This window comes from Arvicola amphibius, chromosome 9, assembly GCF_903992535.2.
Source record: "Arvicola amphibius chromosome 9, mArvAmp1.2, whole genome shotgun sequence".
In the NCBI taxonomy this organism is placed as follows: domain Eukaryota; kingdom Metazoa; phylum Chordata; class Mammalia; order Rodentia; family Cricetidae; genus Arvicola; species Arvicola amphibius.
This window is the reverse complement of record NC_052055.2, coordinates 117,620,897-117,690,282: the sequence shown is the minus strand read 5'-3', so window position 1 is coordinate 117,690,282 and position 69,386 is coordinate 117,620,897. Positions and strand designations below refer to the sequence as shown.

Genomic DNA, 69,386 nt, shown 5'->3' with positions numbered 1-69,386 from the left:
CTCTGCCTCCTCTACAAATCAAGGTGGCCACTGGCCCCTGCCCTTTGATGACCCTGCAGTAAGGACTATTGGGTTCTGGAACTTTCTGATGGGGCTGGAGGTAGGGGAGGGGTGTCTACATTCCTGAACAATAAGCTGTGTTCATCCTGCTCATTAAAAGTACAGGCGGTGATAGCCCACACCTTTAATTCCAGCACTCGGGAGGCAGAAGCAGGCGGATCTCTATGAGTTTGAGGCCAGCCTGGTCTACAAGAGCTAGTTCCAGGACAGGCTTCAAAGCTATATAATATATATATATTATATATATACAAAAAAAGTACCTGCTGTCACAGCCCAAATTTCTGTTGGTATTTTTACCCCTAACGGAGTAGTATTAGGGGCCTCTTGAGTGGTGAGGTCAGACAGGAGAAACCCTATGGATAGAGAGTCAGTGACCTGATTCAAGATCAAGGGCACTTGTTTCTCTCTCTCATCTTTGCCATAAAAGGACACAATAAACCAATGGGCAATTCTTGCCAGACACTTGGCCTTGGCCTTCCAGTGTCCAGAGGTGCAAGATGATGTTTGCACCCCAATCTATGTGGACAGAGACCCTTGTGGCTAGGCTAGGACTGTCATCTCTTTGGCAACCTTTGGAGCATAGCAAAGCAGGGATCTAGGAAGGGAGACTCTGGTGAGCATGGAGGGAACAGGAGTCTTGGTCCAGCTCCCGATGCTGAGGCTTCTGACACATCGGGTCCAGTCACCTCCCCCGAAAGGCAGCAAATGAGAGCATCTGTGAGAAGGCAGGAAAGGATCCTAACCATCGTGGCTGTGTCTGAGGTGGAGACCCCACACCGGGCATGAGTTTCTTTAACTTCGGGCACCACATATGCTGCAGGTTTAACAGCGCAGTGTTTGGGGAAGGGGCCAGAGAGGCCTTGGTCCTGTGTGGTTGGCTTCATCTCCATCTCAGTCCTGTCTCTACAAGGAGATTCTGAGAATGCCTGACTGTCTGAGGCTTCAACAGGTTCTTAGTCCCTGGGAGAGGTCTACTTAGCTAGAGATGGTGCCTGGAGACTCTAGGCCTTTGGGAGATCTTGGAATGGGGACATTGGCTGTGACTGTAAGGGACTCAGATCCTTCAGCCTTGAATGGGATGACAAGGTGTCGGGGATGTTCAGACAACCACTCCCTGGGTGATTAGCGGGCCTGTCGGTGCACCTGTTACAGAGGCTGTTCCAAGATCCACCCAGAGTTCTGGTCTCTTCCTCGTCATCACTAGAGGCCAGAACATGGTTGGAGCCTTCGGAACTCTAGGACACTCAGGGGGAGGGAACAGATGCATGAAGCCTGCCCACACAGGTGCTTCCCCTGCGCAGGGACACTGTTGACATTATGAGGGCAGAGAAGCCCACTCCCTTCTCCCAGAGCCAGCTTCCTACCTCCTTCACAGAAGTGCTCCACCCCCCACCCCCGCAATCCCCCCCACTTCCCATTGTCCTCACTGTGCCCCAGCCTGATGGCTCCTGTTCCAGTCTGGGCCATCCACGTCCCTCCTTACTCTACCCATTCCCACTGGCAAGCTGTTAGTCTCCTCCAGGGAGCAGAGATGTGGAGCCCTGTTCTCAGGCCCTCCGGCCCTTGAATAACAGGCTATGCAAATGAGTCTTCGATGATGCAAGCTGTCCCGCTGGGCATCTGGACTGCTAGGGTGCAGTGTGAAGTGTTGGAACTTTTCCTGCTTATACTGGCACTGGACTTCCTCTCGGGACATTGGGCTAGTGGTGGCCTCCCTGAACCAGGCATTATAAACCCCTGCCTCTTGGTCTGCCTGCCTAGCATGTAGTAGACGCTCAACAAATACTTGTGGACGGATGGCCAAAACAGATCTTTGCCGGGAGATTTCTGAGCTTGGTGAAGACCAGGCTGTGTGGGGTGGGGGGAAGGGTTTTCTGTTTTCTTTGTTGGGAGCCATGGTCACAAGGTCTTAACAGGCAGTAAAATCAAGAGTGCAAACTTGGAATGTCCTTTCTCTGGGGAACAAATCTTTGGCTCCAGGACAAGGGTTTCTGAGTTTAGGGAAGGTCAGTTGCTTTCACTACCCTTATAGTCCTAGGATGTCCTCTGAGTTGCTGGCCCTCGTCAGCCTGCAGTCCTGAATGGCCGAGCAACACCCTGGGTCACACCCATGCTGATCAGACTCTGCTGAGCCCTTGCGCACGACAAAGGAGTGAGCCTTGAGGTAGGAGCATCAGAGAAGGGATCCAGATGCTCTCTGCTGTCCACTGAGCCCAGGAGAGGTTGCTTCAAGGCTACACTTGCTTCCTGACATAGGCTAACTACAGTCAGCGGTCCCAGCCTCCAGGAACTGTCACCTGCATTGCCTGGACTCTAGTTTCCCAACCGACGGGACAGAAGGTGCCTGTATTAGTTGCTTTTCTTGTTGCTATGGCAACATACCTGCCAAGAAGCAACTTAAAGCTGGAGGGGTTAGTTCTGACTCACAGTTTGAGGTGACCCAGTCCATCATGGAGGGAGGGGCACAGTGGCAGGAGCATAAAGCCACTGGCCACATTCCAGCTGCCCTCAGGAAGCAGAAAGGGGTGAATGCTGGCTCTTGGTTTACTTTCTTCTTCTTATGAAGTCAGAACCCCCCCCCACACACACACACATACACCAACACACATACCCCTGTAGAATGGTGCTACTTACATATAGGGCAGGACTTCCTACTCCACTAGCCTAATCTAGAAAATCCCTCACAGACATTCTCCAAGGCTCCCCGGCACGGTTGTCACACAGCCCCAGGGCCAGTGGACCAGCCCCACTGCCCACATCTGCCTGGTAACTGCTGCAGCACTGCCCACCCCACCCCCTGACCCATGCTCTTTCTGCTTCCAGGACTCTCTCAACCACAGTGCTTTCTGTTCAACCTCTTCTACTTTGAGCCATTCAAACTCAGGACCATCCCATTCCCTCCTCCTCCTCCTCCTCTTCACCCATTAGCCTTCCATCAGATGTAGGAAGGAGGCTGGCTCTGGGCTCCAGTCACCTTCAACCAGAGGTCCATAAAAATGGGTTAGCCAACAGGGCTGAGACCGGTAGGTCTTCCTGCAGGGACACAGTGGGCTTGGGAGAGTGGCCCATCCACCAAAGCCCTGTGGACAATAGTGGCTGCAGGGGGGTGCAGAGTAAATGGGACAGAGTCCCAGCAAGCACAGGACGGGGTGGTTGGGAATGTCCCCAGAGAATTGGAAGCCTTCCCAGCTGAGGCAGGAGATGGCCAGCAATGGGAGATCATCTCTGCCTAACTCTAAGCCAGCGACTCTCAACCTTCCTAATGCTCGACCCTTTAATACAGTTCTTCATGCTGTGGTGACCCACATAAAACTATTCTGCTGCTACTTCATAACTGTAATTTTGCTACTGTTAGGAATCATAATGTAGATATCTGATATGCGGGATGCCTGATATGTGATCCCCGTGGGAGTCACAACCCACGGCTTGAGAGCCACTGCTCTAAGCAGTACCCGTGTTCCTGCATTCCTTGTGAACTGTTTTTTCCACATCTCTGGCCAGGTCCCTCCCTAAAAATGAGCCAAGGGAACTCTTTCCCACAGAAACATTCCTTGACTGTCTGTATGACAGTCACGATCCACTCTCTTCAAAGGTTATCATTTAGTGCAAATAACTTAGGGATGGGTAAGTGGGAACTCCTGGGTCCACACGACATGGTTAATATTATTAACTTAACAGAATCCAGTGCCTAGGAGACAAACTTCTGGGCTTGTCTGTTGGGAACCTTCTAGACTGGGTTAGTTGAGGTGGGAAGATAGTGTGGGGGACACCGTTTCACGGGCTGGGGAGAAAGAGAGGGAGCACAAGCACTCATCTCTCTGCTTCCTGACTGTGGACACAACTGACCAGCTGCCTTACATTCCAGCTGACTTCCCTTTGCTGCCACAGTGAACTTGAGCTGTAAGGCAAAAGCCCCTTTCTAAAAAGCATAAACAGCTGGGCGGTGGTGGCGCACGCCTTTAATTCCAGCACTCGGGAGGCAGAGGCAGGTGGATCTCTGTGAGTTCCAGGCCAGCCTGGCCTACAAGAGCTAGTTCCAGGACAGGCTCCAAAGCTACAGAGAAACCCTGTCTCAAAAACAAAACAAAAAACCAACAACAACAAAAATAAAAAAAAAAAACATAAACAGAACAAATTAAAAACCACCTTTTCTTTTAAGTCGCTTTTCCCAGTCATTTTGTCATATCCATCTGGAAGCAACTAATACATCACACTGACCTCCCCAACTCGTGATGTAAGAGTTGATGAAACCAGTGTGCTCACAGGAAGTGTGGTTCCCATGGGACACATCAGCATTCAAACCGAAAGAGACACGGTCTTGTGAGCAAGTTGGTTCATGTCTGGGGAAGCCCCCGGATGTACGACCTCGGAGGAGACATGCACGAGTAACCCCAGGAAACAGCGGTGACAGGCATGACCAGGTGTCAGTATGGACAGACAGGGTCACTCTTAATGTGGGTGGCCCTGTGTTCCCACAGGTAACCCATCAGATTCAGTACACTCTGCCCGGGGTCTGCCATTTGGCTGTTGGCCCTGGGTAGTGACCAGCAGAGACTCTTACCACTATGGCCCTCACTAGGCCTTCACCATGTGTTCATAGCAGACAGACAATCCTCTGTCCTCGGATGTCCAGGACGCGGCCCTTCCTCTCAGGAGGCTCCCTTCGTTCCAGGCCTTCTAACTTGCTGCCTCGCCTCATCTCCACGGATACTCTCCGCAGGTCATTCCCTTTCACCAGGCCTCCTCGAGCCTTGGTCAGAAATGGACAGGCCACCAGCTACCCTGCTACCCTGCTGTTGGAGCTATGAGCCAGCATCCCTTGGGAGGTTGCCCCCGTGTCTTCCTGGCCACCCACACACAGATACGCCACAGCTGTTTTCTGTTTCCTCTTGAGTGCTTGGTGGCACCTGCACCATAAGGGCTCCTTTGCCTCTGGGGTGAAGAGTCCGCGGCAGATTCAGCCTTTGTCCTCAAGGAACCTGCCATCTGGGGACCCCCATCACCCATGTGCTCTTTCATTCCTGTGCTCATCCTCATGCCATCCGGACCTCAGGGCAGACAGGGCAGCTGGCCACACACAGAGCAGCCACCACCTGCAGGATGACTGGGTGACTGAGACGGGGCAGAAGGTTCTTCCCCTTCCCCTAGGGCAGCGGTTCTTTGCTGCCTGCTCCACCCCCATCTTCCTGCCCTTCCCCTGACCTCAGGCCTGCTCCAGGAGCAGAAGGCCAAACTTTAGATCATAAAACACCATGTCTGCAGGGCCAGCCGCCCCAGCTCTACGTTGACTAGTGTCTCATCCCTAAAGCCATGAAGATCACCAGACCTGGGTGGCTCACTAGGCCTAAGCCTCCAAGTGGGGTCTGTCACCTTGCTGTCTGTGTAGCAAAGCTGGAGCCACAGTGAGGGTTTCCCAAGGGCCTTCAGGCCTGAAGGAGTTGGGTAGGTTCCTACTGGAAGGGAGTCTCAGAGCAGATGAAAGGAAGACACCTCAAAGGTTGAGGAGGGGAGGGCAAGGAGTGGTAGACACTGGTCACCTGCACCACCCTGACACACTGCCCTTGCCCTGAGGGGGACGGACTACTGTGAATTTAGGATGGGAGCTTGATGAAGGCAGGATGTGCAAATGTGAGGTGACAGTGGAAGTGGCAGACAGAAAATGTGGCTCCTCAAGGCTGGGATGTATGGTACAAGGGTGGTCACATGAAGAATGCCCACTAGTGACATGCCCTCCTGCAGAATACCTACCATGCCTTGACAGCAGATGCCCACCTGGGTGGATGCTGACCTCACAGATGCCCACCTGCAGGATACCCATGCAGAGGCGCCCACCTGAAAGGTGACCCACATATACAGTCACCCACCTGCATGGTGCCCACTTACACAGTTGCTCATCTGCAGGATGCCCACTTTAATAGACACCCACCTGCAGGATGCCCACCTGCAGGTTGCCCACCTGCAGGATGCCCACCTGCACAGACATCCACCTGTACAGATGACCACCTGCATAGACTCCCACCTACAGAATGCCCACCTGCACAGACGCCCACTACAGGATGCCCACCTGCACAGACACCCACCTGCACAGATGCCCATCTATAGGATGCCCACCTATAGGATGCCCACCTGCACAGACGCCCACTACAGGATGCCCACCTGCACAGACGCCCACTACAGGATGCCCACCTGCACAGATGCCCACTACAGGATGCCCACCTGCACAGACGCCCACCTACACAGATGCCCACCTGCACAGACGCCCACCTACACAGATGCCCACCTGCACAGACACCCACCTGCACAGATGCCCACCTATAGGATGCCCACCTGCACAGATGCCCACCTGCACAGACACCCACCTGCACAGATGCCCACCTATAGGATGCCCACCTGCACAGATGCCCACCTGCACAGACACCCACCTGCACAGACGCCCACTACAGGATGCCCACCTGCACAGATGCCCACTACAGGATGCCCACCTGCACAATGCCCACCTGCACATATACCTACCTGCTCAGGCACATAGTCTCATACCTGTGGCACTAGCAGGTAGTTTCCAAGCCTTGACACATCATCAAGAGTCAGCAGATTTGGGGAAATTCCCGGGCCCCTGCTGAGCTGGAGGCTCTGGCCTCCCATCTGTTCTCTAGGGGAAAATAGTGTTTGGCTTGGAGCCCACCACCACCCACCATGGTATAGATCAGTACAGTCCTCAGGTGGGTACAAATAATCTGAGATTTTGTTATCTGACCCTTTCCATCAGCTGGGTGTGGTGACTTGAGAAGGAACCCAGGGCTGCTGCTCCCAGCACTTCCGGTACCTGGGCAATGCCCTTCCAGAACATAGTGCCCATTCCAGAATGCTTAGAAAGCTGGAGCCCGTATTGGCGGCAAAACCACAAAGAACCACCAGTCATTAAAGGGATGAAGTGCACATAGTACACCCAGAGTCAAGAAGCTGGCACCACCGTGGCTGAGGAGCCAGCAAAATAACACCCGATCCAGGGACACAGGCAGGAAAAGAGCAAGGGGTCCTTGGTGGCCAGACATCCCCATCAAGTTAGGAATAGCAGGCATTTTACAGTATGCCCTCAGGAGAGCTCCATGCCACGCCTGGGGTGTGGTTGATAGAGCACGTCCATCTGCATAGCTGAGACTTCCACCCGGGTAACCCTGCCCCACCCCAGCATGTCTCCACAGCTCCATGTAGAAACCCTCTCTCCAGCCTCTCCATAGTCCTGGCCAGCCCTCTGGGAGTCTGTCTGTTGGCGAGTCCCTTCCCAGATCTCTAGCCAAGCATCCCGCCCAAGCAGAGGGCATGAATGCCAGGCTCCTAGTTGTTCTCATCCCCAGGACAGGAGCTGGTGAACGAAGTTTCGAGCAACGTCATCTCTCAGAAACCCCCGCAGAAAACAGTAATGCTCCAGCTTGGCCTGTCACCTCTTCTGTTTTCTAGAACTGGTGCTGCCCTGATGTCCCCGGGTTACCTGATACTTTCTGACTGGTCTGACCTCTCTTTGTTCTACATCTCCAAAATCTAGAACAACACTGAATGAATGAATGAATGAATGAATGATGCTGAATGAATGATGTAGGCGGCAGAGTGCTGAATGAGCGAATGAACTGGTGTGGTGAATGAGGAATGGATGGGATGGGAATGAATATTACATGAGAGAATGACTAATAGCTCATCAGTTAATGAGCGCGGTGTGAATGAGTGCTGGAGGGATGAGTAAATGGATAGAAGAGAAAGAGCCTGGATCGTGGGCTCTCAAGAACACCCTTGGGGCCCACAGCGGAACTGTCAAAACCCAAAAGGGTTGGGCGCTTTGGTTTGGTTGGTTGGTGTTTTGATTATTTTGTGTTACATGTATGGGTGTATTGTTTGCAGGTATGTGTGTGCACAAACTGGCGTTACCGACAGCTGTGAGCTGCCATGTAGCCGCTGGGAATCAAGCCCAGCTCCTCTGGAAGAGCAGCCGGTGCTCTTAACTGCTGAGTCATCTCCAGCCCCACAAAAAGGTGTCTTTGATTTTTGTTTTGTTTTAACCAAACTGATGAATATTCTCTTTATCAAGTGAGGCACTGTCATCCAAGCCACTGAGTTTGCATGTCCAGGGCCTAGAGCTGTTCCCCGAGAAAACAATAGGGTTTAGGGACTTCAACCATGCAAGTGGCCCCTTTTGCGAAAGAACATAGGCAAACGATGTTCAGAGTGCTTGGGGCTTTTGGAATTTTTTGGAACCATTTTTAAAAACTCATTCATGGATATGACCTACAGTCCTAAGTCGAGGGTTGTGACTTAGGAAGACGCCCTGACCTGTATGGGGGACCTGACAGGTAGAGCCTCACAGGCAAATGGATGCCGAGACCTAGATGCATAGTCGGGTAGGTTCCTGGGCACTGACGGACCTCAGACACCAGGGAGCGGGGAGAGCTGGGGAAACTGCTCTCCAAGCCAGACTAAAGAGAACACAGCCTGGTTTGCTGTGTCTGTCAACTGTTGTGGCAGAACTTGGCACACTCTTAGAGGGCACCTGAGAGTTGCTAAGTCCTGTAGTTACTATTGCCATGAAGTGCTGGGCAGGGGCAGGGCTGATGCAGGCAGGCGCAGGACCATCCTGAGCATCACAGTGTTGCGTGCTCCCTGTGCACTGGATGACTCTACTCTCACTTCTCCTTGGCCCTTCTTAAGGACCACTGTGCCATGGAGCAATGTGCCGTGACCAGGCCCTGGGCAGGGGCGGCCATTGCATTCTAGGTAAGACAAGTGAGTCTGCACTGGGGTCAAGTGCGAGGGTCAAGGGTCTCCAGATTCAGCCCTGCTGACTTTTGCCCTGGTGATCGTTTGTGATGATAAATTTGGTGAGAACAATCCATTCCCTTCTCTGTAACATCAAGATGGGAACACTCATGAAAAGCCAGTCTGTGTTGTCATTGTCCTTGGGATGCTGCAGGGTTCAGCACGGTGTGGGTTCCTGGGATTTAGGTTCCTGGGAAGATACCTGGCCTTCATGATGAGCTTCATTCTAAACCTGGTCCCTCCCAAGACCTCCTATAGCTGCCAGGGAATGGAGTGACTATAGCTTTCTAAGGCTATGCTTCTGGATATGCTCACCCACACTGGCACACCCAAGGCATGGTGTGTTCCAAAGTGCTGCTGAATGCCCCGGTCAGGTGGCCTTTGGCCTCAAACACCTGTGCTCTGCAGGGCTCTGGGAGGGTATGGAAGAGCCTGGGTACTTCCCTGATTTATGTGTCTCACTTTCTAGTTAGGCATCTTGTCACTTTTTGTCACCTGAGGGGCTCAGTTCAGTGGATGCAGGAATGGCATGTGATGAGAACCAATGTTCATCCATCTTCACATGCCAAACACATTTAGAACCTCTCCAGGACTCACCTTGAGCCCTGTGGGACGGAGTTGGTCCCAGCTGGCAATAGGTACCATTGCTCCCAGGACCCTCAGGAAATTTTTGCTCTGTAGACCTTCCTCCAGGGCCTCAGGGCCCAAGGTGGGGGCTGTCTTATCCCAGCCCAGGTGGCTCTCATCCACAAGTGTTCCACCATGTCTGTAGACTTTTCCTCATGGCTTCCCACAGAGAATGAACTTTCCGGCCCAGCCTGAACCAGTGCTCTGATGCAAACTGAGCCTTTGGTCACTTCCCAAGCACAGGGATCCCCCAGCTAGGCAAATGGGCCCCACCTGCCTGTTCGCAGAGAGCCTGTCTTCTGGGGTTCCTAGCCCCCTGCTATGTTCAGAACCTTCAGACTTTGACAGGAAATGAAACTTAGGAAATTGTGCCCGCTCCAGCAGCACGGGCAGCCTTTGAGACCTCAAGAGAAAGATCCTGTCCTGCACAGATCCTGGGCTGGTGAAAGTGCCAGTTCCTCTTTCAGTCCTTAGAAGCAGACAGGAACTGAGCATCTACTGCACTCCTCCTGAGTGACAGGCTCGGCCCTCCCCTCTCAGTAGTCAAGTCCCTCGTGGGGTGCCTCGTGGATCCTAAACTTGCTGGTTCTGTTCTCTTGTCCTGAGTTCTCAAAGAAGAAGACAGTTCCAGCCGTCTCCTTCCATGGTGCGAAGGGGCTGTAGCCGAGGCTTACCCAGCCAGGGTTCTGCACACAGCAGTTCCTCCCTGTGCCCTTACTGCCTCACACGGCCCTTGTCTTTCCTGGAGACTCGGTGTGTAATGGGAGCTAGCCCATGTCTGGTTTATCCTGCCCCAAGAGGACCATCCCAGGCTGCAGGAGCCGAGACTGACAGCTTCCTCCTGTCTCTGCTCAGCGGACTGTGAAGAGCTCTAAAACTGACGATGGACATAAACCCTTCCCGAACAGTTCACACTGACTCAGAGGAAGCTTTTTTTCCCCCTCTCTTTCAAATTAGTATATGAATGGAGAAGCCAACCAGTTATGGAAACAGAAGCAAAGCCTCCTTCAGGACAGGTCTAATCTGAACTCTGTCTCTGAAAGAGTGAAGCAAGTGTTCAGTTCCTACAGAAACACAGTCAGTCCCTCCGCCACTCAACACTTGGAAAGTCCCTCTGGGTCTCAGATGCTGGTTTTCAGGCCTGACCTCAGCAACAGCAACCGACCCCTGGAACCTTCTGAACCACAGCCCAGGTCCAGAGTCCTCTGGTCCCCAGCCTCATGGTGGTGGCTACAGCCCCTGGTGTGGAGTGGAGAAGGTGGATCACCATTGACCAGTGTCAGTTTGGCCCTGGAAGTTCACCTCAGAGACGCCATCAAATCTAGGCCCCCATGAAACTGTCACAGACCCTCCCTGGCCCCAGTTCCTCATATCGTATAAAGTGTTTCAAAGCCTGGGGCCTGGGGCGGAGGAGGGGCGGTGTTTGTCATCCCTGGCTGCACTGCCTTAAACCCCAGTAAAGCCAGGCAGTGGTGGAGTAGCCTTTAATCCCAGCACTTGGAAGACAGAGGCAGGCAGCTCTGTGAGTTCAAGGCCAAACTGCTCTACAAAGCTAGTTACAAGAGCAAGGTTATGCAAAGAACCCTGTCTAGAAAACAAACAAGCAAGCAAAAAGCCCCAGTACAACTGCCCACAGCCCTCAGAGCCCTCCAACACCTGATGACTATACTTTCATAGCCTGTGTCCAATTCACTTCCAAGACATGGTAGGGACTGTTCAAACTCAAGGCCTCAAGAGTCAACAAATGCACATTGCATTTGAAGGAGTTGAAGGAGAATTAGAGACCTAGGTAAATACGAAAAGCTAACGCAGGCTCCCCAAGATGGTGGCTTCTTATTCCTTGAAGACACTGTAAAGAGAAACAGCAGGAAGGCATGGGGGTGGGTGGGCATCTAAACAGGACCAACAGAAGGATGGGGAGAGGGGGAGGAGGGGTGGAGAGGTGTCATAAAAATTCAGTTAGTGTCTCTTTAGCAGGTTCCCAGCCACTTCCACCCCAGGGGATAAAGCGGTTCCTTTCTCAAGCTCCAGGGTAGGTGTTTATCTTTTCTAGAGGGTCAATTTCTTTTCCATCCCAGACATGCCTCTAGCACTAAAATGGAGAGACCTGGAAAGCTTGTTCCAGGGGCTAGGCCAGCTGCTACCAATGACAACAGAAATCCAAAGAACAGCAGCCTGCAAGGGTAGATGCTGGAGATGGGGGGAGGTTGGAGATGGGGGGAGGCTGGAGATGGGGGGAGGCTGGAGATGGGGGCTCTACAGGTCTTTGGGCCTGCCTTCTGTCCAGCAGCCTTAGCCTGATCTTCTCTATTTAACTCCTTCCTGCCTGCTCTTGTTTCTGCCCCATCATGCTCTGAGGCTTTGTTTTTACTTTCCATTCCCTGTGACCTCAGGCTGAGGGAAAAAAAATCAGATTTTAGGGTGGGGTGGGAAGGTGAAAATCAAAGGGGACATTTACCCTGGAGGTTGTCTCTGTTTTGTTTTGAGTCAGAGTTTCTCTGTGTAATCCTAGCTGTTCTGAAACTTGCTCTGTAGACCAGGCTGGCCTTGAGCTCAAAGAGATCCACCTGCCTCTGCCACAGGGTATTAAAGGCTTCAAGCAGTGCTCGTACATAGCTTTATCTCCAACACCTGGAAGAGAAAGGCAGAAAGATCTCTGAGGCCAGCCTAGTCTACAGAGAGAGTTGAGAGTTCCAGGACAGCCAGGGCTACGCAGAGAAACCCTTTCTTGAGAAAAAAAAGCAAAAATGAAAAAAAAAAAAAAAAAAGACTTCAAACAATCCAAACAGGCTTCCTGTCTTTCATGGCCACTGATGAGGAAGGAAGGAATGCAAATGCTCACACCCCAGTCAGCAAAGAAGCAAGTCTGCAGAGGACGCTCTGCAGGGAGACAGAAGGGCAGTCGTCTGCAGAGACTCCCCAAGACTCTATCCTCACTCACTGGGATCTCTTCTACAACCCACAGAGCTTAAGAAAGGAATGCTTGCTATCCTTCTGTACATGGGCCTGGCTACACATAGACTGGAGGACTCAGAAAGTGTCTTCGAGTGGGAAATATCAGTCATAATAAAACACCAGGATAGGATGTCTCTGTAGCCGTGAGCAGATCTTGGTGTGGGGTGCGAGCTAGAAGGACCGGTTTCTGGCTGGGTGAAACTTAAGAGGCAGTAGCATGCCCCTGGTGTTTCCTAAGCACCTCACAACCACAGAGTGTTGGCAATAGAGGAAGCGCCTTCAGGGAAGCCTCTGGAAGCAACAGAGGGGCATCTTCGATGCAGAAACCACTCTCCCCTGCAGGGCCAAGAGAACAAAAAGGGGTACATGCAGGGGCTCTGGAGTCAGGCTGGCTGCCATGTTTGGAGCTCCAGGGGGTGATTCTTTCTTCAGATTCTAGCTTCCCCTGGTGAACAGGAAGTAGAGTGTCCTTTGCCACCTTATTCTCAGAGTTGCTTTACGACATCAGATAACACCCCCTTGGCCTGGAAGTCTTAAGGGCAGGAGACCTCCAGAGGTCAGAGGATATTCTTATCCTAGTGGCCAAGAGAGTCCTTGTGGATGTCCACTATTGGCCCCCTGGACCCTTCTGTCCTGATGATTTCTGTAGGAAAAGTGAGGCAGACAAGAGACAGACCCTGGAGCTCAAAGGGCTAAGACCAGTTATTGGAAAGGCAAGAGGACTCAACCTTTCCGAGATACAAAGGTTTTGGGAAAATAGCGGGCCTGAGGGACACACACACATGCGAGCGCACGCATGCACACACATATATTCACATATATCTACACTATACACACACACATATATATATGTATATATGTGTGTGTGTATACATGTATGTGTGTATGTATAGATAGATATATATACACACATATATGTGGCCACCAGGAAGTTACAGCTATTTTTGTGGTTTGACTGGGAGCAGGCTGAGTTGGTTTTGATACCTCGTATTGTTTTTGAGCTGAATGGTCAAGCTAGGGTTATGCAGTTCTTCATGGCTTGAATCAAACACTCAAGACAGCCTGACTCAGTTTCTCATAACCTGAGGTTATTTCCCAACATTCTTCCTAATTAGATACCCTTCCCCACTAGGGATGGCTGTGGACTGCTTGGTTGAGGATCATCCTTCTCTGTGACTGCTTTCTGCCTTAAACCTTGGCCTCACTGGCCAGTGGTGGCACACGCCTTTAATCCCAGCACTCAGGAGACAGAGGTGGGCAGATCTCTGAGAGTTTGAGGCCAACCTGGTTTATAGAGCGAGTTCTAGGACAGGCTCCAAAGTTACACAGAGAAATCCTGTCTCAAAAAACAAAAACAAACAAACAAAAATCTTGGCCTCATGGTTGCGTGATGAGCTGAAATAGGGAAAAGTAGCAATGCATTAATAAAAATATCTCTTATGTTCTTTTTGCTTCCTTGTTTTTTGGAGATAGGACCAGCCTTCAGCAGCTCAGGGATTAAGGGGAATCCAAAGGGTTGGCAAACTAACCACTCAACTTGACTTTTCTTAATTCTCTGGGGCTGAAAAGGGGGGCAAAACTTACTTTCTGGGGCCTGCAAAAAAAAAAAATCCTACACACGTCTTTAGGGTCTCTCTGTCATCTTCTTTCTCTACTCTTTCTTTTCCTACCTCTATCCAGGTGTATCCTTTCTGTCTCTCTTGATGTCTTCTTTCTAACTAACTTTATTTTTTCTCTTATAGCTTATATAGCCCAGTAAAATCTTTCAAACAGTATAAAAGTTACAATGTGGTAACATTCTATTATTTTAGTGAATAATTACAATGAACACAAGTAAAAACCAGCATGTTTTCCATCTCCCTTAGATGAGTAAACATGTATTTACATGAGTATTACAGGTGAAAAACAAATTGTCCCAAGAACCACATACATTCATACCCAAGCAACTTGTTATAGATTAACAGTATATAAGCGGGCAAGGTGTTTTTCTCAGCTATTCTTTGACTGGCAGGCTGCATTTTGCAGTTACAACAAAAGGATCAACCACTTTATTACTTACCTCAAAAGGTACTCTTATGAGAAATCTTAGAAGAATCACAAATCTAAACTTTTATATATGAAAAACAGCCAGTCATCTCTATTTTAAATCTTTAGGGAACATACTCATTCTTCAAAAGTTTTTTATATCAGGAAGTTAAGGGCAGAAATGGGTACAAGGAATTAATCATCACCTTTGGTCACTAACCCACCCTAGCAAGAAAGGCACACCAACCAGCAGCAGCCAGGCTACTGTCGCTCCAGCTCCCGGACCTTCATGAATCCCTCACTCAGTTATTAAAAAGTATGCCTTCAAATTGTTTTCCAAGACTTTTTACCTCAAAGCCATTAACAAAAACATCTTAACCTAACCTTAAGTTATATTTGAATCTTTGTTTTAGCTATGAAGCACACTGAAACCCGTGAACACATCTCTCATCATTAGATTAAAAGAACTTGAGCTCACTTAGCTTCTGGGACACAATGATTTTTCTTAATCGTTAACCTAAGCCACAGTCTATATGATTCCTCAAGCGAAACCAGCTGTGTGACATTTCCTCATTCTTATTTTCTAGATGCAGCCCTTGCTTTATCAGGGGCGTGGGCAACACCGTATCTTGTTTTTACCTCTATTAGTTTTCCTGCTAAACTAACCTCTATCATAATCCCTTACTATATTTATTAAAGGCCCTCAAACATCAAAATGCTATTTAATCTAGCACTATTATTGTATAAAATCATTGCTTCAGTTAAACAGTACATCTTGGGAGGAAATCATCTTGATAATAATTCACAGGTAAAAATGCCCAGCAGAAGGGGATATTTCCACAATAATCATACCACATTAGAGGCCGCGGAGATCTCCCTACACCCACTCACACCATGACAGATACCAGAGAAAGGTGGCAGTGGAAAACATGTAAGGGTACACCAGTCACAAAGAGGCAAGGCTCTCGGGGATTTGCCAATCCAAGATTCATCCATCAGAGCTTTGTTTCCTGGGCCAACCTCTGGAACTTCAATTGCCACCTGTTGCTCTTCTGACATGTCCACAAGTAGGGTTTCTCTGCATAGCCAGGCTGTCCTGGAAATAGTTCTGTAGACTACTAAGCTGGCCTCGAAATCAGAGATCTACCTGCCTCTGCCTCCTGAATGCTGGCATTAAGTGCACCACCTCTACCCAGCTGACAGCTCTTATATTCTAAGAGACTGGAATTCTTACTGGACTTTATAACCAGAGTTAATAATATACCTTGAGGTCACTTAAGATGGCTCTCCTACTCTATACTCAGTCTGAGATTTAACCTTTAAGAGAACAGTGTAACAACCAGCCCTTCCTTGCCTAGGGTTTCCCATGTAATCAACCTTTACAACCTAAGCTAATGCATACCTGTAATCTTACACTATGTTCCCCCTCAATGTGCCTCACCCAGAGAGCAATGTGTGTGCTGAAAACAGCAAAACTAGAAGTTGAAAACAACTTTTTAAGATGAACATCCACCATAAATGTTGCATCCAACATCATTTGGATATCAGTTGACAAACAACGTTTGTAGTACTCCTTGTTGTCTGGGTCACTTGGGGTCAGTCGGAGTCGGTGACTTAATCCTTTGTAAAATTCTGTTAGATTTCTGTAAAGTGTACCTCATTTCTTCTCTGTGTGATGCTTTCTGTGCTGTTTAATAAATACAGAACAAGGTGTTGGAGAGATGACTCAGCTGTTAAGAGCACTAGCTTCTTCCAGAGGACCCGGGTTCAATTTCCAGCAGCTCACAACTGTCTGTAACTCTAGTTCCAGGGGATCTGACACCCTCATACAGACATATATGCAGGCAAAATACCAATGCACATAAAATAAATAAATCTATAAAAAATAAAGTAAAAAAGAAAGAACAAATAAATAATAAAGCCCTCTGTGAGAGAGAGCCACAGCCACAGGTTCAGACTCGTACACGAGAGGATGTAAGCCACGGGGAGAATAGAGGAGAAATCAAATCTGGTCGCACTCTTGGTGAAATGACACCAGGGGGAAGTGGCTTTGATGCAACACTGACATATTACTGGTGACTCAGAGTTGAGCATTAACGTTGTAAAACTGACCGCAGGGCAGGTGGACAGGAATAGCCAGTTCCTACTGAAAAATGGGCAGGGTGGTGATCAAATAGCAATGGGCTAAATGCTAAACCCAGCACGGCCCTGGAACCTGGCTGGCCAATATAAAAGGCCACTGGGTCTCAGCAGCCCCAGGACCAAGCCACAGGTGTGATGCTTGTATCACCATGAGTTGTCTCCCCCAAAGACCCCCCAGCCTGCTCATCTGAGAGCCAGAGTGCTGCGGAAAAACACCAGTGAGAGAGGGCCGATCCCGCCCATCAGCTGGGCATGATCATGGGCTGAGGATTCTAAATTCTAATTGTTTCTCTGAGATTTCTGCAAATGACTAACACTGGGAGAATTCTGAATTGGTGGGTAGATGGGGTCCCAGGATGAGGCAGGACCCAGATTCTAGAATTCTTAGACTCTATTCATGGTGAATTTATCTTCTAAGATCTCCCCAGTAGAGCTTCAAATGTCTGTGCAATGGGCTACTGGGCTAGAGCCTGCATGCATCCTTTCTGCCTCTGCCTTGGTCTCCAGCTCTGTGAACCCGGATAGGTTAGTGGTCAGTGGGAGAAGTCTTAACCTAGGCTTTGGGGACTCCTGTGAGGCTGGAGCAGAGCACACCCATCACATAGGCTGTGCTCAGTAGACGCAGTAAATGCAACTTCTAGCATCTCTGTGAGCTCTTGTGGTCTAAACAGATATAGACAGCAGCTTTTATGGCAAATCAACTGTTTTGAGGAATGGTAGCATCAAGTATCTTGAATACAGAGGGTCCCTATAGAGGCCCTGGGCCCAAGTGTCTGTTGTCATACATATTTGGTCTCACTGTGAAATTCTGAGACTGTTAATAAAATTAACCTTGGGTCAGAGGGCGGAGCCAGTGAGTAGTTGACAGGAATTAATTAGTCATAGCGAATATGGAGGAACCAGGGATACAGATAGAGAGACATACAGGAAGGAGTAGGGAGGGGGACTTAGATATTTGCTGTCTTTTTTTTTTTTTTTTTTTTTTTTTTTTTTTTTTTTTTGGTTTGGGATGAAAGGAGAGACACTCTTCTTGCTCGATCTCTGGCCTAAAAGGAAGGTCAACTTGTTGTTTCTTGGCTTCTCTGATCTAGCAGGTTTTCACCCCAATATCTGACTCCCAGGTCTTTATTGGTAAATAGGACAACTTATATGAAAACAAGTGTCTGTAGGAAGGAATGAAAGAGCAACATTGCCTGAAGAAAGACCAAAGAAACAGAGATGGCAGGGCACTGAGCCATGGACAAGCACAAAAACCCCACAGCTTAACCTGGCCTCTTCCCTCTGCAGACTTCACTAGATGATCCAGATGGACTAGGGAATTGTGGGTAGAAAAAGGATAACCCTGACCCAAAACTCACTGCAGATAGGACAAACTGGTTCCAAGATCCCTCCAAAGTGACTACTCAGCTGCTTTCTCAAACACTGGGCAGAATTCGGCTTTTAGACATTTAAATTAATAAAAAAAAAAAAAAAAAAAAAAACGCTGATTTTCAGGCTGGAGAGATAGCTCAGTGGTTACAAGCACTGACTGCTCTTCCAGAAGACCTGGATTCAACTCCCAACACCCACATGGCAGCTCACGACTGTCTGTAACTCCAGTTCCTGGGGACCCAAAACCCATGGTAATAACACTAACCTCAGAGTGGTTATTTGGAAACTGACAGTGGGAGAGAAATATCCAGTTACAACCCTGATTTTCTTTTGCCAGGAAACTTGGCTCCAGTATCCTCTGGGATATTTTCTTTGGGGGCAATTGTAGGAGAATTCTGACCCCCTACTACATTCATGGAGCCTTCTTGTTAGAGAAGTCCAAAGAAACACAGAGGGTGTTAAGTGTTCAGGCTGTCTGGCTCCATTTGCAGGCAAACACAAACTTGATTGTGGCTACAGGTCACCCCAAGTCTAGCTAGGGAGGGTCAGCTCCACCTTCGTCGATCATGGGCGCTCGCTGCCACTTGTCCATGAACTTAAAAAGTCTAAAGAAAAAAATTGTCTCTGGGCATGGTAGCATGTGCCTTTAATCCCAGCACTTGGGAGGCTTTAATCCCAGCACAGGGGGATCTTTGTGAGTTCAGGGCCAGCCTGGTCTACAAAGAGAGTTCCAGGACAGCCAGGGCTATTACACAAAGAAATCCTGTCTTGAACCCCTCACACACAAACAAACACACAAACAACAAAAACTTGTCGATCCCTGTTCCCAAGGCATGATCCAGTTGGTGATACGGCTCCCCTGGACAAATCTATACTGCTTACAAGGAGGTCTGCCTGGTGCCTTGGGTCCAGCCAGTAGTCACTGGTCTAAGCGACGAAGCTCCTGTCCAGTGAGTTCAGGTTTACAGATGAACAAATGCCTTTTGTGAAAACTGCCGTGTGCTGTTTAAGCTCACGGACGGGCTATTTCTGGAGATGGGATTTGGCCGTCCCAATTCAAACCTAAGCATGTTTGTTTCCACGTGGCCTCCAAGGCCTTCTTCCTGAGTTAGGCTGGCCCCTGATTCTGCAACAGGGAGGAGAATGAGGAAATGGCCAGAGAGTAAGGGCATTGTGGCTGTTACTTATCTCGTGATCCAAAGAAAAGCCGCCGGTAATGGGGAAAAGATCCCAGCACCAGAGTATTCTACATCCATTCAGAACCAAAAGCATGGTTATGATAGCTTACTCTATGTTCTGTGTTTTCTGGAAGGTTTATCTGGGAACTTACTGCGCCCCGTCATTGAACAGTATGTATACAAGTAGTATTAATTTATTATGTATATAGTTTGGATTCAACATTCTTTTTTTTTCCGGTTTTTCAAGACCAGGTTTCTCTGTAGCTTTGGAGCCTGTTCCAGAACTAGCTCTTGTAGACCAGGCTGGCCTCAAACTCACAGAGATCCGCCTGTCTCTGCCTCAGTGCTAGGACTAAAGGCGTGCACCACCACCACCCGGCTGGATTCAACATTCTTTATAGTAAGGTGATGTCACACAGCACCGTTCCAGGCAAAAAACTGCCATAACACCAGCTGTGCCCACGTGCAGAAGATTATCACAACTAGGCTTGTTGATTGTTGATGCCTCCCACGGCATCTGGGTGTTTTTCAAAAATGAAAAAGACAGAAAACTTCAGTAAGTTACAAATACATGAGCTAGTTCTTTGAGAAGCCATCTGGGAGGAACCTCACAGTGTGGTTCTAGCCACTCCATGCCAATCTTGAATCGCATATTTAGGGATGAGGCTGGAGGGAAAAGGCACAGCCTAAACTCTGTTTTTCTTTTCTTTCATTTTTTGTTTGTTTGTTTTCTTGCTTGATTTTTGTTTTTCTAGAATGGGTTTCTCTGTGTAACAGTCCTAGCTGTCCTGGAACTTGCTCTGTAGACCTTGAACTAACAGAGATTCACCTGCCTCCTGAGTGCTGGGATTAATGATATGTGCCACCACCACCCGCAGCCTAAACTCTGAATGGTCCCAGTGCAGGACCTCAGGATGCCCTTCAAGATCTGGGACTGCAGTCCCTTGGACTGGCCCCAGGAGCCTGCCTCATAAGAGCCCCCTCTTTCTTGGACAGATATTGCGCTAAACTCTATCCCATCAGCATGAAGCAGCTAGAGCGGTCATTGCCCCATTCTCCCACAGTCGTTGGTGTCTATTTCTTGAGGGGTTGGCTGAAGGCAGGTTAGAGGGATATAGATAGACAGGGAAAGCAAAAGAGGGCTCCCTGAGGTGGTGGCTGCTTTTACCCAGAAGACATTAGGAGGAGAAACAGCAGGAAGGTACGGGGTAGGTATCCAAACAGAACCAACAGGGGAAAGGGAAGGACCTAGGGGTGGGATAAAATACCCAAACGCCAGAAAGAGTCCATTTCCATATTCCCAGCCTTAGGGCTCCTCCCATCCCAAAGGAATAAAGCTGTTATTACTTTGTTACTCGCTGTTCATCTTGTTGTATTTCCTAATCATTTAGTTCAATCCTTTGTTGCGGCCTAGCAACCCTCAGGATCAGCAGCATGGCTACAAAGTGATCTTTTTAAACTAACTTCCCCTTTGAATTATAAAGCAGCATGGTAGACTGTCTCTGTGTTTGTGTCTAAAGTCTTAGTTGGCAAATTTTCCCTCTTGGTCCTGGGAGAGCATAACCTGTCCCTCCTCCTTGCCCCACTACAAGCATCTTCTGTGTCACACCTTGGTGTCACCAACAGCTCCCACAGTCTGCACTCTCTATGGCTTCCCCCAGAATCTTGGTGGCCATATCCATCCTCCCTGAGGACAGATGCCACGCCTTTATTGGGGCTGTGGGGACCTGACCTTGTCTGCAGTGTCCTTCCATAGATGGGGCTGCCGAACACACCCTGAACGAGTCTGACCCAGTGTGTGTTCCTGGTGTTAGGGACTGGCTAAGAGGGCACCACAGGGCAGATGAAGCACAGGGCTGCTGGATAACGAAGCTCTTGGGTTTTATCCTTATGCAGTACGGAGAGAGGCTGGGAATGGTGCTGAGTGTAGGACAACCCGGGGTCTGTGTGCATAAGTGATTATCCAACCCCATTGCTAAAAGTGAAGTTTTGTGTCCTTATCCTAGACTGCAGCTTCCCAACTGAATGGCTGCCTCAGAGCATTGCGGGGGGGGGGGGGGGGGCGACACAGCATCCCGGGTCTTTGAGAAATGGATTCCCACAGCCTGTGTCCTACCCACAGCAGCTCGCTTAGAAGGAACAGGCCTTCCAATGACACAGCACACTGAAATCACACCCTCAGAGGATGGGTGGAGGCTCTGGGAAGAGCTCCAAGGTCAGGGGCCTGGAAAGGGAGATCAGGGGAGGGGGTGGAGGGACTGTTTAGCTCCTGTTTGTCAAAGGGAGGTGGGGACAAGCAGTGTGTGGTGACCACATGTGACTAAAGGCCTACTGGGAAGGCAGAGAGGAGGCTGTGAAGTCAGGAGCCTGCTCCATTCTGGGCTTGGACTGTGCTTATTAAGCCAAGAACCCACTAATCCCTTGGAGGACATCGTGGGAATGTCTTATGTAATGTCAGGGATGCTGGGGAAGGAACTGCCTAGAAAGGGATCAACATTAAGGCTTCTCCTCTGCTTTGGGATAGGAGGGATTCCCTACCAATGATTAGTCCTGGGTGGGGGCTTTGGGGATTTCTAACTTCAGAAACCTCAGGGTGGGCAAGGAAGCTTTAGCCAGAGCCTCCACAAAGTCTACACCTCCTTGGGCTCCTGGCATCCTCTGAGCTGTGGGTGGGGCAAAGGGCTTCAATGGATGAAATCATTCCCAGATTGTCACAGCAGCTGCCCCCCCCCCATTAGCTGGAGGGAGATAAAGCGATCAAGCTGGTGCTGGACCCGGGATGGGCGCCCTGTAAGAGCGCAAGAGGAAGCATCCTCAGACCCATCACAGAGTCGATCAGGCAGCAGCAGAGAGGAGCCACCTTCTCCTGAGGGTGACCATTCCAGAGCCACAGCTGCCACATCACAGCACAGTCTCTATTGGGAACATCTGGATCGGACAGACCGATAGACAAACTCCATCTCCAGGACACAGTGACAAGATGAGGAGCTCAAGCTAGGGACCACCCGCCCTGTCCACCTATCGGAAGGTGACTGCTGAGGTCAGGTCTTTTCCTCTTGGGACCCTTTCTGGGCTTTATGGGATGCTGAAAGTGGTACCTCTGGCTTTTGCAACTGGGTTGTAACAAGCCCTAAGAGTGACTGCCCGTGTCCCCTGAAGGATAGAGCCACCTGACGTGGTGACTGCAAGTGTGACAGCTGGGCTGATGGAGCCAGATTCACCACACTGACACAAGCCACCAGACACAAGGCACAAGGCGCATCTTGCATTTATTCCCTTGTCAGAGTTCTGGAAATCACTAGGAGAACATGGAAATCCAGCCCCATCTACAACCCAGATAAAGAGCGCCAGCAGGCTTCTGGGCTGAAGGAGGCAGAGGTTACAGAGCAGGTCTCCCAAATGCTGATGCGCTGGGGTGGGGAAGGGGGTTCTCCCAGGGGTCCATGGGAAGGTGAGGCCTACTGGGATTACCAGGCAATGGTGACCATAGAGCGAACAGCCAAAGGTCTAGGTACAGCTGGTGAGGGGTCCCACTGTCTACACAAGCAGTGGGAATGGTGTTTGTGGTGCCCGAGGCAGCTGGACTGCAGGGCTGATCACTTTCTGACCCGAAACTCCCTTCTGACAGAAAAGTGGAAGTAGAAGAGTGAATGTCCCTGTTGGGCAGTCACATACCACCCCACCCAGACCCCTGGGGCATGGCTGTGTGCTGGGACCTGGGGAGGCACTCATTCCCAAACTACTCTCCTTGTGCTCTGCACCCCAGGATCCTTGTCCTTTCTTTCTTTCTTTCTTTCTTTTTCTTTTTCTTTTCTTTTTTTTTTTTTTTTTTTGGTTTTTTCAAGACAGGGTTTCCCTGTAGTTTCTACAGCCTGTCCTGGAACTAGCTCTTGTAGACCAGGCTGGCCTCAAACTCAGAGATCTGCCTGCCTCTGCCTCCCGAGTGCTGGGATTAAAGGCGTGTGCCACCACTGCCCAGCCCCCTTGTCCTTTCTTGTTATGGGTCCAACTCAGGACCCATAACGACAATTGCTATTTTACAGATACGTAATGCTTGTAGGAAGACGTGGGTCTCAATGTTTGTTCCATAAAGAAGTCCACGTGAAGGAGTCTGGGGGCAGGAAAGCAGACAGATCCACATAATACTGATCCCCTTGAGCCTGACCCCAGGGTTCTCACTCGTGCTCCATCCGGGCCTGAGGTCTCTCATGTCTGTTGGCAGTGGCCATACAGCAAGCAGGCCCTTACTGTCCAGGACTTTGAAGCCTCTAAGTAGGAAGGGGGGAAGGTGCTTGCTCACAAGTAGGGTCAGATGTCACGTCCCACTGGGGAGTCCATGTCCCTGGAGCTTGTGGACACCTAGATGGCCCAGCAGCCAACTTTGCAGAACCATCTACAACCAGAGTCGCTCGTTCTATTCTGGCCAACACCATAAAGACCCTGAAGGTTGCAACCACGTGGTGGGTCTGGTGGCTTCAAGAATGGCAGGGGTCTTCATAGGTCTTCCTGGGCTGCTGAGGCTGGGGGAGGGGAGCTGTGCTGTCTCAGCTTTGTGGAAGGTCTGGGAGAGCTAGAGGTTTGCAGGAAGCTTCTATATCCACAGGATAGTCGGACTTGTGGGCCCTCAATTATGAGCGAGAAGCACCCGTGGGTGGTGCCTGGGCCATGTTTTGCTTTGAGGTCTGTCCCTTTGATGTTGCAAAGCCATGGACCCCAAACCTTTGAGCCCAGTCATTATCACCAACAGCAGGGTTTCTGTAGACAAAAGTCCACACAGCCTCTAGGAGGCCCAAATAGGTCAAAATAAATAAGGTCAGGCTTTCTCCCCCTCCTGAAAGTTCTGGAGGGAAACTGTCTCCAGTGGATTTTGTAGGTGCTTTCAGAGTGGCTCAAATGCCCTTTTTCGAAGAACTTGGGAATGAGTCACGTGCTCTGAGGCTCCTGCTGGGGAAGGACCTCCCCACAAGCGTCTCCTCTCTGTGCTGGATGGGAGCTACTCGCGGGTGGGCTCCGTATTCTGATGTCACTGCTGTCCACCGGAAAGGTCTCCCTCGCGGTTTCTGGGATCAATTCTCAAGGCCGGGGACTCCTGTCCTCCATCACAGAGCATAAGCATAAGTCCATTGTCCCCTCTGCCACCAGGCCTGTGGGATTCAGTTCTGAAGCCGTGCCCAACATCCACCGGTGGCATCTCACAGACACCCAGTTTACATCCTGGGCAGAGTCCTGTCAGGCATGGTCTTAGAAGGAAGAAGAAAGAGGAAGGTGAAGGCAGTCCTGCCTCCTCATGCCCACCAGGCAAGCGCTTTCTACTGAGCAATCCATCCTCAGTGTTTTAATTTTGGAGACAATGAAATGATCCTTCCTAGGACTCAGGGGGAAAGGGGATAAAAATTAGAAGCAGCTGGCTAGAGGAGTCACATGATTGGGTGAGGACCAAGTGGCCCAGAGCTCTTTAAGTTTGTTCCAAAGTGGTCTAACACTAGCTTGTCCAGCCTGGAGTGGAAGGTGTGAGCCATCGAAGCCTGCTCACCTAGGTAAGCAAACCGGTCCCATCCCAACACTGACAGGACCACACACCCTGCCAAGAAGTGAAGTTCAAGGAGGTACAGTCACTTTGGAGGTGGCAAAGGCCTTAAAGCCAGGGTCATTATTTGGTGGTCACCAACACTCTGTGTGGATGTCTCTCTAACATTGGGATATGAATCCACACCTCTGGGGACTATGAAGGTCCACCTGCCACTGTTCTCAGGGCTATAGGAGGCACACCTCCACCAAGAAAGACTGAGTTGCTAGAATCATAGATTCGATGGGTTCCACAGAGCAGAGGCAGGAGGGGCCCGGGGACCTATGCCAGGGCTGTCTGCTGTGCAGGGTCTAGAAGTTTCCACCACAGGACAGGGTTTCTCCATCTACGGAATCAACAGGTATTTCAAACTACCAACTGAAGGTGTGAAGGGCCATAACAGCTCAGTCAACCTGCCACCCCCAAAGCACACTCACCTGTGAGCTCCCGTGTAACAGTCCAGGGACCTGCGGGTCAAAGCAGAGAAGTTCAGGCTTTGTGGGAGGGTAGGCTCACGATAGCATCACGCCTTCTGTCCACTATCTCCCCAAGGTTTCTACTTGGGGAGAGGACTCCCACAGGGGCTCCCCAGACATTCTTGCTTTTAAGGGAAGATGGATTTTAGGAAGCAAGTGAACAGAAACATTTAAGTTGCTTTATATCAGGGCTGGAAAGATGGCTCAGTGGTTAAGAGCACTTACTGCCCTTGCAGAGGACCTGGGTTCAGTTCCTGGCACCCACGTGGTGGATCACAACCACCTATAGCTTTATATTCATGCCTTCTTCTGACCTCTGTGGGCTTCTGCACATAGATAGTACATATATGTGTGTGTGTGTGTGTGTGTGTGTGTGTATCAGGTACACACACAAATAAAATTTTATACGTGTGTGTGTATATATACATATGTATATATATATTTAAAGTGGTGCTTTGTGTCCCCAGCTCAGGGGCTCTGTCCAGATCAGTAGGGGGCCATGGGCCAGGGAGAGCAGCTCAGGCATTGCTGGTATTGGCCACAAACTGAGAATTAGTGGCTTCTTGCCACTAGTGTGGTTCTATTGGAAACAAAGGGTCTACGCCTCTTCTGGTAGGCTTCAGGCTCTTGCTAAGCATGCTTATGCTTTTTAAAAGTGGATCTTAAATGAAATCTTCTCAAAGAGTGTAGGAATCTGTAAAACCCAAAGCCTTCACAGTAACAGAGTAAACGGTCAGTGAGTCTCATACAAACCTCTATAGCGTCTGTGGGGACACTTGGCTCTGCAAAACCAGGCAACAACAATACCCACAACCACCAGGAACAAGGCAAGGATGATGAAAATGGCATTCTGGCTGTGGTGCTCCTGTAGATTGCCTGTGAAGCTGTCATTGTTTCCAGTGGATTTTTCTGCAGGAAAGGGAATGTGTCTCAGTGGGTACAGTGCTTGCTTAGCAGACATTAAACCCTGGGTGCCATCTCAGGACCACATAAACTGGGTGTGGCAGAACATGCCTGTCACCCCAGCACTCCAGAGGTGGAGACAGAGAATCAGTACAAGTTCACCTTGGCTACACAGAGTTTGAGGCCAGCCTAGGCTACAGGAGACCCTGTCTAAGGGAAGGAAATGCGGTCAGGTGGTGGTGGTTTACACCTTTAATCCCAGCAATGGGAGGCAGGGGCTAGCCTAGAGAGAGAGCTCTAGGATGGCCAGGGCTGCACAGAGAAACCCTGTCTCGAACCCCTCTTCTCCACCCCCCCCCCAAAAAAAGAAGGAATAAAAGGAAAGCAGAAAATGCTCAAGACTTAAAGGATCTTGATGAGGAGGCCTTTTCCATGGGAAGAAAGGGGCAGAAGATTTTCAAAAGCTTCCCTGCCATCACTGCGTGTGTTTTAAAATCTCGGGCTGGTATATATGTGCTCTTTCAGGTGAGAAGCCCTGAAGCACGATTAATAAAAACCCAGAGACAGATATTGGGGTTTATTCCGAAGACCAGAAAAGCAAAGCAGCCAGCCACTGGCTGTTACCTCGACCTCAGACCAAAATGGTGATCCTGCCTCCAGGAAAGCTCAGAATAAGACTGCTGAGAGGGGTCTCCTCCTGTCTTGTAATTAAAGGCATGCACCACTGCCGCCCGGTTTCTATGGCAACCTATTGTGGCTACTGGGATTAAAGGTGTGTGTCATTGTGGCTACTGGGATTAAGGTATGTGTCACCACTGCCTGGTCTGCAAGGCTGACCAGCGTGGCTGTTTTTACTTTCTGGTCTTCAAGCAAGCTTTATTTATTAAAATACAAATGAAATATTTGTCCCTGGGCTTGTAAGGGCGGGGTATGAAAGAAATACAATCTCTCCTTTGATGTTTGCACAATACACAGGTACCCACTCTTTGTCAATTCAACAGCACTGAGGATGCCAATATAGTACCATCACTGATCCCAAAGAAGGGAGCCCCTTCTCACCCCACTGCACCCCAACTTCTGGCCTTTTCTCACCTGCCTTCTCCCTCCGTGGACCACCTAATTGGGACACTTCCTATGAACAGAATCGCTCTTCTGATGTCTGGGAACTGCTTGGTTCTGGACTGGGATGGCTATGGTCTCTGGGGAGGGTCTTTCATGTCTTTGTGGTTTATAGAGGATGCAGTCAGCAGCCAAGCCCAACTGAATGCCCTGAGGGGAGCACATGTTCAAAGGCAGAGAATGTGGGGGAGTGCCCTGGTATGGCCCTCCATACTGGTCAAGTTCTCTGGCTCCTGAGATGCACCAGGTCCTGCACAGCCTCACTGGCTAAAGAGCCCAAGAAACATCTGCTGTGGGTGACAGTCATGCTAATCATTTGCCTAGCCGGGCGGTGGTGGCGCATGCCTTTAATCCCAGCACCCGGCAGAGGCAGGCGGATCTCTGAGTTCGAGGCCAGCCTGGTCTACAAGAGCTAGTTCCAGGACAGGCTCTAGAAACTACAGGGAAACCCTGTCTCGAAAAACCAAAAAAAAAAAAAAAGAAAAAAATCATTGGCCTGGACAGTAAGTAAAGGTTACTATGGCAACCCCAAGGACGACTCTCTATCCCTGCCTTCAGAAAGCAAGAACCCCTCATTGCCACTCTCTGTAAGGAGTCTCTTCATGACTGGGCCTCTCCTATCCCACAACCTGGATGCTCGCTGAGTCCCTGTACCCCAGCCTGGGCCTCACCTGCCTGGCTGATGCTAGTGAGGTTCTGGTGGAGAACCACATTCTCTATAGAGCAGCTAACATTCACATGAGCCACCCATGGGACCGTCAAGGTGCTGATCACATCATATAGACCCCACTCGTTCAAGGAGACGGTGTTATTCTGCAGAGCCTCATCTATCAGGCTGTTGTCCGTCCGGTTGATCCAGTACAGGTTGGGCTTGGGGTAGCCATTCCTGGATATGCAGGTGAGGGTGAGTCCCTGGTCTCGGGTGGCGGGACCAGAGGTGCTGATGACGGGTGTGCTGAAGTTCGCTGCAGGGAAAGGAGGCAGTGGTGAGGAAGGCTCAAATCAGTGGGGATGCCTGACCAGAGCAAAGCCAAAAAAGCTCTTGCTGCCCATGGGGCTGACTGCCCCATAGATATAGATGGCTAAATCTTCACCTCCATTTGACTGGACCGAAAGCACCTGTTCTTAGACGAACCTCTAGGCACATCCAGAAGATTAACCAGATTAACTCCCACCATATACTGACTTGAGGGATAGTTCAAAGCACTGGCTGCTCTTTCAGAGGACTCTTCCAGAGGATTCCTAGCACCTACCCAGAAGCTCACAACCAGCTATCTCTAACTCCAAAGATTTGATTCCCTCTGTGGCCACCAGGCAAGCACGTACTCCACATACATACATGCAGACAAAACACCCATACCCATAAATATTTAAAAGAAGAGAAGAAGAGTCGCTATCTAGCCTGCCCTTTCCTCTGCACCCTGGTCTGTTGTGTGCTGAAGAGCCTCTGCCACATGTTCCTGCCATCACCTGCACTGCACTGCCATGGCGCCTCTTCCTCTAGGAAGGCCCAAAACCTGAAACTATGGGACATCTCTGTTTCTTTGTTGTCTAGATTAAATGTTTTGATCACAGTGCCTCCATAAGGGATCAGGAGTTTGGTGTGGGAGTTTTCCTCACTAGAGACCTACTGTCTCCCCACCAAGGGCCCCCAAATCCTTGTGGAGTAAGTTTTCCCTTAGAAATCATTTAGATTTCCAGTGCTCCTTACTCCTTGTGTGTGCCTATATTTGAGAGCATGCTGGGGCTGTGAGGGGGCTTTGTGCGCCTGTGTGTAAGAGTGCACGCAGAAGCCAGGGTACAACATCTAGTGTTCCATAGGAGCTGTCCACCTTGTATTTTTAGGGGGAAGAAGCTCTTACTGGCCCAAAGCTCAGTGGGCTAGGTTGGTTAGCCAGTGAGCCAAGGATTCACCTATCTCTGCCTCCCTGAGGCTGGGACCAAATGCATGCCACTCAGTCTGACTTTATACAGGTACTAGGATTGAACTAAGGTCCTCAAGTTTGTATGGTAAATACTCTACTGAATGGGCCATCACCTCACGCACTACTAACTCAGTTTTTAGTATCTACTTTGAGTTGAATTGGGCAGTTAAAGACAGAGATGGCCAAATAGACAGTTCTCTGAAATCTGGGGGTCTTGAGTTATGGACTCTGCTCAGATCAGAGCTGCACAAGTAAACAGAAGGCCACCACAGAGACTGGCTGGACTGTCGTCTGTTCAAGAGCATCAGGCTGAGGAAAGCCAATTCTCCGCTTGGAGGGTGTTACCTGCCACGTGCAGCCTGACTGTCTCATTTAAGACTTTTTCGGTCTTCCTAAATATCAGGCATGTGAACTCCTGGTTGTCCTGGGGAGTGACATTCTGCAGGTGCAGAGAGAAGTCGCCCTGCTTCATGCGTTCCAGTGACAGACGGGCCCGGTTCTTGTATCGGTCATCCACATATAGCCCTGTAGACTCATTAGACAGGTAGTAGGCCACCACAGTTTTGGGGTTTTCGATTTGCCAATAGACAAACAGCCGATCATTCAAGCTGAAATGGTTCCTGTCGGGGTAAAGGCAACCGAACTCCACATCGCTGCCCACCATCACATGGATTTCTTTGACTTCACTCTCTGCAGAGATTCAAAAGTGGCCCAGTTTATTATTCAAGATCCAAACACTAATTCTACCCCAACCCACCAAGGCAAGAAAGGGATTGGTCAGTGAGGTTCATGAGAAGGGTGGGTGAGAGTCCTTGTATCAACTTAGGTGTAGGTGCACGCGTCCACCTAGTCCTAATGCTGGTCCGTCCCTGGCTTTGGTAGTGTCTGGCCCCCAGTTCTTCCCAAAGGTGGCTTTTATGGCTCACCATGCAAAGAGACCAGGAGGGACATTCTACTGACCCCAAGCAAGAGATGCAGTGAAGAGTACAGAGCTCAGAAAAGCACTTCCCTTTATGACCTCCAACCCTGTATATCATCCTAGGGGTGGGGACCCAGCTCTCTCTTCTGGAGAGGTCAAAGGGGCTGTGGCCAGGGTTTCCCTAATGCCTTGCCTGCATCTATGCTTCGCATAGCATGAAGCATCCCAACTTACCAGCATGCAGGCTGCCGAGGAGCAGCAGGAGCAGACCCAGACTGGAAAAGAACCCTCCAGAAAGAAGACGGTGCTTCTTCCACACAGGCTGGCTGGTTCCCAAGGACGGGAAACAGTGACACCTGTCAGAGACACGAAGTCCCCTGTAGCCGGACCCTTGGCTGCTGTTCCTCAGAGACATCAGAGAGTCTCCCAGGACCAGACACCTCCCCTTCCTCCACCCATGGCAGGTCCCCAGGGTCTGAGAGCCTCCAAACTCTGAAAGACAGTTGATTTGTGTGACGTAAAGGGGCACCGAGAATCACTGAGGAGGCCTGTGCCCCTTCCCTGTCACCTAGCCTTCCTGAAGAAGAACACAAGACTATAGGAAGCTGCATCTGAGGTGTTAAGGGCATGGAGACACCTGACGGCATCAAGGGAGGCAAGCTTGGGTGAGAGACAGAACCATCTGAAACCAAACTTGGAGGGATTCCATGTTCCAGACCCTTGGCAGCTGGAATGTGTCTCCCAGAACTCACAAGAGATTTGGTGTCCTATGCCTCCTCTCCCAAGCCACACGGGAGCCTTGCCAGGTGGTGGGGGTAGGGGGTGGGTGAATGAGGGAGTGGAGAAGGAGGAGGGCACCTCACCCTAAAAAGACCTGGAATACTTTAGCCAGTACTTGCCCCATTCCACAACACCATCTATTCTACACAGACTCTCTGCTTGGGGTAGGACCTGCTGGGGACATAAATGCTTTTCAGTTGTCCATGCAACTTTGACATCTGAAACTTCACTCTCCCTCAACAGCAGTCTTGAAAGTCTCAGAAAATTGTCGCAAGGGAAACCCTTCGTCAGTGGGCAAGCCATCATGCCTCAGGTCTAGGGATCCCACACACAAACTCAAGCCAGCCCCTGGCCATCAGGGACTCTATAGCCTGCAGGTGCTCCCCTTTTCTCTCCCTGGAGACTCTATAGGTAGGACATATGTGGACAGGGGGTCTCACTAAGCAGCCAAGGGGGACGGGGTGTCCACTGAACAAGTGCCTGAGGGGATAGTTTAGCGAAAAGCCAGAGTGCAAACTCTCTCTCTCTCTCTCTCTCTCTCTCTCTCTCTCTCTCTCTCTCTCTCTCTCTCTCTCTCTCTCTCTCTCTCTCTCCCTCCCTCTCTCCCGCTCCCCCCCTCCCTCCCCGCCGCCCGCCCTCCCTCCCTCCCTCTCCTCCTCCCCCCCCCCTTTCCCCTAGGCAGGCTGGATCTGTAGGATGCCAAGTATACGAAGGAGGCGCCCTGTCCGCAAGCAGTGGGTATTAGCCAGGCTTTGAGGTAGCGCACATCCTTCCTTCTTGGAAATCAGCAGGGACAAGGGCAGCGGCGGGTAAGCCTGTGCTGGGGGCTGGTGTGCGTCTTCACCTTCAGCCTCGGCTTTTGCCCTTCCTCTTCCCACGAGCCACTCGCCCACGCACCAGGGTCTGGACGGCGGTGCAGCGGGTTGGCCCCGCGCCGCCCCCTGCCGTTCATGCCGGCAGGTCCAGGTGAGCGGTGGGGGACAGACGTCCGCGCCCCTCTTGGGCCTCAGCCAGAGCTACTGTCGGGCGCTCTCCGCCACGATTCCGGGTGGGTCCCCGGCTCCAGCCCACGGCTCCCCTACACCCATCCCACTCCCGGGACACGACCGCAAACGGACTCACTTCAGCAGCATGGTGGGCGCGTAGAGGTGCAGGACCTCGGGAAGCGTAGGGCTGCAGCTGCGGGAGTTTCAGAGTCCTCGGAGGCCACGGAGAACTGGGGCTTCCAGGACTTGGGGCGCGGAGATCTGGGGCTGCGGAAACTTCGCCCGCAGGATCGACTGTAACTGCGCTCGCTAGTGCTGCGCGTCGCGCGCGTCTGGCCGGTTAGGTACAGCCCAGATCCCCGCCCTCGGCCCGTCCCTCCCGTCACAGCATCGGGGGCGGGAGGAAGCAGGAGCGGAAGGTCTCGCTCGGCTCCTGTGAGCAGCCCAGTCCACTGCAGGCAGGGACAGAGCCCACTTGTCAGCAGGGCGGGGACTTGGGCCTGGGTTACAGGTGCGAGGGTGTGGGGTGATTTATAGATCCCGTCGAGCACAAAAAACTGCCGGCACCGACGCGCCGTCCATCGGTCCAGGGCTAAGGTGTGCGGATTGGAAGACACAGCACTCAGCCGCTGGCCCCCAGCGTTGCCCCAAGACGGTGCAGGACCAGGCCGCTGTCTCCTTCCTCTAGACTTGGGTTGGGCCCTGTCTTGCACAGGATGAACCTGGGTTCAGAGCCCGGACCTGGAGCTGGCCAAGCACCGTAGATGATCAGAGAACCTAAAGACTAGGCATTGATGAGTAGAAGGCAGGCGGCTGGGAGGGAAGTGGGGGCCAGCAGGAGAGGAAGCCATCGCCCAACTATTTCCCAGTCTTCCAGGGTTTGGTGAGACTACACGTTTGCACAGGAAGAAGTCCAAGAGCCTGGGTTGGGATTTCAATTTTATCCTCCAAAACCAGCCAGACTTGGCAATCCTGTTTCCAACCTTGTGTTCCCTGGCACTCAATCTGGGAGGGGCCTAAGGGCTCACAGGTGCTGAGCCCTAGGCCTGAGGCTAAGGACTCCTACCTCTCTCCATTCCATGCTTTCTCTTCCCCCCACCTCCCCCGTCCCACCTGCCAGCAAGCTGAGAATGTGGAGGCCAGGAGGGGGCAGGTTCCTTCCCAAGGACCCCTCACCCATGGAAGGCCACCCTTACCCCCACCCCCCAAAAAAGATCCACATACTGCTTACTTAGCGGGTGTGTGTAGCCGGAAGTTTTCCTATCCGTTCCTGCCCCTCTGGACAGGTTTCTCTACTGCCCTCAGGTCCCTACAGCCACTTATAAAATAGTCATTTGTAGGTTCAATATTAATTATAATCGTTTGGCCGATGGCTCAGGCTATTACTGGCTAGCTCTTCCATTTAAATCAACCCATGTATAATAATCTGTGTATTGCCACATGGCTTCATGGCATTATCTGTTCTCCTGTCATTCGCTGACTTCTCTGCTGGCCCCACCCTTCTTCACCTGTATTGGATTTCACCTGGATTCTTCACCTCTGCTTGGATATCCCACCTAGCTATATTATGCCCTGCAATCGGCCAAGTATCTTTATTCATCAACCAATAAAAGCAATATATTCGCAGGGTACAGAAGGGCATCCCACATCAGAGGTGTTCCTCCCTGGACCGGAGGGGTGTGCGCTGTTACAGCTGTAGCTCACCAGATGCTGATCAGGGAGGAGCAACAAGCCTCCTGACCCCAAGCCCTGAGGTACAGGAGGCATACTCCCCTGACCCTGTGACTCTTAGAAGGATGTCACATGGTCAAGAGAGCTCTGAACATTGTCAGAGTCCTAGGTGGGCACCACACATCACAGCTGGACAGTGAGGGTGGCGGTGGTGGCGCACACCTTTAATCCCAGCTCTTGGGAGGCAGAGGCAGGCAGATTTCTTGAGTTTGAAGCCAGCCTGGTCTATAGAGTGAGTTCCAGGACAGCCTGGGCTACATAGAGAAACCCAGTCTTGAAAAACCAGAGGGGAAAAAAAAAAGACTGAAATCTTTGGCTCTTAGCAGTCAACATCAGGGAGCAGGCAGACCAGGGCAAGCATAAGAGAACAGAAGAGGCGAAAGGGAGGTGGTAACCAGAGCTGCTGAGGGAAAGGGCCTGGGAGGGAGGTTTGGAGGCTCTCCTGCAGGGAGGGAGCTGCCTTCCTTTTGTGCTAGGAGAAAACAGGAGTATTAGAACTTGACCACTGGGCTCTGGCAGCGATAATCCAGGAGTGAGCCTGGAGTCTTGTTGGGTACCACACTGGGTTGGTGGTCTCCGTTATTCCCCATCTTCCCTCTAGGTTGGCAGCAGCTGAGGGAGGACTCAGCAGAAGACTGTATTGGGGAGTCACCCTGGCATTACTGGGCAGATGAAAAGGATGGGAATTGCTGAGGGGTAACACCATGCCCCATGTCCCAACTGCCCTGGCCAGAGGCTCCCCAGTTCTACTCCAGTCCAGAAGTGCAACCCTGTCACTGATCTCAAGACTCTCTCTGATGCCCAGGGGCCTGAACAGCACCCCCATTGGGTAACACTTAGGTTATTCCTTGCCCTTGTCCACATGGATAACCATCCCTCAACCCTATACCCAGAAGTTCTTCCTGGCAGACAGTGGGAATCAATGGTTGAAGGGGATTTTATGGCAAAGTTGGACCATGCCATGACCAACAAGGTGGCAGGGACTGGAGCTCTTCAAAAATGGGTGCCCCTCCCCCCATCTAGGACCTCAGAAAGGCGAATGCCGCTCTCTAGGCAGGGAGATCCTAGCACAGCAAGGAAGTGAACTGAACCTTGGCTAGAAGTGGACATTAAGCAGAGATGGGCAGCTGCAGTGGAGGAACCCCTGGGAGAAGGGGACACCCAGGCAGGAGACAGTGACAAGTGCGTGGCTGGGCTCAAATCCCACCTTTGCTTCCTGGGAGCTGCACACCATCAGTGAAGCAGTGATGTTGCAAGCCTGTAAGACAAAGGTTCTCAGCCTGTGGGTGGTGACCCATTGGGGGTCAAATGGCCCTTTCACAGGGATCACGTAAGACCATCCGAAAGCACCGATATTTACATTACAGTTCATAACAGTAGCAAAATTACATTATGAAGTAGCAACACAAATAATTCTACAATAGGGGGTCACCACAACACGAACTGTATAAAAGGGTCAGAGTGTTAGGAAGGTTGAGAACCACTGCTGTTAAGATATTGAGTGGTCATCCCGAGTTAATACACACCCTGACACTATATGGGATGCAGATACAGACTTCTGCTTTGGTTTGGTTTTGAGAAGGGATCACTCCGAGCTGGCCCCCAGTTCTCAATCCTCCTGTCTCTGCCTCCCCTGTGCTGGGATTGCAGGCATGCACCACCATGTCCTGATCACACACAGTGTTTTTTTTATTTTTTTAATATTTTTATTACATGTACAGTGTTCTGCCTGCATGTATACCTGCAAGGCAGAAGAGGGCGCCAGATCTCACTGTAGATGGTTGTGAGCCACCATATGATTGCTGGGAATTGAACTGAGGACCTGTGGAAGAACCACCAGTGGTCTTAATCTCTGAGCCAGCTCTCCAGCCTCACACACAATATTTTAAGGCAAACCCAAGAGCTGGGAGACTGTGGCCTGGGCATAGTTTTGGTTTTGTCCTTAACAGTTTCTGTTCCTGGCAAACAGAATGTGGGAAGGCTGGTGGCCTGAAGTGAGAACCAGTAGGCATTATATCTGTGCAGACTTGGGACTCCAAGGTTCCCAAATATGACAGAACAAATGTAGAAAGTGTGTAGCCTGAAATGCCTGATGGGTACTCAGTGGGTCTTCCAGCAGGGCAGCTTGGTCTTACACATGGAAGGCCACATCCCTGGAGGCAAGGACAGTGACTGCCTTTAATGTCAGAGACATTTGTGAATGCTGAGAGTGATTCCTGACTGGAGGAAGCCACTCTTTTTCTCTTAGGACTGGTCTATCCATTCCCTGGGGCAGCTACAACTACACACATACACACACGCATACACATACATACACACGCACACACACATACACAGTTACACACATATACACACATACATACTCATACACACATACACACATACACACACACACACACACACATACACACACACACACACACACACACACACTTAAAAACAACAGCTCTTGTGGCTGGAGAGATGGTCCAACAGTTAAGAGTATTTGTTGCTGCTCCAGAGGACCCAGGTTCAATTCTCAGCACCCACATGGAGGTTCACAACCATCTAAACTCCAGTTCCAGAGGATTCAGCGCCCTCTTCTGGTCTCTGTGGCACCAGGGCCACTAATGGTACACAGGCACACATGCAAAGTGTTCATGCACGTAAGTTAAAAGATTAAAAACAGCCCTGCCTTATAATGAGAGACTCTCATTGGCTCCAGCTCCTGATGGCTTCAGGTATCCTTTGGCAGAGGCTCCCTTCAGTCCCAACCTCTGTGGCTGCACAGATGTCCATTGGTACAGTCACTTCCTTCTACCCTAAGATGTCTGTGACACATGCAGGAACACTGGGTGGACCAGCAGAGCTTGCATCAGTGAAGTCCTTTGGGGCACATTAGGTGACAGACATCCACAGGCCTCAGAGAATCAATGGACGGGTATGTTGTGAGGGTCACTGTTCACCTGACCACAAGGGATCTTGAGCAGGGTTAGAATACGTTGTGGGGATATCTCTCAATGTGGACCATGCTACTGTGTGTGTGTGTGTGTATGTGTGTGTGAAGGTAGATAGTAGAAAGATGTACACTGGTGGCTCTGGTCCCTTCTTGGAGGCTGACTGATAGAAAGTGGACATTGGCTGGGCACAGTGATGCATGCCTATAATCTTAACCTTTGGGAGGTAGGTTATGTAAGTGTTTTAGGCTAGCCTGGGTTATATAAGACCCTTACTCAGAAAAATAAACCAGAAACAGCCAGTGTGATTGCTCAGCAGATAAGGGTGCTTGTTTTCCAAGCCTGACAAGCTGAATTTGATCCATAGGACCCTACTGTGGCACATGCATATATTACTCCTACACACAAAATGAACAAGTGTTTCTTCTTGAGACAGGGTTTCCCCTAGTAGTTTTGACCATCCTGAAACTCACTCTGTAGACCAGGCTGGCCTCAAACTCGATGGGATTAAAGGTGTGTGCTGCCACCACCCAACTTTTTTGGTTTTTTGACACGTGTTTTCTCTGTAAAACAGTCCTGGCTGGCTGTCCTGTAACTTGCTTGGTAGACTAGGCTGGCCTCGAGCTGAGATCTGCCCGCCTCTGCCTCTCAAGTGTTGGGATTAAAGGCATGAGTCACCACCGCCTGGCTCCAGCTTGCTTTTTTAAAAGGATAAAAAGAGAAAGTAACATTCACTTATGGGGATCCATGGTATTACAACCTTGGGTGGCAGCAGCTGCCACTCTGTTCCGAGCTCTTGCCACATCATCTGGTCAGTGGTGGCCACGAATTCTTGCTTTTTGCTCCTGCTGCCTCATCAGAACCCTGGGTGGGGGACCCTTGGCCTACACAGGAATCCCCATAACATGTGCTAACATACATACATGCCACAGAAGGTGACTCACAGGAGTGGGTTCTGAGGAAAATCAAATGCATGTCATTAGGCTTGGGAGCAAGCATCTGTACCCACTAAACTGAACTACCTTCATGGCCCCATAACTGCTTGAGACACTGAGATGTCCTGTCTACTGGCCCAAGACAGCTCCTCTCCTATTTCAGGGTCCCACAGTGGCCCAGTTTCCTGTCAGAGAACACAGCTCAGAGTACTGACAGTGCCAGCATGGGCCACAGTAGGTCCTGAACCTCAGTTATGGTACTCAGGCAGTTTGAGTTTCCATCTGGTGCATGTGTAGGAATGGTTATGCCTAATCAGGATTCACCAGGCATTTCAAAATTGGCCAGTCCACACTTCCCAGTGGATTCAGCTTCCATGGTACTCTGACTGCCAAGAACAGTTGGGAACCCACTTCTGCAAGTTCCCACTGTCAGGACAACACAGAAATCACATGTCTGCTTGCCAGGGGTGAGCTCTGGCAATGGTTTGGATTGCTTTGTGCAGCAACAGGAGGGAGAGCAATTTCAGCCATCAAAGCAAATATCAGGTGATGAAGGTGCTATATGCCCAGGGCAGGACATCAGACATGTATTGTCATCACGGTGACGTACAGAATGAACGCCTCACACACACACCCCACCAAAATTCTACCAAAACCTTTAATTGAAAAACTTCACAACAGGTACACACACACACACACTTTTGGAGATGCATAGCGGGCTATCCCATCAGGATCTTGTCCGCTAAAGTGGGTGCCTCCCACCCACACAGTGAGCTGCATGGGAGGCATTGCATCTTGGGAACCAAACAGGAAAACCCCAAAGGCAAGCAAGCAAACGGAAGAAAACCTTGCCGAGGGAAAAGGCCACAGGAGGAAGGCGGCTGTGGTTCTAGGAAAACCTCTTCTTTCATTGTATTATGATTCATTTGTAAAGAGGAAGTGGGTTCTGAGAAAAATACTTGAAATACTCTCTCAGGGGGAGAAGGCAGGTCTTCACCAGGTGGTCAACTTTCTGGGCAGCCATCTTGGCTCTGGTTCTGGTCTGGGTTTCCAGGGACTGCTGCTCCTTAGGTGTTAGGGCCGAGTGTTTGCTACCAAGGAAAGAGTCGCCTGTTAAAAATACAACACTGGGCTGGGAGGGAACTTGAAGTCCCTATAACGTTGCCTGTGGCCTCTAGGGTGTGCCCTCAGGCCTTGCCTCCTGCCTCTGGATAGATTAGGAACAAGCAGGGTTCCCAAAGACAAACTCCCGCCCCAAGACAGTATCTCATTATGTGGCCCTGGCTGGCAGGGAACTTACTATGTAGACCAGGCTGGCCTGGAAACAGTGAAATCTGCTTCTGCTGGGATTAAAAAACAAAGGCCATGAGGCAGGCAGTGGTGGTACATACCTTTATCCCAGCACTTGGGAAGCAGAGGCAGGTGGATTTCTGTGAGTTCAAGGACAGCCTGGTCTACAGAGTGAGTTCCAAGACAGCCAGGGCTGTTACACAGAGATACCATATCTTGAAAACCAAAAGGAAAAGAAAAAAAAAAAGCATGTGTTCCACTTCCCATTACGCCCAGCTGAGACCTTTGATCTTTGATCCAGCCCAGCATATCCCCTTTTTGGTGTGCAGAGGGAGCCAAGAAACTGCCAGAAGTGGATGTGAGCCTTCCTGGCAGGGACACCCACAGAGCAAGGGTAAAGATCAGTAAGACCCTTCAAGAGTGCACATGTACTGTTCCTGGGAGGCCTGACACAACAAACCCAGTTTACACAAGTGTTAAGCCCGTGCTCTGGGGGCTCCTAAAGTATGTGAGCCTCATCCTAGAGTCCTCCCAAATATGACACTTAGCATCACCTTTCTGTGTACCCAAGCCCTGGGGCAGTTAAAGACCATCTCCATTATGGGGTGCAGACAAAGGCAGTGAGTGACATGTCAGAAGGCATGTCCTCTACTTTCTCCCCGTCTTCATGTGCAGATATTCCATGAACTGCCTGTGAACTTGGCAAGCTAATTCCTATGTCAGTGGCCAAGAGTCTTTTACCTCACTGCGAAGCCACCCTCCAGGAGTCAAGTGACCCTAGGTATTAGGTGCAGGTGCACCCAGCCCTCAACTTCCTTGGGGGTCTCTAAATCAGAAAGGAGGTGAGGCTGGGGCCCAGGAAGAGAGAAACTGTCCCTCCATGGTACAGGTCTGGCAGGACCCCATGGTGGGGCAGCTAAAGGGGAACAGGTACCTCTCAGGCAGCCACATGTACTAGGATTGGCAGGACCATAGGGATTCCTTCTAAAGCATGCTTGTTGTTAGGGAATAGAAGACCTGTGTGTGGCAGTCCTGAGAGGCCCACAGCTAACAGGAGTAGAGCCTGGCATCTTTTGCCAATTGTTCAGCCCATTCTCTCACTCTCCTGCCTATTCCACAGTACCAATCAGAAAAGGATGCCAGGCAGGAGACCATACCTTACTTAGAAACATCCAAAAAGAATGTCTGGGAAAGTATGTCTCCTCAGCCCCATTTCAACCCAAGTCCTGAAAGCATCCAGGAGGGAGGAGCAGGTGGTACCTGACTGGCATAGTGACTGGGAGCCAGGAGAATGCTGGGATGGAGGAGGTGGGTGGGAAGTTTCCAGAAACTCACTATAGGGCAGGAAAAGACACGACTTGGCGGTCTCAGAAGACACAGTTCAAACTGGCTGGATCTGCACGCATCTGTGAGCAAGTGGGTGTCTGTGTGTGGGTGTGTGAATGTGTTAGGGAGTTGCGTCAGTCTTTAAGAATGAGCGTGTGGTATGAGCACGAGCGTGTGTTGGGCAGGAGCTTCGGGAGGCTGAACTTTCTCCTGAGGATGAGGAAACTCTTGTCCAGTCCTGAGGTATCGGGTGAACATAGGGAGAGTCCCTCAGTGTGCATGGGCACCCTGAGCCCTAGTGTGTCCAGGGTTGTGATGGATAAAAGGTTGCTCAGGCACAGCTAGGTGGAGCAAGGGACCCTTTAGGCCTGACTCTATCAGAACGCACGGTTTCCTCTGTCTCTGAGTCTTTGGCCCTCCGCCCTGAGAGATACCTCTTCAACCCTGGGATGTTGCTCCACACCCGCACAGCATTCTGGAGGACTCTGCTGCGGACGTCCTGGAGGGTCACAGCTTCCAACTGTGGAAGAAGAGGGGGCTGTGAGTCAGCGGGACACAGATGCAATCTCCTCCCCGTGGGGCACACGTCAATAGATCATCCAGGCCGGTCATGGCTTCCTCTGCAGTGCCGCCCACAGGATACCCATTTTTCCTTACTCACCTACCAAGAACTAAAACCTGAAGATCATTTGGATCAACTCTAGAAAAACACTTCACTGAAATGGGTTATGTTCTAGAATAAGGTAACGTTCCAAAACACTGACTTCTGAAAAGACAGAAAATCTCTGGGTGGTGGTGGTGCTCACACCTTTAATCCCAGCACACGGATGCAGAGGCAGGCAGATCTCTGAGTTTGAGGCCAGCCTGGTCTAACACAATATCTTCATAGATGGACTTTCATAATTTTTTTTCTTTTTCTTTCTCTCTCTCTCTCTTTCAGGGTTGGAGTAGGCAAGACAGAGTCTCACTAAGTAGCCCTGGCTGCCCTGGCACTTACTGTGTAGATCAGACAGGCCTCCAGTTCACAGAGATCCTCCTCTTTTGCTAGGATTAAAAGCAAAAGCATGTGCCACTGTACCCAGCTTACATTTTGTTGTTGCTTTTTAAAGCTTTCCCACACAATACAATTTCATAGAATTCTTTGCACCATGTAAAATTTTTCTATGAACCAGATTCAGCACAGAAACAAAAACCTGAGAAGGAGCCCACAAAAGAGAAAACCACAGACCAACCTCCTTTTGCGCTTGTCAACTCAAAAGAGTCAGCCTATAATATAACACTTTCTGCAGGCTTTAGCTGTGTGCTGGCACACAGCAGCCAAGTGGGTTTTCCTAGGGATGCCAGGCTAGTTCATCCCAGCAGCGCTGACCACATACTCCACCCCATTACCAGATGTGGGCAGTTGGGGGGGGAATAATTCAGCCCATCTCACAAATCTTAATAAAGAGCCCTTGAGGCTGGGCATGGTAGTGCACACCTATAAACCCAGCACTTGGCAAGCAGAGCCTCTCATTCCTGATTGACTTTTCTGTATCCAGAAAAACTGCATGATACTTACGAGTCCCCACCCCCTCTTCTCCCATACTAGGTCCCGCTCCCCAGCCCTCTGTTGTGTCTCCTTCTGGGAGGTGGGCACAACAGGTTTCTTCCTTTCTTGCTGTCTCTCATCGCCTATATCCAAGATGGTCGGTCAGTCATTCCTCATCCTCTACAGCTATCTCTGACCCACTGGCCCAAATCGACCTTGGAGAGAACTGACCGCTGGGCCCCAGGTGGTGGTCACACTGATGGTACAGGTAAAAGGGGAGAACATGCACATGAACATGTGAGTGCATGGAGTGGTCATGCATGTCATGTGGAATGTATGTTCTGTATGAGGGGATGTGCCCGTCTGTGCAAGCTGAAAGGTGAGAGGGGGAGGGGGCCATGAATCTGGGTGGCTGTGACTTGCATGCACAGGAGTGGTTGTGCATGCTACAGCAGGAAGGGGGTTGCCCTTCAAGGCTATCCCTGCAGGGGTCAGTGTCCTGAAAATCTGCAATCTGTGTCTGAGATGCCTAATGTCCTTGTGGCTCAGCACATACCAGGGTAGTAGAGGCCACAGGAGTGAGGGTCCCAGAACTGGGTACAGGCTAAGCTCCTACCCCCCAGGTATACCCACCTGGAAGAAGCGGTTTGCTGTGACCTGGTCATCCTCCGTCAGCAGTAGATTGTCCACAAAGAGCCAGAAGAAAGGCCGCTGACTCCCTGAGGGTGGTTGAGCATACTGCAGGATCCGGTGGAATTGGAACATGTACCAGCCTGCCATGAACCGGGGGAAGGACGGGTTCAGATGACAAAGGCCGGGTGGAGGGCCAGGATAACACATTTGCAAATGCTGGGCACCTCTGCTCTCCCATGGTGGAGATGGGAACACAAATGTCCATTTAGTCTAGAGCTCACCCGACAGCACACAGAGCTTGTGCAAGTCCACCTGCCAGTTCCAGCCCGGGGAAGCTGGCTTGAACTAAAATGTGGAGTGTGAGACTTCTGCCCTGTCTGAAGGCTGAGGTGGCATGAGGGAATACAGAGACAAGAGAGGACAGGGTAGAGGTGACAGGGTTGAAGACAAGATTCTTCAGTGACTGGAGCCAAAACAGTTCATTTCTCAAAACTCACCAGGGCAGCGGTTACAAGAGTAGCCTAGGGGCTGTGTCGAGCCATACACGAGGTCAAAGGGGCCCCATCTCTCCACCTAGGGAACACATACACGGTTATTATGGGACAAGGATGGCTCAAAGCTAAGTGCTTCCAAACTGGCGGCCAGCATTAGGGCCTCTGCATCCCACTTGGGGGTGACCCAAGTAGACCTCCTAGCTAAGCCTTGGGACCCACTTAGGCAGAGATCCCAAACACCAATGGCTCTCAGGAGAAGCCCAAACAGTGGTAGCCTGAGAACATTCCATATCTGAGATTCTTCCTCAGAAAACGTGCTTTTAAAAGGGGGGTAGGTCCTGGAGGGAGGACACAGCTCAGCTTGAGGGATTCCACATCCTTCTGGGAAATCGTGGATTATGCTGTGGGCCAGCAGCTGGCTGCAGACGGCAGGGTGGACATTGTCTGGTGGCCATAAACAATTCCCACTTAGTACCAGACGGGGTCACTCACTGGCCAATTGGGAAGAAAATGAAACAGCCAGCCCTAGCCCTGTCCCAAATGCAAGGAATCCTCTAGAGAACCCCTGCTTCACCCATGGCCTCTCTAGCCCTGGACATTTGTTTTGTTTTGGTTTGGTTTGGTTTGGTTTGGTTTGGTTTTTGAGACAGGATTTCTTTGTGTAGTCCTGACTGTCCTGGAACTTGATCTATAAATCAGGCTTGCCTCCAACTCAGCCCCTGCCTCTGTGCCTCCCTAGTGCTAAGATTAAAGGCATACACCACCACTGCCTGGCTCAAACCTGAACCTGGATGTTCTCCAGCCCTTGGGAGGCAAAGAAAAGTGGATCTCACTGAGTTGGAAGCCAGCCTAGTGTATCGAGCAAGTTCCAGGATAGCCAGGGCTACACAGAGAAACCCTGTCTCAGAAAACAAAAATGAAAACTAAAAAGAAAAAAGAAGAAAGGAAGGAAGGATTGAGAAAAGTTATTTAGAGGCTAGAGAGATAGCTCAGAGGTTAAGAGCACTGGCTGCTCTTCCAGAGATCCGGAGTTCAATTCTCACAACCACATGGTGGCTCAGAACCATCTGTAATGAGATCTGGTGCCTCCTTCTGGCCTGCAGGCATATATGCAGACACTGTACATAATAAATAAATCTAAAAAGAAAAAGAAAAGAAAGGAAGGAAAGAGAGAGAGAGAGAGAGAGAGAGAGAGAAACGAAGAAAGGAAGGAGAGAGGGATGGAGGGGGGGGGGAAGAGAGGCATTCCTAAGATATCTAAGCATGATTTCCCCAATCTAGAATAGGCAGGCCCCCACTTTCTTGGAGTAGTGGGCTGACTCCTAAATTAGGCCCCAACTTCTTGACTCTCGCTTTCTCTATGTCCCCAACTTCTCTACCTGATTTCAGGTGTGCACCTGAGATCCTACAGGGGCAATGACTGGTTGGGATCCGGCTAAAGAAGTGGCCTATTTAAGAGGCCCAAATGCAACTTGCCCTGCCCTCCCCCTCCCCCCATGCTCCCAGGAGGAGCGCAAAAGGGCTCCCACCACAGGGACAAGGCAGCACCAGCTTTGTGTTTGGAAGAGTTTTCAACTGCTGGCTTCTCAGCTCAAGACTTGCAACAATGAGAGTGTGGGGCAGGGTTGAGCCTCTCCACCCATGCATATCCGCCATCATAGGCAGCAGAAGCCAGCCATGTGGACTTCAAGATGTCTGGCTGCTTGCCCTGATCAGGGTTGAGGGGTGCATTCCACTCCTACCTCCCTCTGTGAGGCACAACAGTGTTGACTCCACTGGGGCTGGGCCACGGCCAGACCCAGGACCCCATGCTGGTCTAAAGACCTCTAGCGGTTCCTTGCACCCTGCCTGTTCCTTCCTGCCCTGACAGGGTTCCTTCCCTCCGTCACCCTCCTCCCAGGCCTGTCATCTCTCCCCTGGCACACCTGGCCTTGGCAACCCTGCCCCCCAACACCTCAACTTACATCTCTTCTCACAACATTGGAGACGTCTTCCAAGTACTTCAGTCTTCCCTCTTCCGAACCAGAACCACTTTCCAGAAAGCCCAAACTCTCTAGCTCTGGAGGGAGGACAGACAAGAGAACCCAGGTGACATGGGCTCTGTCCCCCGCAGGGTGGGGACGGATCCGTGACAGTGCGATCTTTCCTGCCAGGGAGCAGCAGCTTGATCTTTTCTGGCATCGGAGCCCAAGGACAAACTTCCTAGGGGTTACTTTGTGAAAGTCAAGAAATCGGTTGCAAAACTGCATTTCTGAGCCATGCTCTCACTCACTGGCTTAGGCCACCAGTGGGGCTGTGACTTCCATAGTGTGTCATGTTTGAACCAGAGTGATGACATACAGAGCAGGTGAATTTCCTTCAGACCCAGAGAATGAGAGTTTGGGCAAGTTGAGCTGGGTGTCCTGAAGGTATAGTGATACAATTGTAACCACCACATGGGTGCTTGTGATACACGGTGGCTGGCCGCGCTCCTGGTGGTATCCCAAGTGGGATATGATTTAGCCAGAGAACAGAGAGCCTTCAGGGCTCCGTGCTAGGTGGGCACATGGAAATCAGAACGGTCTAAGGGGCATGACTCCAGAAGACATAACTTGGGAGATAGAAAGAGGGTTCAGGAAGATGGGGAGGCTGGGGGAGGCTATATGGGAGGGGGGCGGCTGCCGGAACACAGTCTTCTCAGTAGCAGTCTCAGCTCCCCTCTACCCTGGTGGGCTTGCCCCTTCCCCATCCCTGCCTCCTCCTCTTGGGGAGCCAGGACCTTCCCTCTTGCTTGAGTGCACAGTTGGGGGATTTCTCTGGTTGTCAGATCCTTTCCTGGGATACTCAGTTCCCTCAATTCCAGAACTCTGAGGAAAAAGTTCGACTGGTATTTTTTTATTCTCTCTCTCTCTCTCTCTCTCTCTCTCTCTCTCTCTCTCTCTCTCTCTCTCTCTCTCTCTCTCTCTCCCCTTTCTTTGTTTGTTTGTTTTTTGTTTTTTTTCATGACAGGGTTTCTCTGTGTAGCCTTAGCTGTCCTAGCTCTGTAGATCAGGCTGACCTCAAACTCACAGAGATTGTCTGCCTCTCTATTTCCTAAATGCTGGATTAAATGCTCCACCGCTGCCCAACTCAACTGGCATTCTATTCTCAATCCCCGCTTCACACCTCAGATGCCAAGGACACCAGAACACTCTGAGTTCCTCCTGTCCCCTCTTCTGGAGTCACTTGATGTGATGACACTCACCTTTATCAATCTTCCCAAAAAGGTTAAGCACCCTCATGGGCTGTCTCTTCCAGGCAGACACTATCTTGTACATCTTCACAGGACTTGACTGGAAAGGAAATAGGAAAAAGAAAAGAGAGAAAAAGGCAAGAGGATCTGTACTAGTTGTTCAGAGAGAGCTGGTTGAGTTATGGTTAAGTGGCTCCTACTGCTGTCTTTCCCTGGATGGACAGCACTCAACTGAGAGCCCCCTGGGACACACTTGCCAAGTCCTGGCTGGCCCTGTAGTGACCATGGTTGTCCCTCCCTCCCTGGAGGCCAACTCCACCCACTCCCCAGGTCTAGGTCTCTTGCCTGGACCCCCACATATCTCAAGGGAAGCAGAGTAAGGTTTCTCTGAAGTTAGAGGATAACGGATCCTGGCAGAGAGTAGCTGTGGGTCCCAGGCTCTAAATACTCCAGGAGAGCAAAGTCATTCCCATAGCCCAGCAGCCTGAAACCCAGGTGACACCGAGTTCCTACTGGCTATATGCTACCTCTGCCTTCATCCCTAGGTTTTTTCCTACATGTCTCAACCCCCCAAAATGCCTTCTCTTATAAGGACACCCCCACTTCATGCAGGGGCTACCTCATTCCAAACTGCTCTCATCTCAAGCTCAGCTAAACGACACTACAAAGACCCCACTTCCAAATTAGGTTGCGTTTTCAGGTCCCTGGTTTTTGACCTTGACAGATGTTTTGGGGAGAGGAGACACACCACCCAGGCTTCTTCACCTTGGACTGTTTTGGCCCCTCTAGGCTTCACCCTTGAGATGGCAGCCATGGCTGCACACAGGATACCATGTTGGCTAAGCATTCAAGCCGATGTGATGGACTTATATGTCTGTGGAGGGGGCTCCTGTCCTACCTGTGACTGAAAATCATCCCTAGGCTTATAAGAAACAAAATGATGACCAAGGATACAGCTCAGTAAGAGCTTGTGAAACCTGTGACCCAATGAGTAATTCCAGTACTCATTGAGTTCAAGGTGATCCTCAGCTACATAGTGAGTCTGAGGCCAGCCTGGGCTATCTGAGACCCTCACAACAAAACACCAATGGCATCTGTTCTCCAGCAGGACAGGAAAGGGGCATTATGGCAAGAGCCTTATCCTGTGATGGAGGATGTGCACACTTGACAGTCAATAACCTGCCGCGGCAGATCCAGTACTGGTTGTCCTTACCCCCTCTAGATCATGGAAGGCCTTCAGCTGGTGACGCCACTTCCTTCGCCTCTGTAGCAGTCCGCTCCTAGTGAAAGGCAGGCACAGGAAGCAAACCCAGCAAGCCATGGCACTGATTCGCTCTGAGGTCCCGGGACCCACCAGGATATCCACACACTCAAAACAGTAGCATCTAGAGTCAAACCGAAAACCATGGTGAGCCACGTCATATTGCCCTCAGGGGACCACAGGACAGACCTGAGGGAACCATCTGTTTCTCTCTGGGCTCTTCAGAGGAGGGGCTGGCTTTGCTCTCAGTGCTGGGTGGGTGGGGCTGGCTGCAGGCTGGGAAGGGGATGTGCCTTGGGAGGACCCAAAATGGCGGCTCTCGCTCCCCTAAGTCTTCCCACAACTCGGAAACCTCTACATGTGTTTTTTCAAGGTTCTGGGGGAAAAAAAAAACATATGCAGGAGCAGCAGGGAAGGGAGACTTGAAGTCAGGGATGTAAAGAGGAAGATGTCCCCAGGACAGGGCAGGGACCGGCATGGGTGGAGCTCAGGATGGGATTTAACTGAAGGTAAAAAGTATTGCCTATGCCCTAAACAATCCTGCTCGTGACTCGTGACCCGCAGACCCCAGGCAGAGTACAAGTGCCCACCCTTCTATTTCTTAAGGACAGAGGGAGTGGCCATGTGGTGGCTGTGCTCCTGAAGAGAGACATCACAGATGCACATTTTCAGCACCTGTTTCTCACATTGGGAGGGGTTCTTTGGGGAATGAGAATGGAGAGTTGGGCCCTGCCACACCTGGTACAATCGGGGCTCTCGCAGATGAACAGGGTCTTCCCGAAGCAGCATATGGAGCAGTAACTCTGGTGCCCATCCATATCGTAAAGGAAGATGGTCTCCAGGAATATGTCCTGAGCAGGGGACAAAGGTGATTGTGCAATCTCCTCCAACAGTGCCAGCGAAGTCCCACTGCCTCCCTGCTTACCTTACACGGGGCACATATCCCCCCCTCAAATAAGGGGTGCTGTGTATACACCTGGAGACTTCCACAACAGAGGCAGATGTCTAGAGAGAATGGAGAAGGAAAATCGGGGAGAAGATGTAACAAAATAGTCCAAGGACCCTGAGAGAGACCAGGGAAGACCCAAGAACACGCATCAGGGTAATAGATCAGAAGACATCCCAAATGAAGGGCAGACATCTCCAAACCCCAGATGACTTTTTGTAGACCTGACATGTTGATCCTAAAACTCCCATAGAAACCCAATAACTCGCATCTCGGCCAATCCCAGAGAAACAGATCATTGACTGAGGAGCTTGGAGTCCCTAGCAGATACACCTTTTTAAAAAAGATTTAGTTCGGGCTGGAGAGATGACTCAGAGGTTAAGAGCACTGACTGCTCTTCCAGAGGTCCTGAGTTCAATTCCCAGCAACCACATGGTGGCTCACAGCCACCTATAATGAGATCTGGTGCCCTCTTCTGGCATGCAAGCATACATAGAAGGAATGTTGTTGTATACTAAATAAACAAACAAACAAACAAACAAATAAATAGAAGATTTAGTTCTTTCATATATACACATGCTCTTCCTGCATGTACACCTTTGTACCAGGAGAGGGCATCAGTTCCCACTATAGATGGTTGAGAGCCACCATGTGGGTGCTGGGAACTGAACTCAAGAACTCTGGAAGAGCAGCCAGTACTCTTAGCTGCTGAGCTATCTCTCCAGCCCCCAGATGCACATTTTAATTTTTTTTCCCTCCTTCTCTTTTAGACAAGGTCACATAAATGTCAAACTGGCTTCAACGTCACTATGACCTTCAACATCTGGTTCTCCCACCTCTATCTCCAGAGTGTTGGGCTACTGGGTGTGGCGACACACCCAGTTTATAGGGTACTGATGGAACCCAGGGCTTCCTCCAAGATGAGTGACACTCTACTGAGAACTCAGCGTAATCTTTTTTTTTTTTTTTTTTTGGTTTTTCGAGACAGGGTTTCTCTGCAGCTTTTTTAGAGAAGCGTAATCTTAAATTAGACTGTACTATCGGGTGATGTACACACACAAATTTTTGTTGGGGGAAGGGCTCAAGACAGGGTTTCTCTGTGTAGCCCTGGCTGTCCTGGAACTTGCTCTGTAGATCAGGCCAGCTTCAACCTCAGAGATCCTCCTACCTCTACATCCAGGGTGCTAGGATTAACGGTATACGCCACCATGCCCAGCCCAAATACACAAAAATTTTCAACAGTGTGCCTTAAACAAATCTGGTAAGGGGGATGGAGAGAGAACATCCCGTGGGCACCAGGATTGTTCCCCACCTTCTGGGATGGCTGAGTGAGGCTGAAGCAAGCCTTTCTGGCAGGGCTGATGCTCTGTTTTGCTGGGTACAGGCAAGCATGCAAACTCACCTTCGATGTTCCGTTGGTTCACAGTGACTTCATACCTGATGATCTCTGAAAGACAAAAATAAGTAGCCTCTTTCCTCTGGCTCCTCATTGGAACATGCATGGTAAACTTGTCCTAGGTGACTGGGACACAAGGAATCCCTCCACTGACACCCACCCAATGCTTGCTCTTGTCTGGGCTTGGGGCATCCTGAATGATACAGGAGCATTCCATGCATTGCCCGACTCTAAGGTCCTCATCTACGAGATAAGTTTATTACTTGGGTGGGGACTTACCTCTGCCTGGCGGGGGTGAGGTTAAGGACAACAGGTCCCGGGAATCTTCCAGTACGAGATCCACGCTGTGCTCATCATCATTGAGGCTAGGGGCTGGAGACAGAGAAGACATCATCACTAGGAGCCCTCACAGGGACACAAGATATATGCAGGAAAACAGTCAGCTACCTGTAGTCAATGCAGGGGTCAGGGGACCCACTAGACTAACCAGCCAAGTCATAGTGACATCCACCCACCCATCTGGGAATCAGGGACAAGAAAAACTGCAACATCAGCTTCAACTTGGTAGGGAGGCTGCGCCCTGTGAGCTATCCTTCACCCATCCACTCCCAGCCACCATGTGTTTTCAGGGAGGCCGTTTCCCAGAATCCATATGGCCCTGCCTCCCGCCGTACCTGATAAACCCCTCTAGGACCCACCTTCTGGTGACAGTCCAGACCCTCTGCTAAGGACCAGGAGGGAAGGGAAAGAGAGGAGGGGAGAGGGAAAGGAAGAAAGAGGCCTGAGGAACTTACTGGATTTCAGCCATTGCTCTTCCAGGTGATTGGCAGAGTCCGGGCTAGAGCTGTCCAGAGTCTCCAGGTCCCATGTTTCACCTGTCTTGGAGCAAGAATTTTTCTGGGAACCCATGGATGTTGTCTGCTAGAAGGATCTGGGTCCAAGGATGGTGGGTGGCTTGAGATCTCGGGAGGTGTCAGCAGGGTCCTCAGAACGCTGCAATGCGACGAGAGACGAAGGAAGAGGGGTGTAAGGTGCACGGGTGGGTCTCTCGGGGCCTAGTGGGGAATTATAGGGAGGAAGAGACAGGAAGGGACCTTAAGGCAAACAGGGATAAGAGCGGAGTGCTGGAAGGAGCCTATTAAAGGCCTAGGACGGTGGGGTTGAGGGTGTGGGGGCAGGCACTCAGGGGCGGGGCTTAAGGAGCCCTGCACGTGGGGGGGGGGGATTCAGGGAAGGTGTGGGGGTGGGGTGGGTGGGGGTGGGGCTGAAGGGATTTAGGGAACCTTGTGAGTGGGAGGGGGAGCATGTTCGGAGGAGGGGTTATAGACTAGTGTAGGAGGGCCGCTCAGGGCTGAAATGAGGTGGGGGTGGGGGAAGGGAGGTTCTAGGTTGAGGTTAGGGAGCTGGGAGATAGGGTTACTGATTGTATGGGGGAGATGGGTGGGGCAAAGGAGATATGGTGGGAGTAGGGATGACCAAGGGTTTATGAGTGGGGGAGGGGAGGGAGAGAGCCTTGGGTTGAGACAAGGTCAGTGTTGGAGTAGGACTTAGAGGACCATGCGGGTGATGTTGTGACTGTCCCTGTGGGTAATGTAAAGACCTGCCAACCTCTGGCAGCGTGCTTAATGAATTATCCTCTCTACCTGGCCTAAAGGGTGAATTCATTCATGGCCCCCAGTCCCTTCCAGGATACCACAGGGGCTATAATGGAGAGAAAACTTGTGGGGAGACGCTGGGAACACAGTTCCCGACTCCAGCTTCCATGGGCAAGGCTAGTGACTTATATAATGTTCAGGATGGAGGTCACTGCCCCGCGAGACACCTGACTATTCACCTCAGCCCAGTGATCCAGGCCAGCGCCACTGTGGCCAGCCCTGTGTCACGGAGAACTGATGAGAAAGTGGGTAGATTAGCGAGGAGGTGGTGGCGCACTCAGGAGGCAGAGGCAGGCGGATCTCTGTAAGTTTGAGGCCAGCTTGGTCTACAGGGCAAGTTCCAGGACAGGCTCTAAAACTATACAGAGAAACTGTGTCTCAAAAAAACGAAGGAAAGAAAGAAAGAAAGAAAGAAAGAAAGAAAGAAAGAAAGAAAGAAAGAAAGAAAGGAAGGAAGGAAGGAAGGAAGGAAGGAAGGAAGAAAGAAAGAAAAGGCAGATTACAGGAGACAGTGCTAAGGAATAGGGGCCCTGAGACACCGCATTTGCCCAGCTTGCTAAATGACACCTCAGCCCCCACAACTTGCCTAAGCTCCCTGCACATTGATGAACACTGTATGAGACAGGAGAAGCATCTGTTTTGATATTTGGCACAAGCTACACATTTCTACAGATCAGTCTTCAGGAGAGGAGCCAGCGTGGCCACCATACTGCTGCAGCTGCAGACTCTGGAATAAACCTGTTACTATCTGCCCTGGCCCTACCTGATCTACTTTTTCTCTCTTTATCTCTTTTTTGTTAGGGTCTCCTGCACCTCAGGCTGGTCAGGAATTCACTACTAATCAGGTTGACCTAGATTTCTCCCTTTCCTTCCTCCACCTCCTCAGTGCTGAGATTACCGGTTTGGCCTTGGCACCCAGGGGTGTGGCGCTGTGGATTGAACCAGGCCTTTGTGCTGTGGTTAAGCAGCGAGCCCCCACCAACTGAGCTGCATAGCCAGATTTCTGTTTCATTGTTTTTAACATTTGGGTTTTTTGTTTGTTTTTGGTTTGTTTTTTTTAAAATATTTATTTATTATGTATACAACAATATATGCCTGCAAGCCAGAAGAGGGCACCAGACCTCATTACAGATGGTTGCTGGGAATTGAACTCAGGACCTTTGGAATAGCAAGCAATGCTCTTAACCACTGAGCCATCTCTCCAGCCCTGCTTTTTGTTTTTGAGACAATAGACTGGCCTCGAACTCTGAGATCTGCCTGCCTCTGATTCTGCTGGGATTTGGATTTTCTGTTTCTGTTTTTACTTTTTTTTTTTGAGACAGGGTTTCTCTGTGTAACAGTCCTAGCTGTCTTGGAAATTGCTCTGTAAACCAGGCTGGCCTCAAACTCAGAGAGATCTGACTGCCTCTGCCTCCTGAGTGCTGAGATTAAATGTGTGTGCTGGGATTTTGGTATTTTTTTTAAAGACCCTGCAAAGAGGTTGGCCAGCTCCTTCCATTGCTTTTTTCTTACTGAGTTGAAGGTTCTTTTTGTTAAAGATACTAAGATATTCTCATGTAAATGTTAGAAATATTTTATTCATCTTATTAATGCCTTTTTTTTTTTTTTTTTTGAGTCTGGTCTCATTTTGTAGACCAGGCTGGCCTGGACTTCGCAGAGATCTGCCTGCCTTTGCGTCCCAAATTGGAATTTGCTGGAATTCAAGGTATGCACCACCACGCCCAGCCTTGTTTGTTTTTAAGACTGGGTCTCATTTTGTAGCCCAGGATGTCCTGTAATTTACTGTGTAGGGTAGGCTGACCTCAAGCTCAAAGCAATCTTCCTGCCTCTGCCTCCTGGGTAATGATGGGAATTACAGGCAGAAACCATCCCTCCCAATATCATTAGCGCATTTTAGTGTTTTGTGATAGCTTACGTAGAAACGTCTTGTATTAAGACAGACCTATTGCTCTTTTTAAAGTTATTATGTTTATTTGTGTGTGTCCATGCACGTCTGGCATGGTGTTTGTACAAATAAAGTTCTGACAAAGAAAAACAAACCAACAAACAAAAGGGCCAGCAAGATGGCTCGGTGGAGAAAGGTGCTTGCCGCTGAGCCTAAAGACCCGAGTTCTGAGTTCAGTCCCCCACATGGTGGGAGGACGGAACCAACTCACAGACATGTCCTCTGACCTCCAAACACACATGCACACATGCACACACTCATTTTTTTTTTTGTTTTTAATGGCTCAGCAGTTAAAAGCACTTACTGCTCCTGCAGAGGGCCAGAGTTCTGTGTTAACTGAACTGCAACTCTTTTATGATTCTAGGTTAAAAAACATCTGAGTCTAGCCAGGTGCTGGTGGCACACGCCTTTAGTCCCAGCACTTGGGAGGCAGTGCTGTGAATTTGAGGCCAGGACAGCCAGGACTATTACACAGAGAAACCTTGTTTCAAAAAAATAGAAAACAAAAATCCTAAATTTAGATGCTAAATCCAGACAGTGGCTTGGCTTACCTTTCCTTTTCTTTCCTTCTTCCTTTGTGAAAATAGGAGCTGGGGCCCAGGAGTCAAGGCCAGTCTGGACTGCACAGTGAGATTCCATTGGAAACAAGGATGCTGATCAGCCAGCTGTGGTGGAATCCAGCTGTGGTGGCACAGGCCCCTAATCCCAGCGCTCAGAAGGCAGAGGCAGGAGGATCTCTGTGAGTTTGAGGCCAGCCTGGTCTACAGAACAAGTTCCAGAACAGGCTCCAAAACTACACAGAGAAACCTTGTATCAACAACCCCCCTCCCCGTGGGCCCGCAAAAAAAAAAAAAAAAATGCTGCTAGAGCTCAGCTGGGGATGTCCTGGTCCAGCAGGCAGCCAGCACTGCACAAACCAGGTTCATGCCTGTCATCCTTGGCTACATAGTGATTTCCAGGCCAACCTAGGCTATATGAGGACCCTCTGAAAAAAAAAAACAAACAATCAAATAACAGCAACAAAAAAACAAACAAGAAATTCCCTAGTTGTGAGAAGTACAGAGTTCTTTCATCTTTTTCTGGCTACTTAATACTTTTGTTGGTACTGGGAATATTTTCTATGACATCACCAATTTTAACCTAAAATTAACACACCGGGCCGTCAGTGGGATTCAAAGCACAGTGGGTGTACAAACTTGGCTGGCCTACTGTAGCAGTCCCCTGCCCCCAGCAGGTCTCCAGCCCAAGCTGCGTCCCCAGCACCTGGCTCCAACCCACCTCTGCTGAGGACCGTTTGGTACTTTCCATCCGTTTGATTGTAACTGTCAGAGTCCCTTGTAGCCCTATCCCAGGCCACCTTCTCCTTTGCTCTCTGCACCTCTGTGGGGGCGGGGAGTAGCTGTCCAGGGCAGACCCCCAAGCTCTAGGCAACCCCTTTGGGGTAAGCACCTTGAAGGTCATGGATGCAGGCCATGTGCTGGGGCCCCTGAAGACCTGAGGCATCATTCTACCCAAGCACTAGGCCCCCCTGTGGATGCGGCTCACCCTGATCACCTCTTCTAAGTTTAGCAGTCCCAGACCACCTGCAGGTGTGGACTGTCACGAAAACCCCCACATGTGACGGAAAGTCCAAAATTCTACAGGAGTCTTTCTGTTGATGTCCCACAAGAGGCTGGGGGACGCCTGGCTGCAGCAGTCAGTGTTCAGCCAATGGTGGGGGCTTCTGGGACAGCTTCAGGCTTTTTATAAAAATGTAAAGTGCAGACTTCGGTCTATGATGTGGTTTTTAGTTCTTCTTTGTCCATTGCGTTTGGCAGAGGAATCCCCATCTGAGAAGCCCCCACAGAGGGAGACGCCCCTAGTTAGGGAGAAACCCCTAGGCTGCAGGCATGACATTAGGAGGATGGTAAATCCTGCAAAGCAAGGGACTGGCGGAGCCACATGAGTGTCAACACCTGATCCTGTACGCGCACCGCCTCCGGTGTCGCAGGTGCTTAACGGGCATATTCTGGAGCTTGCAGACTCAGAAGCTCCATCGGTGCCCTTGGTCCTCTTGAGATCCTGGCAAGGTGTGAGCAGGGTGCATGGGACTGGGGCGTGTGTCTACTCCACCTCTGTGCTCTTGAGGCCCTGGCAAGGTGTGAGCAAAGTGCAAGGTACTGGGCCTGTGTCCACTCCACCACATCAGTGAGGTCAGTGAGGAGTCTCTCTGTTCTGGACAGCAGAAGTCACGTTTGGTGCTGTGCTGACAGGCACTGGGGGGTGATGTTTCTGCAGTAAATACATACCTACAGGACACAATAGGAGAGGCCAGCGAGCAGCAGCCTCCTTCAGGGCTGAGGGACAGGTGGAGCCTCTCAGGGACACAAGCCTATCTTGGCATCACCCAAGGCTTCCTTCACAGTACCTGTGGGAGGCACAGTGCTGGTGTCATTGGCTCCAGGGCCAATTCCAAAGGCGCTATGGCTATGGCTTGGAGCCTGGTGACAATGAGAGGGTCCTGCTTTAGGACATTCTGTCACAGCCTTTAGGACATTCCCCACCTCTGCCTATTTTTTTTCTTTTTCTTTTCTTTTCTTTTTTTTTTTTTTTGGTTTTTCGAGACAGGGTTTTTCTGTAGCTTTGGAGCCTGTCCTGGAACTAGCTCTTGTAGTCCAGGCTGGCCTCAAACTCACAGAGATCCGTCTGCCTCTGCCTCCCCAGTGCTGGGATTAAAGGCATGCGCCACCACCACCCAGCAACATTCTCCACTTCTCCCTACCTTGGTATACACACACACCCTGGCCTTGAGGTGACTGGTCCTTCTCTGTTTCCCCAGCACTTGGGTCTCATGCTGACTGTCTCACCCACTGTCAGCACTGATACCACACACACATACATAACACACACTTGTTAGAGGGCAATCTCAGCACATGCAGAACTCCCAGAGGGGCCTGAGGTAGGAGGTAAGAGGACCCAGCAGAGACCAGGGCCAGAACTAGCCGCCCATGGTTTTCTGCCCGGACCTCCCTGGTGGTCATGATGTGAGGATGCTGGGTGACACTGCTCACTGAATCAGTCACCTCTGCAGCCTCCGTTCTCCTCCCACTGTACCACATAGCCCCAGCCCAGGCCTGTGCCGCATCCCTGGGCTGTGCTAACCGGTCGTAGCACTTGCTTCCATTCAGCTATCAACGCTCACAGTGGCCGGGACCCCAGCACAAATCTGGCCACATCAGTTTGCTCCAAAAGCTTGCCACATCCCAGGCCTCTTCCAGCTGTAGTTCTCAACTTGCCGGGGCCACCATTTCCACTCATATCCCACCTCCACATCCCTTCCCATCTGTCTCCTGGACACCTCCCTGATTTTCTGGGAGCTCCTGCCCTACAGGTTACATACCCCTGGTCTCTGTCATGAGTCCTGAGAATGTTACTTGAACTGGACTCTGATGGGGGGAACAAGACAGGAACTTGCATGGTCCAGGGGCATTTGTCAAGGGTTCTCTGCCTTCTTGTCCTTTGCTCTTTCTGGTTCAATGTGCCGGTCACCTCTGAGCTCAGAGACATGCCACGTGTTGTTTCCATCCACTGGCACATGGGATGGGTATCTCCTCTGTCCTACTGGAATCTTTCATTCTGTTCCTCCAGCCCCGGGTCTGGAACAGCTAAGGGGTTCCCAGCCAGGTCCACTGTCCAGCCCTTTGCAGAGGTTTTTTATTGTGGCTACTCTCAGCTGTGCCAGCACATCCCAGCAGCTAGGATGTGGCTAGAAGCACTGTTTGGCCTTGTGTCCAGTGTCACCTCCCTCCCCCAGTTATCTTATGTGTATGAGTGTCTTGCTTGCAATGCCAGTAGAAGCCAAAAGAGGGCATTGGAACTTCTGGAACTGGAGTTATGAACAGGGTGTGAGCCATCATGTGTGTACTGAGAACCAAACTCGGGTCCTCTGTAAGTGAAACAAGTGCTCTTAAGTCCTGAGCCATCTCTCCAGGCCCCTTCTTTTTTAATTCATTGCATTTGTGTGCGTGTGTGCGCATGTGCTTGCATATGTTCATGTGTATGGAGCTAGAGGTAAGCATAGGCTATTTTCCTCAGTTACTCTCCATCTAAGTTTTTGAGGCAAGTTCTCTTGTGGAACCTGGGGTTTATCCACTCAGCTAAGTTATCTGGGCAGTGAGCACTAGCTACCAAGGCTCCTGTTTCTGCCTCCCTAGCAATGGAATAACTCAGGTCCTCAAGTTTGCCAGGTAGACAAATTGTCCACTGAGCCATCTTCCCAGCCAGTCCTGTTTTTTACCCATAAACAGGACCCTTTGTAGGGAGACTGTAGGTGAAACCTTGTTTCCTCTACCTGAGTCTTGAGCTTTTCCCGTAGCCCAGACAGCTACCCTGGATTCCATAGGAAATGAATACCAGTTCTGTAGGGACTCCTGAACCCAGCGGTAGGACAGTCTCTGTCCCCAGCCTGCAGAAACCGGGCCCTGATTGGCTCCAGGGGTGAACAGCAGCCTCTGCTCTTTTCTGGTTGAAAGTATTACAGAGCGGTGAAGCAAGCCAAGCGTCGCCTTTCCCCAGCTGGGGAGTAGGTATATATATACTCACAGGTGCCTCCTGGAATAGTACCAGGACACCCGAGGTACGCAAGAGCGCACGTGCCAGAAGGGGGCGCTGACACGCAGTCCGCGTCAAAACGATGGCGGGCGGGGATGGGACACTGCGCCGCCTGCTGAGACTGCACCGCACCGAGATCGCGGTGGCGGTAGACAACGCGTTTCCGCTGCTGCACGCTCTGGCTGACCACGATGTGGTTCCAGAGGACAAGTTCCAGGTGGGCTCCTGCACCCCCGCCCCCGCCGCGTCTCTCTGTCTCCCCACTCCCCTTCCCACAACCTAGATCCTTCTCAACCTCTGCCAACATCCATACTATATCCCCTCCCCTACACACACCAGCTGAGGGATGGCTTCAGCCCCCCTCACGAGACCTGTTCAGAACAAGTTTCAGGTGAGACCCCCTAACCTCACATCCTGTGCACCCGGACTCCCCAGAACCCAGGGATTGGAAGGAATAGGCAGGCCTCCCTTCCAAAAGAGGCTGCAGGGACTGGAGGAAGAGTGTGCATGGGTAGCCTGATACTGTCACTTCAGGAGACACTCCGGCTGAAGGAGAAGGAAGGCTGCCCACAGGCCTTCCATGCCCTGCTGTCCTGGCTCCTGACCCAGGATAGTGGGGCCATCCTGGACTTCTGGAGGGTTCTCTTTAAGGACTACAATCTGGAACGGTACAGCCGCCTGCACACCATCCTGGACGGCTTCCCAAAAGGTGGGCCTGTGCTGACGATGGTGCCTGCCATCTAAGCCTATGGGGTAGCATGGAGACTACGGGTGTACGTTTTACGTGCTTTCAGGGAGTCGCTAGAACTGGTACAGATCCTAAGAGGCAAAGGGCAAAGGCCTGACTCACCTTCCTCAAGAGTGTCCTGTCCTAGAGCCCGCCCTGAGGAAAAGGTTCTAAGACAGGGACCCTTGTTCCTGCTGCAGATGTGGACCTAAATCAGCCCCGGAAGGGGAGGAAGCCCCTTGCTGGTCCCAAGGTCTCCGTACTGCCACCCAGACCCCCCACCAAGAGAAAGGCGCTAGAGGAACCTCGGGGAACCCCACCAGCAACCCTGACCCCAAAGAGCTCCTCCAGCCCAGGTACTCAGGGAGAGGAGCTAGCCAGGGTTGCAGGGCCCTCTCTTCTGTCCCACTGATGCTGCCCTGGGCCAGCCTGCTAGAGCCGCAGTCACCTCTGAGCACTGGAGGAGGCTCACAAATCTCGCAGCTTCTTCCTGCTCTGCAGACTGAGTTCCTGGGTAGTGAGGCAGGCAGATGGTTTTGATTTCGTCTCCTCCGCTGAAAAAGGAAACAGCCTCTATGGCTTAAGGGAGTTAGGGAACCCTTGATCTGACCCTTCCAGGTGCTTTCCCCATCTCACTTGAGACCCTGGATCCACCAGCACCACCCCAGCCCAGAAAAAGAGGATACCTCCAGGCTGTCTCCACCTCCCCTTCACAGGCTCCCACCCGAAGACCAAGCCCCCTAAGAAGCCAGAGGGCAACTTGGAGTCACAGCGCCTCCCGCTGGGGAACGGTGAGTAAGGCCAAGAGAGCGAGGGGCTGAGGATGGAGGTTGGCCGAGATCTGATCCCATATTGGCCTCAGCTGGCTGGCCAAGCCAGAGAAAGGCGGGGATTCCTTGGGTGCACACCACTCCTTGGGTCAGCCCACACACATTGTCCTTGGTGTCTCCCCCCAAATCTCTGCTCATTTTAGTTTTCCCAACCTTCCAGCCAGTCCAGAAACAGCCATGACAAAACTATTCCTGTCCCACAGCTAGGCCCGACCTCGTTACCATCAACCCCACACAGAGCCCACAGATCACATAGACCCGTGCTTCCTGGTCCTCACCCCCCACACCAGTTGGCCTAGGAACCCTGTGTCCTGGCACAACTCAGGTCCCACATCGTGAGATACTAATCTATCATTGTGCTCAACTCTGTGAACACTGTGGTCCCACAGGCCTTGCTTATGCACGCACGTGTGCATCCACGTGTGTCATACCTTCCCCAGGAATTCAGGCTATGTCAACTTCCGTCCAGAGAGCTGTGACTGTGTCCTCTGGGGATGTCCCAGGAACCCGAGGGGCCGTGGAAGGAATCCTCATCCAGCAGGTGTTTGAGGCAGGTAAATTCATGGAGAGCTGCCATTCCGCCAATAGCTTTGGGGTACTGGCCTTAGGATGTGGCTGCTTGTCTGTAGTTATGATCTCATAAAAGGAGACAGTGGTCATAGGCTAAGGCTGGTACCCCAAAGTTATTGGCGGAATGAACTCCCACAACAGGGAGCAGGCTGCCAGGGAGACCCAGGTGCTCAGGAGGTGGCTGTAGAGCAACAGCAGCCGGCGGAGGGTGAGGACAAGGCAGCCAGTGTGCCCACATGAAGTTCTGCTGGCTTTGGAGTGCAGGCCACGCTGCTGAAGTCCCCTGCACAGGGAGGCCTTCTGTCAGGCACATTGAGGCACAGAATGCTCACCCCCTCATCGGTGGGTGCTGCTGAGTCATAGGTGACATCCTCAGATAGTTCCTCCACGTGCTCCAATTCTTTCAAGTGCTCACATTGCCCACTGAGGACAGCTCGTCATGTCCTTGCTTCAGACACGTATTCCAGGCCCCTTAGTGTCTATCCAGACTCTTTCCACAATTGCCTACCTACTGGGCAGGCTAGCAGGTCACCTTATACGGACACGCATGTCATCTGGACAGGACAGAGCTGGGGACAGAGTCACTCACCATTGCAGTTACTGCTCCACAGCATCTCCTCTGTCCCGGACACCGGACTTGGATGCTATGGACAGCCAGGATAGCCTGGGAGCTGATGCCGGCCTTGGTCTGTCCCCATCAGACCAGCCCCAAGAACCTTGTCTAACTATCCTGGGGCTATTATAACAAAAACAGATTCCAAAGTCAATGTGTGGGTGGCCAGGGACTGATCCCACTGGGGGTTTTAGAGGGTCCCTTCCCTGTCTTTAGCTCCTATGCTGTTGTGATACTCGCTTCTGAGCTATGGCTAAGCCTCTCCAGTCTGACTGTGTGTCTCTCTGCTTTCATCTTTCCTTGTTAGAACATTGGATTTAGGGTCTAATATGACATCATTTTAACCAACTATATCTCCAAAGCTGCTGTTTCAAATAGGGCCCTATTCTGAGCTTGTGAGTGAACACTATTTATCTTACTAAATTCCAACAGCAAATCCCTCGCTAGACCCAGAACCCAGGCCTCAGACTTGGCTGTGGTTAGGAGGTGGGGAGGAATGGCAGGCTTCAGGTTCTGCTAGACCCCTAGTGTGAGTTTAGGCTGTTTGCCACTCCTCCCAGGAGGCTCCAAGAAGTGTATCCAAGTTGGGGGCGAGTTTTACACTCCAAGCAAGTTTGAAGACCCCAGTGGCAACGCAAAGAACAAGACCCGTGGTGGCAGCCTAAAGCCGGTGGTCCGAGCCAAGGGAACCCAGGCCACTATCCCTGTAAGCATTACCCAACATGTCTATCTTTGGGGAGCTAAACCTTGGATAGCCTCCCCTCCCCCACAAAATAGCCAGGAGTTCTTCCTGGGGGTTGGGAGTTGCTTCCCAGAGGCATCTAGTCCTGGTGACCACATGGATCTTCCCTTGCCCTGGCTACCTCACTATGATCCTGCATCTCCCATAGGGTAGAGATGAGCAGAGAATAGGCCAGCAGTGTGGGGTCCCTGCCCTTCCAGCCCTTCCCAGTGAGCCCCAGGTTCACCAGGTAAGCCCCAAGAACAGGGGAGCCTGACTTCCCCACCAGTGTTCAACTAGATCTTCCGTCCCTTGTCCTGGGCATTTGGCTGCCTGGAACACAGAATCTTGAGTTCCTATCCATGAGGGGCTCCTCCTTCCCTCCTCCCTCTTCCCCTTCCTTCCCCCTGTGCTCTTTCTTGGAAGTGTTCTTTCTGAGGATTCACACTGGGAAATTGCAAATTAGTCAGAGCAAGTGAGCTCAAATCACACATTCAGCAGGGCAGTGGGGCACACCTGTAAATCCCAGCGCTCAGGAGGTAGAGGCAGGTGAATCTCTGAGTCTGAGGCCAGCCTGGTCTACAAAATGAGTTCCAGGACAGCCAGGACTAACTATACAGAGAAACCCTGTCTCATATACAAAGCAAACAAACAAACAAACAAAAACTAGATATATTTTAAAAATACATCACTTACTCTACAATTTCTATTTATTTATTTGGTTTTTCGAGACAGGGTTTCTCTGTAGCTTTGGACCCTGTCCTGGAACTAGCTCTTGTAGACCAGGCTGGCCTCGAACTCACAGAGATCCGCCTGTCTCTGCCTCCCCAGTGCTGGGATTAAAGGCGTGCGCCACCACCCAGCCATACGTTAACTCTAGACAACACAGAGCGTCTTAGCTGGGGTTGGGGTAGAGAATGCTACTAAAGCTAGAGCAGGAGGGCTCCCTGGGGGCATCGGCCTCACTCTGTCCCCCCCAGCATCACTGGCTGTGCCGGCCATCATCAAGTAAAAGTTCCATCACCTTAGAGCCAGGCACTCTGCTGGTCCTGGACATCAGAGGTTGAAGAGTCCAGTTTGGTCCTGCTCCACAAAAGTACCTTGATTGTTGGGAGCCTGTGGAAGCATTTTCATGACCGTGATGGTCACTGGGCAGGGCCAGCATAGCCTGGCATCTGGAAGCTTCTTGAGGAGATAGTATCCTGACTCACAATTTCCTCTTTCCTGACAAAAGCATAAGATGGGGGGATGGGGAAGTGACAGGAGGGACCCAGGGCTGACGGGAAACCCCACAGGTCCATCCACCTGCTGTCCTGTTAGGTAGGTGAGATCCACCTAGGGACTGCCCGGTACCCAGCATGCCTTGCTGAGAGGGACACGCCCTAGGTCTGTTCAAAAACAAGTACTGTAAAGATGATGGGCAGCACAGAGGTCAAGCAGGGACCAGCAAGCGAGCAGGGAGGGAATCTGGGAGGAGGTCTCTGAGGCGGGCACCGTGCTCCCTTCTGGGTCTGTGTGGCCCCTCTTGCCTGGTCAGAAGAACGAGGACGAATGTGCCGTGTGCCACGATGGAGGTGAGCTCATCTGCTGTGATGGCTGTCCCCGGGCCTTCCACCTGGCTTGCCTGTGCCCACCTCTGCAGGAGATCCCCAGGTGAGCAGAGCGCCCCATCAAGGCTTGCTGCTTGTGCGCTGGCCACCCTGATCCATCGCTGGCCTTACCTCCTGACCTTGAAGAAGCCTAGCAGCCCCCAGCCCCACAGATGGATAGTCAGGGTCCTTCAGTAAGAGCTGTGCTGCAGGGCACCGGCTATGGGCATGGTAGGACTTTTCTACCTTGCCACCTTCCTCCCCTCCCTGCCTCATGGCTCACTCAGGCCAACGGGCCTAAAGGCAACCATAGCACGATGCCCCATGGCAAAGGTGCCCATATTACACTTTTCACCCTAGGTTCTTAGCCCAAATTCCCTTGGGCACAGGCCTTTTCCCAAGGCCCCCCGTAAATCTCCCCAGTAAAATTGGGGGGACACAGAAGCCACAAAGCCACACTCTCCACCCCATCACTGACTGCACAGGCCTTTGTTCTGGGGAGTGCAGTAGTCTGTGGGGGTCTAGCCTTGGCTCTGCCCTTGTTTCTCCTTGCCTCTCTGGTCCCCTTCCACCAGAGCCCTTCCCCTCCTGTCCTTGCTGCTCCTCCCCCATCCCTGAGGGAACATGGGTGCTCTGAGGATGAAAACAGTGTAGCTGAGGGGCAGCCTACAATTGTCGGCCTACAGGTGCAGCCCTGAGGGTTGCTGAGCATGGGGAATTCTTAAGGATTAAGAGAGACAGTCTAGGGACACTGACTCTGGCCAGGACCACCCTCCAGGAGTCAAAAACCCACATCCTACTGTTCCCTTGTGGTAACCGACTTACCATTCCTGGGTTTGGTTTCCCATCTGTGAATGAGCATGGTGACATGGGGGTCCTCGAGCCATCCCCGCCATGCAGTTCTGGGGAGGGGGGAATAAGTCTATATTCTCTGCCTTGTCCTGCATGCCTGTGACTGGTGGCCTCATGCATAGCGGCCTCTGGAGGTGCTCCTGCTGCCTCCAGGGCAGAGTCCAGAAGAGCCTGTCCCAGCCTGAGGAGTCCAGGCCCCTGGAGCCACCTGCAGAGACCCCGGTATGCCCATACTGGGTCGCCCCCTCTACAATTCTACCTCCTGGCTTTTCCTGTGGGTTCTGCTTACTCCTGCTGCTGTGCCCTGCTCTATTCCAGCCTGAGCAACCTTTCTGGTGAATCCACTGCTGGGTTGAGGGCCCTCAGGAGCTTGTCCTCACAAAGGCCCCATTCCTCCTGCTCTGTGGGCCTGACACAGGGTACCACCCTAACCACTCCTAAAAGTCTCCAAAAGCCTGGGTAGCTTTCTGTCGTGTTACACCCCACATCCTGTTAGAAACCCAGTTTGCTCTGCCAGGTCCTGAGGCCCCTGTCACCCATGTCTAACATGACAAGGATGGAAGCATTTGCTGAGAGACATGGAGCTATGCACCCAGCCCTTCTTTTCTTTTCTTTTTAAAATTTATTTTATTTGCATCAAGCTTATACATGCATGTATGTCTGTGTGAGGGTGTACAGACAATTGTGAGCTGCAATGTGGATGCCGGGAATCAAACCCAGGTCCTTCTCTTAACTGCTGAGCCAGATCTCCAGCCCACCCCAAGCCTTTCCAACCTCAAACCCACCACAACAGCCCAGTCCTGACTCCCAGGTGGTGCTGAGTGCTGACCCTTGAATTCCAGATCCTCCTGGGACTGAGGCCAGCTTCAGAGGGGACCAGGAGCCTGTCCAGGGAGCACCTGGCCAGCTCAGATGCTGCCATCACATACGTGAACCTGCTGGCCCCACCTTCTGCAGCCCCCCTGCCTCTGCTGGAGTCTTCAGCACTACGCCCTCTGCTGAGTGCTGGGACTGAGGGGCAGCAGGTGAATGAGGGGGGCCCCTGGGGCTTGGGTGCTGTCTTCTGGGAGCTCTGGACCTACAGGGCTAGTAGATCTCTAGGGGATAGGAATTAGGGCATTCCAGGGGTCAGGGGAGGACTCTGCCAGGAGAAACATGTTTGACAAAGGAAAGGGGGTAATACCAGGAGCCACAGGGGCTGTGAGGAGATCACCTAGAGGGACTCCTGCATAGCTCTCAGCCCTGCCACTCAACCCAGATGTTCCAGAAATCCAGCTGGGCCTTCTAGATGGCACAGCAGGTTAAATGGCTTGCTGCCAAGCCTGAGGATCTGAGTGGGAACCACAGGACTCACATGGTGGAAGGAGAGACACGCTCTGATCTCCACGTGCACACCCACAAATAGATAGTGAATTAATTAGTAGAGAAGGAAGAGAGGGAGGGAGGGAGGGAAGAAGAGAAAGAGAGAGAGAGAGGGAGGGAGGGAGGGAGGGAGGGGGGGAGGAAGGAAGAAAGAAAGGAAGAAAGGAAGAAAAGAAATGCCTAGCTTGGTTATCTGGACAATACATTTCCATCCTCACCCCCACCCCAACACATACACTTGTGTAGTGTCTGTCCTACTGCGTGTACTATGCCTGTAGTACAGCGCCTGTACTACGAGACAGTCCGTGAGTCTCTGGCAAGGGCCTGGAGATTTAAACACACAAACATGCAGAGACAGACAGAAACATGGGTCATCCTTGAAACAAGGATGCCACCTTTATTGTATTCAGGGGCAACTCTGGCCACGCTCCAGTTCTCAGGATCTTTCAGCTGCAAGCCACCAGAAACCACTCCCCTGCCATCAGGGTCTCATGCTCAGAGCAGAGGAAAACAAGTTGTTTACAGGAAATGCAGGGTCTGGTGGACGTTGTCAAAGGCTGAACCCCTTTGTCAGTCTCAGAATCCCCCAAGCCCTGCCCACTTCCAGCAGTCACATTCCCTACAACAAGCTCCTCTGGAGTTGGATGGACAGCTGGTGGGACCAGGGCTGGATAGATGACCCTGGCATGGAAGTCGCTTTCTGCTAGGGTCACCGCTGCCTTCTCAGAACGCCAAGGCATAAGAACTTACAGTCCCGCTCACACGAGGTTTCCGGTTTGACCCAGGTTGGTGGGGGTATTTGGTGAGCATGACACAGACCTTGAGTTGTGGTCCACGTTGCTCTACCACGCTCTCTGCAGGGTCCCGCGCCAGGTGCACGGTGCGGTGTGTGCGGGGACGGTGCAGACACGCTGCGGTGCGCGCACTGTGCAGCAGCCTTCCACTGGCGCTGCCACTTCCCGATGGCCACAGCCCGACCAGGGTGAGTGAGGGGGCGTGGGCGGGATAGTAGCCAACATCCCCCTCACTCCAAAGATTCTTGGGCCCAAACAAACTTTCCCCACTCCTCTAGGACGAACCCCCGCTGCAAATCCTGCTCTTCAGACCCGACGACTCCCACGCCAGGAGAGGCAGCACCCACTTCTGCACGCCCAGCTCCTGGACTTGCCAAGGTCAGTGTGCGGCCAGTTGCGGTGGGATCCTATAGCGTGGGGGAGAATTCAAATCCAAACCCACTAACCTTGTGTCCCATTGCTTTTTTGTTATTTGTTTTGTTTTTGTCTTTTCGAAGCAGGGTATCACTACAGATCTCTGGCTGTCTTGGAACTCACTATATAGACCAGGCTTGCCTCCCCCCCGCCGGCGTCCCCCTCTCTAATAAGACTAGTGTTGGGATCAAAGGTGTGCATCACCACACCCAGCTTTCCATTACTTCCAGACAGGGTTTCTCTGTGTAGCAGCCCTGGCTGTCCTAGAACTCACTCTGTAGCCCAAGTTGATTGCAAATTTACAGAGATCCACCTGTCTCTGCCTCCTGAGTGCTGGAATTAAAGGCGTGCATCACCATCACCCTGCCAAACCCCATTAATTTTATAAAACGTGTTTCTACAGACAATATTTTGATAAGTTGAATCTATTTAAAAGGGAAAGACTGGGTGTGGGTGGGGCAGAACTTTAACCCCAAGCACCCAGGAGTAAGTTCGAGTCCAGCCCCTGGCATACATAGTGAGTTCCAGGTCAGCCAGGACTACACAGTGAAACCTTTTTTTTGTTTGTTTGTTTGTTCAAGATAGAGTTTCTCTGTGAAGCTTTGGTGCCTGTCCTGGAACTAACTAGCTCTTGTAAACCAGGCTGGCCTTGAACTCACACAGGTCTGCCTGCCTCTGCCTCCAGAGATTTTTAATTTAATCCAGTGCTGGGATTAAATGCATGTGCTACCACCGCCCAGCTGTGAAGCACTTTTTAAACAAAACTCAACAAAGCTAAATAAGTAAATAAAAAACAAGCAAGTGGAGGTCCAAGAGCATTGGAAATACCAAACTCTTATGATTCATAACAGTAGCAAAGTTACAGTTATGAAGTAGCAAGGAAAGTAATTTTATGGTTGGGGTCACCACAAATGAGGAACTGTGTTAAACGGCCGCAGCATTAGGAAGGTCGAGAACCACTGCTCTAGAATCTAGACACGAGCAGAGAAGACGGACGAGTGGAAGTCACTTCTAGAACCAGAAAGAGGATTGGGCAGTTGGGCCCTTCCACTGGCTTCGCTGCGAGGGCCTGAGAGGAGCTGTGTCACTATGGCCAGGGGCACAGGTCTGAGTACAGCTCATGTGACCAATGAGAGTTGGGCACAGGCAAAGACAGACACTGGCTGGGTCTTGGCCACTGAGCCTCTCTTGGGGGGCCTTGGCTGAAAAGAAACAGTCCCCCTCTTTTTCCCTGAAGGCCACAGGCGGTATATAGGACAGGTCGATTGCCCCCACCCTGTCTGTACTGCCAGCCTGAGGATCTCAGGGTCAGTTTGCTCTGTGGTGGGGCACAGGCTGCTGCTTCTGCAAGCTGGAGTCCTGTTTCCGGACCCCCGGCTGCTGCTAGGTTGACTCTTAACTCTTTGGTTTTAGGTAGGGGACGACTCTGCTGGTCATGAGCCTGTTCTGCAAAGGGACGATCTGGAGTCCCTCCTGAATGAGGTAATGTGTCACCTGGCCTGGGCTGAGCTCTCAGCTTCTTTGTTGCCTCAAGTCAGGCAGCACTCAGCTGCCCCGCCCCCACAGCTGCTCTTCCCAGAACAGAGCATCATTGCTTCCATGCAGGAGCCCCAGGGTGCAGAGCCCTGTGGGAGATAAGCTGTCTTCCTCCTACCTGTAGCCTCCCTCCTCCTTCCAAGAGCCCTGCACCTGAGAGTCCTATTGTACTCAGGCCCTCAGAACCAGGAGGGCTTAAGCCCTTGAGTCCTGAGGGAGAGCTGCTGTGATCTTCAGGGACAGCTCTCTTACCCCTCCCAACTCAGGTTTCTGTGCCTTAAGATAGACAGGTCAGGCTAGGTGTGGTGGCCCAGGTCTTTGATTCACAGCACTTGGAAGGCAGATGTGGGAAGATTGTGAGGCGGATGCTTATCTGGGCTACATGATGAAATCCTATCTCAAAGACCAGAGGGGCTAGAGAAATGGCTCCTCGGTTAAGAGTGTGTGCTGCTCTTGCAGAGGACCAAGTCTGGTTCCCAGCAGCCATATCAGATGGCTTATAGCTGCTTATAATCCAGAGGATCTGGTGCCTCTGGCCTCCTTAGGCACCTGTGCATACACACATGCACACATTTAGAAACAGAAGGAATTAATTTTTTTCTAAAAAACTGAAAGGAGAGGGGGAAGTAGGATTACTGAGAAGATAGAACTTTTCAGGACTCCCTCTACTGTAAGGGCACAAGCTCCCTTGTCATTCCCACATCCTAGGGGGGTCCACTTGCCCTCCTCAATGTCCACTGGCACTTTGGGAGGCTCAGCTGGCCTTGAGGCAGGGGTATGTCCTATGCAGTGGGCCATGCACAGGCAGATCCATGGAAGTGCAAGAGAGAGATGGGTGACCCGGCATGGTTGGGCATTTGAAAAAATGGGGACCTCCCTGCCATGACTTCCTAGTCCTGATAGGATACTCGACTCCTGAGCAGAGAGGAAGGACCTAGCAAAGAAAGCCACAAGGGACAGCCTGATGGCCAAGCCCAGGGATTACATATTGCTCTAGAAAACACTAGATGAAAGTCCTCCTTTTACTGGCATGTCCTATGGGACCTGAGGTCTCAGTCCCCCACCTTGAATTAGAGCGTCAGAGTGGGTGACACCCTCATGTCAGGATGGTCACAATTCCATTGGTATGGCAGAGTGGGCACCAGCTCCGAGGAGGTCCAGCCGTCTGGACTTCTATGCCACTCTCTTCCAGCACTCCTTCGATGGCATTCTTCAGTGGGCCATCCAGAGCATGTCACGCCCGCTGGCTGAGACACCGCCTTTCTCCTCCTGACCCCAGATGGCCCGGGAGGGTGGAGAGCATAGCACCGGGCCCCCATCCGAAGGCACCTGGTGAGGCAGAGTGGCCTTATGCCTGCAGCCACTCTGTTCTGAGAGGACATGCTCTGTCAGCCCGGCGGCTGGATTGGTTAGGACCAAAGGCTGGCGGGTTCCAGCTGTCATTACTCAGCTTGCAGATGGTCCTGGTCCTTGTGGGGAGACAAGACTGTCCTGTGTCCTGAAATTAAAGTCACTTCTATGGGCTTTGAGGTGCTCTGTGTTGGGTGTTTGTTTTGGGGTATCCATACTCCTGGGGTTTGGCACCGTGCCAGGGTGGAAGGAGTTGGCTGTTACAGATGGGAAATGCCCAAGGAGGGTGAGCAGCACTCTGCGCCCTTGGAGCA

General features: G+C 51.2%; 3 protein-coding genes across 12 annotated transcripts; 1 reads left to right on the top strand and 2 right to left on the bottom strand.

Moving 5' to 3' along the window:
- Positions 1-23,056: 23,056 nt before the first annotated feature.
- On the bottom strand, positions 23,057-32,150 carry Icoslg (inducible T cell costimulator ligand). 3 transcript variants are annotated; one of them, XM_038342808.1, is made up of 7 exons: positions 31,974-32,150; positions 30,306-30,427; positions 29,498-29,842; positions 27,899-28,192; positions 25,959-26,114; positions 25,167-25,196; positions 23,057-24,534 (listed from the first exon to the last, which is right to left on the bottom strand). In XM_038342808.1, exons 1-7 carry the CDS (start codon positions 31,982-31,984, stop codon positions 24,491-24,493), a joined length of 1,002 nt encoding a protein of 333 aa, XP_038198736.1. In that variant the 5' UTR covers positions 31,985-32,150; the 3' UTR covers positions 23,057-24,490. The 3 variants fall into 3 exon arrangements, with proteins under 3 accessions (XP_038198736.1, XP_038198737.1, XP_038198738.1); XM_038342809.1 differs by having other exon boundaries at positions 23,057-24,528; XM_038342810.1 differs by having other exon boundaries at positions 23,057-24,403.
- A 6,211-nt stretch (positions 32,151-38,361) lies between these two features.
- Dnmt3l (DNA methyltransferase 3 like) lies at positions 38,362-50,433 on the bottom strand. Its single transcript, XM_038343844.1, has 12 exons — positions 50,319-50,433; positions 49,804-49,896; positions 49,531-49,575; positions 48,108-48,187; positions 47,921-48,033; positions 47,135-47,306; positions 45,934-46,021; positions 44,675-44,769; positions 42,714-42,789; positions 42,217-42,356; positions 40,490-40,575; positions 38,362-38,530 (listed from the first exon to the last, which is right to left on the bottom strand). Exons 1-12 carry the CDS (start codon positions 50,431-50,433, stop codon positions 38,362-38,364), a joined length of 1,272 nt encoding a protein of 423 aa, XP_038199772.1.
- Positions 50,434-57,796: 7,363 nt separating this feature from the next.
- Positions 57,797-68,995, top strand: Aire (autoimmune regulator). 8 transcript variants are annotated; one of them, XM_038343112.1, is made up of 14 exons: positions 57,797-57,931; positions 58,249-58,423; positions 58,642-58,797; positions 59,158-59,232; positions 59,712-59,825; positions 61,015-61,148; positions 61,345-61,425; positions 62,716-62,828; positions 63,739-63,838; positions 64,459-64,641; positions 65,839-65,960; positions 66,051-66,150; positions 67,600-67,668; positions 68,915-68,995. In XM_038343112.1, the coding sequence occupies exons 1-14, from the start codon at positions 57,797-57,799 to the stop codon at positions 68,993-68,995; spliced, it is 1,638 nt and encodes a 545-aa protein (XP_038199040.1). The 8 variants fall into 8 exon arrangements, with proteins under 8 accessions (XP_038199040.1, XP_038199039.1, XP_038199038.1 ...); XM_038343111.1 differs by having other exon boundaries at positions 62,713-62,828; XM_038343110.1 differs by having other exon boundaries at positions 61,015-61,160.
- The last annotated feature ends 391 nt before the right edge of the window (positions 68,996-69,386 follow it).

Bases quoted from the DNA above. Each gene is read 5' to 3' on its own strand.
- Icoslg (XM_038342808.1), bottom strand. The intron at 29,843-30,305 runs GTAAGTTGGGAT...GAATCTCTGCAG, and splicing joins CCTCGGCAGCCTGCATGCTG to AGAGTGAAGTCAAAGAAATC. The intron at 25,197-25,958 runs GTTTGTATGAGA...TTTGACCCGCAG, and splicing joins TCCCCACAGACGCTATAGAG to GTCCCTGGACTGTTACACGG.
- Aire (XM_038343109.1), top strand. From the start codon at position 57,797: ATGGCGGGCGGGGATGGGACACTGCGCCGCCTGCTGAGACTGCACCGC. The intron at 57,932-58,248 runs GTGGGCTCCTGC...CTGTCACTTCAG, and splicing joins TTCCAGAGGACAAGTTCCAG to GAGACACTCCGGCTGAAGGA. The intron at 58,798-59,157 runs GTACTCAGGGAG...TCCCCTTCACAG, and splicing joins AAAGAGCTCCTCCAGCCCAG to GCTCCCACCCGAAGACCAAG.
- Dnmt3l (XM_038343844.1), bottom strand. From the start codon at position 50,433: ATGGGTTCCCAGAAAAATTCTTGCTCCAAGACAGGTGAAACATGGGAC. The intron at 46,022-47,134 runs GTAAGGACAACC...TTTCCTTTCCAG, and splicing joins CCTTCCATGATCTAGAGGGG to TCAAGTCCTGTGAAGATGTA. The intron at 40,576-42,216 runs GTGGGTATACCT...CTTCTTCCACAG, and splicing joins CAGCAAACCGCTTCTTCCAG to TTGGAAGCTGTGACCCTCCA.